Source organism: Metopolophium dirhodum, chromosome 1 (assembly GCF_019925205.1).
Source record: "Metopolophium dirhodum isolate CAU chromosome 1, ASM1992520v1, whole genome shotgun sequence".
NCBI lineage: Eukaryota > Metazoa > Arthropoda > Insecta > Hemiptera > Aphididae > Metopolophium > Metopolophium dirhodum.
The window spans coordinates 13,146,580-13,218,668 of NC_083560.1; the positions used below are offsets into that span (position 1 = coordinate 13,146,580).

Genomic DNA, 72,089 nt, shown 5'->3' on the forward strand with positions numbered 1-72,089 from the left:
AAGTATTCCCCCGGATTTGCATTTACATTTATTTGTTAAGCATTTAGTTTTACATAAACACTTCTTAAAACCTTGACCACCGGAAAAAGATTGTTTATTAGCTATTTCACGCAAAGATTTTTTTGTGGCTAAAACTTCTAAAATATCTATTAATGGTTCAGAGCATACAGTGAATTGATTTCTGGAATAAAGTTGATGAAGAGTGCCATTTTTATTAACGAGTTCGTAATATTGATTATCACTTATAGACACAACCGCAAAGAGTATATTCTGTGGATCACCCTTACTTCTGTCTACTTCTGGTAGTTTGACTCTAACTGTGTCGCCAACATTGCACGGTGGGAATTTGTTGATGGATCTGAACTTCATTTTTTTTGCTTGTTGCTCAAGCGATAATTTTGAATTGCTTCTTTCATTTTCTATGGTGTTCTGAAACATTTTTAATAAAAATAAATAACATTTTTTTCTAAATAAAACTTGTTTTGTAATAATTACTTTTTTATCACATAAACCACAAATAGATGTTTGTTCATTACCAAGAATACAGCCACACGATTCACAGCAATTAGATACAGTACTGTCCTGTTAAGAAAAAAATTAGAAGTGATTAAATCTGGTATAACGACTATATATTGCCAACAATTTACCTCTTTATCGGAAACACTATGATTTTCTCTTTGTTCATAGTTTGACACAACACTTTGCAATATTTCTTCCAATTCTTGTTCAGTGGTTAATTTTTCCACTGTTTCAGCTGGTAGAAAAGATGATTACAAACCAATTTTCACATCAGTACCAAACATGGCCATGTATGGAGATCTTTTAATGCCATCGTGGTAGATCCTATTTTTCATTAGCTGTACAAATCGAAGTCCCTCTGACCATGATTTACAGTTATTTGTTTTCATCCATGTTATCAACATGTTTTGTATGTCTTGGTTTGCTCTCTCGACACTTCCTTGTTTCTGACTGTGGAGTGGCTTTCCATGAACGATTTTCAGTGTGTCCCACATTTCTTTTAAGTCTTCTATTATTTTATTTACAAACTCACGGCCATTGTCAGATTGTAATATCATCGGAGCTCCGAAAATACAAAATATGTCGATAAGGTGTTTTGCAACTTCTTCTGCTCTCTTTGTTTTTAAGGGTCTTAGTTGAACGAATTTAGTAAGAAGATCCTGATATACCATAATAAACCGGAACTCTCCATCCCCCTGCGACTGCATATCAATCAGGTCCACTTGGCACCTACTATTCATTTCCGAAAACACCATTGGTTTAATCACTAGACCCTTGTTTTTAGATTTTTGTTTAGATTGACACGATTCGCAAAACTTTAAGTAAATAGACACTGCTTCTTGTGTTATATTTTTATACTTTTTTTTAACTTCAGCATTCATGCGGTGTTTTCCACCACGCCCAATACTCAAATGTACATCGTGTAGCACATCATAGATATTTTCATTAGTAATATAGTACAAAATGTTTGTATTACCTTCCAACAACGGCAATATTAATTTATCTTCTTCTCCAATAGTAATGAGGTCGTATCTTTTCAAAATTCGATATGCCTTGTTACTTTTTATTCCACTTGATCTCACATTTTTAATTTCCGAAACTATTTCGTTATACTTAACTGCCGATAAATAAACTGAATTATTATTTTTTTCATTAACTATTTTATAAAAACATTCATAAAATTTTTCGCGTGAAGTCATTTTAAAAACCTATTATATGTACGACGCGTGTATTAAGACGAACTAGCACTGTACTAAATATTATTGCGTGTGTTTCTTCATAAACATTTATCTACAATCGTTATTTTCTCATATACATTTTATCAAAGTACCTTACCCACTCAGTCGTAGATAATGTGTAAAATACCCGAGTAAAGTACGAAATAAACGTTTTATAAATAGTATTTTTACTTTATCCAATAGGTACAGGTAGTGTACACATTACCCGGATAATGTGAACACTAACCATATTTTGTACTTTACCCGTAACATATACATTAAAAATTTAACTTAATTTAAGCTGGTAGTATTTTTCTTAAAACAAATCAGCGTTTATTGTTTAATATAAAACATGTTATACTAATGGTTACAATTTAAAAATATAAGATTCATGTAACCGTCATCAATGTTATTATTTTTTTTTCACAAAAAGTTACATATTGATGTAATTAATTAAAAATATTACACAAAGTGTGAAATAAGATATTCCATTTCATGAAAAATATGATTCTCTAAGTGTATACGACATATACAATTAATAGTTATTTATTAATACATACTTATGATTCATACATTTGCATCACCTGCTCGGAATCGTTTTTTATATAATGCAACAATTGCATTCAAGTCGAATACTGTGCGAGGATCGAAAGGATCAAAATGATCTTAATCATTTTTTTTATAAAGAAAATTAGGTACCCAACATAAAAATAATAATAATTCAAGAAAGTACCTATAGTAATAACAACAATTTATTTACAAAATTCACACATTATATAATTATATTATGTAGCAAATAAAATTAATTTTTTTTCCCTACCATATTACATTCAAATGAATGTGTCGACCACCAGTGACGTTTCTAAAACAGAAAAGTGACATTGATAATATTATAAAACAACAGTATTGTTAGTAAACAATAAATTTAAATATTCTTACTTGGCAATCATCCGAGCAGTATCTTGCCGTTTTACATTTATTACAAATAACAGAATGTCTGATACAAAATTCCGACACTTTTCCAAGTTACACTAAAAAAAAATAACAACAAAAACATTTTTAGAAACTTTAAAGTGATCATAAAGTAATACTAATTACTATAATTTTCATATCATTATAGCCCCGAATCTTCAGAATCAATATTTTGGAAAGACCAACAAAAAATTTCAGGAAAAACAGGAAAAAAACAAGTTTTTAACTAAATGGATTTCGTAATTTTGTAATTATCTCCTAATGTTTATATTAGTAATGCCTTAGCATACAAATGTTATTAATATTTTAGAGCTATTTATAATAGGCATATCACTTGTTTTTATTATTTTTATATTTTTTTGTCAATAAAAAATAATTTGCTTTGTTTTAATAAAAACTTGATAATTTATTATAAAGCTCTATAAACAATATTAAGTATATTATTAAGATATTTAGAATGACTAATAAGTAACAATATAATATTAACTAAATGTAATAAAATTTAAGTAATGATAGTAAATACAATAGTTAAAAATAAATACAAATAAAATTCATTAAGGAAATTTGGCTAAAATATTAAAAGGAAAATGAAGGGTCGTTATTGGCGATGCGCATAAGGTGAATAATTGGAGACAGTGGCGCCGAGGTTTGTTCCAAATCATGTTGCGAAATTATACATCTTTATTGAGACACCCACCACCTAAATTTATTTTATAGACCCACAAAAATACATTATGTATAATATCTTGAATCTTCACCACATACTAATGTATTTACTTATTGTAGCTAGATTATAGACAAGCTAAGACTGTTGACCTTGGGACTTGGTATTGCTTTCTTTATAACATGTTTTGTTTTAGATTTGGGAGATTTAAATCATTTATATAAGTATAAAACTATATAAGTGTAATGATTCATATATTTATCAAGTATATTTATCATTTATATAAATGTAATGTATGTATTTATCAATATTTATTCTTGAATCCAACAAATACCTTATTGGGAGTTTGGACCATGAACATTAAACATAATACATACTTTAGATGTAACAATAAAATAACATAAATAAAAAATATTAAGTTCATATTAAAAATTAAATTAATATTGTATAACTCTTTCAGTGTTTGGTTCACAATCTTGCTCACATGTAATAATCATTACATTTTCCAACCTGTCTTCTGTCATAGTACTCCTTAATTTGGTTTTAACCAGTTTCAACATTGAAAACGATCGCTCGACACTGCTTCTTGTGTTATATTTTTATACTTTTTTTTAACTTCAGCATTCATGCGGTGTTTTCCACCACGCCCAATACTCAAATGTACATCGTGTAGCACATCATAGATATTTTCATTAGTAATATAGTACAAAATGTTTGTATTACCTTCCAACAACGGCAATATTAATTTATCTTCTTCTCCAATAGTAATGAGGTCGTATCTTTTCAAAATTCGATATGCCTTGTTACTTTTTATTCCACTTGATCTCACATTTTTAATTTCCGAAACTATTTCGTTATACTTAACTGCCGATAAATAAACTGAATTATTATTTTTTTCATTAACTATTTTATAAAAACATTCATAAAATTTTTCGCGTGAAGTCATTTTAAAAACCTATTATATGTACGACGCGTGTATTAAGACGAACTAGCACTGTACTAAATATTATTGCGTGTGTTTCTTCATAAACATTTATCTACAATCGTTATTTTCTCATATACATTTTATCAAAGTACCTTACCCACTCAGTCGTAGATAATGTGTAAAATACCCGAGTAAAGTACGAAATAAACGTTTTATAAATAGTATTTTTACTTTATCCAATAGGTACAGGTAGTGTACACATTACCCGGATAATGTGAACACTAACCATATTTTGTACTTTACCCGTAACATATACATTAAAAATTTAACTTAATTTAAGCTGGTAGTATTTTTCTTAAAACAAATCAGCGTTTATTGTTTAATATAAAACATGTTATACTAATGGTTACAATTTAAAAATATAAGATTCATGTAACCGTCATCAATGTTATTATTTTTTTTTCACAAAAAGTTACATATTGATGTAATTAATTAAAAATATTACACAAAGTGTGAAATAAGATATTCCATTTCATGAAAAATATGATTCTCTAAGTGTATACGACATATACAATTAATAGTTATTTATTAATACATACTTATGATTCATACATTTGCATCACCTGCTCGGAATCGTTTTTTATATAATGCAACAATTGCATTCAAGTCGAATACTGTGCGAGGATCGAAAGGATCAAAATGATCTTAATCATTTTTTTTATAAAGAAAATTAGGTACCCAACATAAAAATAATAATAATTCAAGAAAGTACCTATAGTAATAACAACAATTTATTTACAAAATTCACACATTATATAATTATATTATGTAGCAAATAAAATTAATTTTTTTTCCCTACCATATTACATTCAAATGAATGTGTCGACCACCAGTGACGTTTCTAAAACAGAAAAGTGACATTGATAATATTATAAAACAACAGTATTGTTAGTAAACAATAAATTTAAATATTCTTACTTGGCAATCATCCGAGCAGTATCTTGCCGTTTTACATTTATTACAAATAACAGAATGTCTGATACAAAATTCCGACACTTTTCCAAGTTACACTAAAAAAAAATAACAACAAAAACATTTTTAGAAACTTTAAAGTGATCATAAAGTAATACTAATTACTATAATTTTCATATCATTATAGCCCCGAATCTTCAGAATCAATATTTTGGAAAGACCAACAAAAAATTTCAGGAAAAACAGGAAAAAAACAAGTTTTTAACTAAATGGATTTCGTAATTTTGTAATTATCTCCTAATGTTTATATTAGTAATGCCTTAGCATACAAATGTTATTAATATTTTAGAGCTATTTATAATAGGCATATCACTTGTTTTTATTATTTTTATATTTTTTTGTCAATAAAAAATAATTTGCTTTGTTTTAATAAAAACTTGATAATTTATTATAAAGCTCTATAAACAATATTAAGTATATTATTAAGATATTTAGAATGACTAATAAGTAACAATATAATATTAACTAAATGTAATAAAATTTAAGTAATGATAGTAAATACAATAGTTAAAAATAAATACAAATAAAATTCATTAAGGAAATTTGGCTAAAATATTAAAAGGAAAATGAAGGGTCGTTATTGGCGATGCGCATAAGGTGAATAATTGGAGACAGTGGCGCCGAGGTTTGTTCCAAATCATGTTGCGAAATTATACATCTTTATTGAGACACCCACCACCTAAATTTATTTTATAGACCCACAAAAATACATTATGTATAATATCTTGAATCTTCACCACATACTAATGTATTTACTTATTGTAGCTAGATTATAGACAAGCTAAGACTGTTGACCTTGGGACTTGGTATTGCTTTCTTTATAACATGTTTTGTTTTAGATTTGGGAGATTTAAATCATTTATATAAGTATAAAACTATATAAGTGTAATGATTCATATATTTATCAAGTATATTTATCATTTATATAAATGTAATGTATGTATTTATCAATATTTATTCTTGAATCCAACAAATACCTTATTGGGAGTTTGGACCATGAACATTAAACATAATACATACTTTAGATGTAACAATAAAATAACATAAATAAAAAATATTAAGTTCATATTAAAAATTAAATTAATATTGTATAACTCTTTCAGTGTTTGGTTCACAATCTTGCTCACATGTAATAATCATTACATTTTCCAACCTGTCTTCTGTCATAGTACTCCTTAATTTGGTTTTAACCAGTTTCAACTTTGAAAACGATCGCTCGACACTGCTTCTTGTGTTATATTTTTATACTTTTTTTTAACTTCAGCATTCATGCGGTGTTTTCCACCACGCCCAATACTCAAATGTACATCGTGTAGCACATCATAGATATTTTCATTAGTAATATAGTACAAAATGTTTGTATTACCTTCCAACAACGGCAATATTAATTTATCTTCTTCTCCAATAGTAATGAGGTCGTATCTTTTCAAAATTCGATATGCCTTGTTACTTTTTATTCCACTTGATCTCACATTTTTAATTTCCGAAACTATTTCGTTATACTTAACTGCCGATAAATAAACTGAATTATTATTTTTTTCATTAACTATTTTATAAAAACATTCATAAAATTTTTCGCGTGAAGTCATTTTAAAAACCTATTATATGTACGACGCGTGTATTAAGACGAACTAGCACTGTACTAAATATTATTGCGTGTGTTTCTTCATAAACATTTATCTACAATCGTTATTTTCTCATATACATTTTATCAAAGTACCTTACCCACTCAGTCGTAGATAATGTGTAAAATACCCGAGTAAAGTACGAAATAAACGTTTTATAAATAGTATTTTTACTTTATCCAATAGGTACAGGTAGTGTACACATTACCCGGATAATGTGAACACTAACCATATTTTGTACTTTACCCGTAACATATACATTAAAAATTTAACTTAATTTAAGCTGGTAGTATTTTTCTTAAAACAAATCAGCGTTTATTGTTTAATATAAAACATGTTATACTAATGGTTACAATTTAAAAATATAAGATTCATGTAACCGTCATCAATGTTATTATTTTTTTTTCACAAAAAGTTACATATTGATGTAATTAATTAAAAATATTACACAAAGTGTGAAATAAGATATTCCATTTCATGAAAAATATGATTCTCTAAGTGTATACGACATATACAATTAATAGTTATTTATTAATACATACTTATGATTCATACATTTGCATCACCTGCTCGGAATCGTTTTTTATATAATGCAACAATTGCATTCAAGTCGAATACTGTGCGAGGATCGAAAGGATCAAAATGATCTTAATCATTTTTTTTATAAAGAAAATTAGGTACCCAACATAAAAATAATAATAATTCAAGAAAGTACCTATAGTAATAACAACAATTTATTTACAAAATTCACACATTATATAATTATATTATGTAGCAAATAAAATTAATTTTTTTTCCCTACCATATTACATTCAAATGAATGTGTCGACCACCAGTGACGTTTCTAAAACAGAAAAGTGACATTGATAATATTATAAAACAACAGTATTGTTAGTAAACAATAAATTTAAATATTCTTACTTGGCAATCATCCGAGCAGTATCTTGCCGTTTTACATTTATTACAAATAACAGAATGTCTGATACAAAATTCCGACACTTTTCCAAGTTACACTAAAAAAAAATAACAACAAAAACATTTTTAGAAACTTTAAAGTGATCATAAAGTAATACTAATTACTATAATTTTCATATCATTATAGCCCCGAATCTTCAGAATCAATATTTTGGAAAGACCAACAAAAAATTTCAGGAAAAACAGGAAAAAAACAAGTTTTTAACTAAATGGATTTCGTAATTTTGTAATTATCTCCTAATGTTTATATTAGTAATGCCTTAGCATACAAATGTTATTAATATTTTAGAGCTATTTATAATAGGCATATCACTTGTTTTTATTATTTTTATATTTTTTTGTCAATAAAAAATAATTTGCTTTGTTTTAATAAAAACTTGATAATTTATTATAAAGCTCTATAAACAATATTAAGTATATTATTAAGATATTTAGAATGACTAATAAGTAACAATATAATATTAACTAAATGTAATAAAATTTAAGTAATGATAGTAAATACAATAGTTAAAAATAAATACAAATAAAATTCATTAAGGAAATTTGGCTAAAATATTAAAAGGAAAATGAAGGGTCGTTATTGGCGATGCGCATAAGGTGAATAATTGGAGACAGTGGCGCCGAGGTTTGTTCCAAATCATGTTGCGAAATTATACATCTTTATTGAGACACCCACCACCTAAATTTATTTTATAGACCCACAAAAATACATTATGTATAATATCTTGAATCTTCACCACATACTAATGTATTTACTTATTGTAGCTAGATTATAGACAAGCTAAGACTGTTGACCTTGGGACTTGGTATTGCTTTCTTTATAACATGTTTTGTTTTAGATTTGGGAGATTTAAATCATTTATATAAGTATAAAACTATATAAGTGTAATGATTCATATATTTATCAAGTATATTTATCATTTATATAAATGTAATGTATGTATTTATCAATATTTATTCTTGAATCCAACAAATACCTTATTGGGAGTTTGGACCATGAACATTAAACATAATACATACTTTAGATGTAACAATAAAATAACATAAATAAAAAATATTAAGTTCATATTAAAAATTAAATTAATATTGTATAACTCTTTCAGTGTTTGGTTCACAATCTTGCTCACATGTAATAATCATTACATTTTCCAACCTGTCTTCTGTCATAGTACTCCTTAATTTGGTTTTAACCAGTTTCAACTTTGAAAACGATCGCTCGACACTGCTTCTTGTGTTATATTTTTATACTTTTTTTTAACTTCAGCATTCATGCGGTGTTTTCCACCACGCCCAATACTCAAATGTACATCGTGTAGCACATCATAGATATTTTCATTAGTAATATAGTACAAAATGTTTGTATTACCTTCCAACAACGGCAATATTAATTTATCTTCTTCTCCAATAGTAATGAGGTCGTATCTTTTCAAAATTCGATATGCCTTGTTACTTTTTATTCCACTTGATCTCACATTTTTAATTTCCGAAACTATTTCGTTATACTTAACTGCCGATAAATAAACTGAATTATTATTTTTTTCATTAACTATTTTATAAAAACATTCATAAAATTTTTCGCGTGAAGTCATTTTAAAAACCTATTATATGTACGACGCGTGTATTAAGACGAACTAGCACTGTACTAAATATTATTGCGTGTGTTTCTTCATAAACATTTATCTACAATCGTTATTTTCTCATATACATTTTATCAAAGTACCTTACCCACTCAGTCGTAGATAATGTGTAAAATACCCGAGTAAAGTACGAAATAAACGTTTTATAAATAGTATTTTTACTTTATCCAATAGGTACAGGTAGTGTACACATTACCCGGATAATGTGAACACTAACCATATTTTGTACTTTACCCGTAACATATACATTAAAAATTTAACTTAATTTAAGCTGGTAGTATTTTTCTTAAAACAAATCAGCGTTTATTGTTTAATATAAAACATGTTATACTAATGGTTACAATTTAAAAATATAAGATTCATGTAACCGTCATCAATGTTATTATTTTTTTTTCACAAAAAGTTACATATTGATGTAATTAATTAAAAATATTACACAAAGTGTGAAATAAGATATTCCATTTCATGAAAAATATGATTCTCTAAGTGTATACGACATATACAATTAATAGTTATTTATTAATACATACTTATGATTCATACATTTGCATCACCTGCTCGGAATCGTTTTTTATATAATGCAACAATTGCATTCAAGTCGAATACTGTGCGAGGATCGAAAGGATCAAAATGATCTTAATCATTTTTTTTATAAAGAAAATTAGGTACCCAACATAAAAATAATAATAATTCAAGAAAGTACCTATAGTAATAACAACAATTTATTTACAAAATTCACACATTATATAATTATATTATGTAGCAAATAAAATTAATTTTTTTTCCCTACCATATTACATTCAAATGAATGTGTCGACCACCAGTGACGTTTCTAAAACAGAAAAGTGACATTGATAATATTATAAAACAACAGTATTGTTAGTAAACAATAAATTTAAATATTCTTACTTGGCAATCATCCGAGCAGTATCTTGCCGTTTTACATTTATTACAAATAACAGAATGTCTGATACAAAATTCCGACACTTTTCCAAGTTACACTAAAAAAAAATAACAACAAAAACATTTTTAGAAACTTTAAAGTGATCATAAAGTAATACTAATTACTATAATTTTCATATCATTATAGCCCCGAATCTTCAGAATCAATATTTTGGAAAGACCAACAAAAAATTTCAGGAAAAACAGGAAAAAAACAAGTTTTTAACTAAATGGATTTCGTAATTTTGTAATTATCTCCTAATGTTTATATTAGTAATGCCTTAGCATACAAATGTTATTAATATTTTAGAGCTATTTATAATAGGCATATCACTTGTTTTTATTATTTTTATATTTTTTTGTCAATAAAAAATAATTTGCTTTGTTTTAATAAAAACTTGATAATTTATTATAAAGCTCTATAAACAATATTAAGTATATTATTAAGATATTTAGAATGACTAATAAGTAACAATATAATATTAACTAAATGTAATAAAATTTAAGTAATGATAGTAAATACAATAGTTAAAAATAAATACAAATAAAATTCATTAAGGAAATTTGGCTAAAATATTAAAAGGAAAATGAAGGGTCGTTATTGGCGATGCGCATAAGGTGAATAATTGGAGACAGTGGCGCCGAGGTTTGTTCCAAATCATGTTGCGAAATTATACATCTTTATTGAGACACCCACCACCTAAATTTATTTTATAGACCCACAAAAATACATTATGTATAATATCTTGAATCTTCACCACATACTAATGTATTTACTTATTGTAGCTAGATTATAGACAAGCTAAGACTGTTGACCTTGGGACTTGGTATTGCTTTCTTTATAACATGTTTTGTTTTAGATTTGGGAGATTTAAATCATTTATATAAGTATAAAACTATATAAGTGTAATGATTCATATATTTATCAAGTATATTTATCATTTATATAAATGTAATGTATGTATTTATCAATATTTATTCTTGAATCCAACAAATACCTTATTGGGAGTTTGGACCATAAACATTAAACATAATACATACTTTAGATGTAACAATAAAATAACATAAATGAAAAATATTAAGTTCATATTAAAAATTAAATTAATATTGTATAACTCTTTCAGTGTTTGGTTCACAATCTTGCTCACATGTAATAATCATTACATTTTCCAACCTGTCTTCTGTCATAGTACTCCTTAATTTGGTTTTAACCAGTTTCAACATTGAAAACGATCGCTCGACACTGCTTCTTGTGTTATATTTTTATACTTTTTTTTAACTTCAGCATTCATGCGGTGTTTTCCACCACGCCCAATACTCAAATGTACATCGTGTAGCACATCATAGATATTTTCATTAGTAATATAGTACAAAATGTTTGTATTACCTTCCAACAACGGCAATATTAATTTATCTTCTTCTCCAATAGTAATGAGGTCGTATCTTTTCAAAATTCGATATGCCTTGTTACTTTTTATTCCACTTGATCTCACATTTTTAATTTCCGAAACTATTTCGTTATACTTAACTGCCGATAAATAAACTGAATTATTATTTTTTTCATTAACTATTTTATAAAAACATTCATAAAATTTTTCGCGTGAAGTCATTTTAAAAACCTATTATATGTACGACGCGTGTATTAAGACGAACTAGCACTGTACTAAATATTATTGCGTGTGTTTCTTCATAAACATTTATCTACAATCGTTATTTTCTCATATACATTTTATCAAAGTACCTTACCCACTCAGTCGTAGATAATGTGTAAAATACCCGAGTAAAGTACGAAATAAACGTTTTATAAATAGTATTTTTACTTTATCCAATAGGTACAGGTAGTGTACACATTACCCGGATAATGTGAACACTAACCATATTTTGTACTTTACCCGTAACATATACATTAAAAATTTAACTTAATTTAAGCTGGTAGTATTTTTCTTAAAACAAATCAGCGTTTATTGTTTAATATAAAACATGTTATACTAATGGTTACAATTTAAAAATATAAGATTCATGTAACCGTCATCAATGTTATTATTTTTTTTTCACAAAAAGTTACATATTGATGTAATTAATTAAAAATATTACACAAAGTGTGAAATAAGATATTCCATTTCATGAAAAATATGATTCTCTAAGTGTATACGACATATACAATTAATAGTTATTTATTAATACATACTTATGATTCATACATTTGCATCACCTGCTCGGAATCGTTTTTTATATAATGCAACAATTGCATTCAAGTCGAATACTGTGCGAGGATCGAAAGGATCAAAATGATCTTAATCATTTTTTTTATAAAGAAAATTAGGTACCCAACATAAAAATAATAATAATTCAAGAAAGTACCTATAGTAATAACAACAATTTATTTACAAAATTCACACATTATATAATTATATTATGTAGCAAATAAAATTAATTTTTTTTCCCTACCATATTACATTCAAATGAATGTGTCGACCACCAGTGACGTTTCTAAAACAGAAAAGTGACATTGATAATATTATAAAACAACAGTATTGTTAGTAAACAATAAATTTAAATATTCTTACTTGGCAATCATCCGAGCAGTATCTTGCCGTTTTACATTTATTACAAATAACAGAATGTCTGATACAAAATTCCGACACTTTTCCAAGTTACACTAAAAAAAAATAACAACAAAAACATTTTTAGAAACTTTAAAGTGATCATAAAGTAATACTAATTACTATAATTTTCATATCATTATAGCCCCGAATCTTCAGAATCAATATTTTGGAAAGACCAACAAAAAATTTCAGGAAAAACAGGAAAAAAACAAGTTTTTAACTAAATGGATTTCGTAATTTTGTAATTATCTCCTAATGTTTATATTAGTAATGCCTTAGCATACAAATGTTATTAATATTTTAGAGCTATTTATAATAGGCATATCACTTGTTTTTATTATTTTTATATTTTTTTGTCAATAAAAAATAATTTGCTTTGTTTTAATAAAAACTTGATAATTTATTATAAAGCTCTATAAACAATATTAAGTATATTATTAAGATATTTAGAATGACTAATAAGTAACAATATAATATTAACTAAATGTAATAAAATTTAAGTAATGATAGTAAATACAATAGTTAAAAATAAATACAAATAAAATTCATTAAGGAAATTTGGCTAAAATATTAAAAGGAAAATGAAGGGTCGTTATTGGCGATGCGCATAAGGTGAATAATTGGAGACAGTGGCGCCGAGGTTTGTTCCAAATCATGTTGCGAAATTATACATCTTTATTGAGACACCCACCACCTAAATTTATTTTATAGACCCACAAAAATACATTATGTATAATATCTTGAATCTTCACCACATACTAATGTATTTACTTATTGTAGCTAGATTATAGACAAGCTAAGACTGTTGACCTTGGGACTTGGTATTGCTTTCTTTATAACATGTTTTGTTTTAGATTTGGGAGATTTAAATCATTTATATAAGTATAAAACTATATAAGTGTAATGATTCATATATTTATCAAGTATATTTATCATTTATATAAATGTAATGTATGTATTTATCAATATTTATTCTTGAATCCAACAAATACCTTATTGGGAGTTTGGACCATGAACATTAAACATAATACATACTTTAGATGTAACAATAAAATAACATAAATGAAAAATATTAAGTTCATATTAAAAATTAAATTAATATTGTATAACTCTTTCAGTGTTTGGTTCACAATCTTGCTCACATGTAATAATCATTACATTTTCCAACCTGTCTTCTGTCATAGTACTCCTTAATTTGGTTTTAACCAGTTTCAACATTGAAAACGATCGCTCGACACTGCTTCTTGTGTTATATTTTTATACTTTTTTTTAACTTCAGCATTCATGCGGTGTTTTCCACCACGCCCAATACTCAAATGTACATCGTGTAGCACATCATAGATATTTTCATTAGTAATATAGTACAAAATGTTTGTATTACCTTCCAACAACGGCAATATTAATTTATCTTCTTCTCCAATAGTAATGAGGTCGTATCTTTTCAAAATTCGATATGCCTTGTTACTTTTTATTCCACTTGATCTCACATTTTTAATTTCCGAAACTATTTCGTTATACTTAACTGCCGATAAATAAACTGAATTATTATTTTTTTCATTAACTATTTTATAAAAACATTCATAAAATTTTTCGCGTGAAGTCATTTTAAAAACCTATTATATGTACGACGCGTGTATTAAGACGAACTAGCACTGTACTAAATATTATTGCGTGTGTTTCTTCATAAACATTTATCTACAATCGTTATTTTCTCATATACATTTTATCAAAGTACCTTACCCACTCAGTCGTAGATAATGTGTAAAATACCCGAGTAAAGTACGAAATAAACGTTTTATAAATAGTATTTTTACTTTATCCAATAGGTACAGGTAGTGTACACATTACCCGGATAATGTGAACACTAACCATATTTTGTACTTTACCCGTAACATATACATTAAAAATTTAACTTAATTTAAGCTGGTAGTATTTTTCTTAAAACAAATCAGCGTTTATTGTTTAATATAAAACATGTTATACTAATGGTTACAATTTAAAAATATAAGATTCATGTAACCGTCATCAATGTTATTATTTTTTTTTCACAAAAAGTTACATATTGATGTAATTAATTAAAAATATTACACAAAGTGTGAAATAAGATATTCCATTTCATGAAAAATATGATTCTCTAAGTGTATACGACATATACAATTAATAGTTATTTATTAATACATACTTATGATTCATACATTTGCATCACCTGCTCGGAATCGTTTTTTATATAATGCAACAATTGCATTCAAGTCGAATACTGTGCGAGGATCGAAAGGATCAAAATGATCTTAATCATTTTTTTTATAAAGAAAATTAGGTACCCAACATAAAAATAATAATAATTCAAGAAAGTACCTATAGTAATAACAACAATTTATTTACAAAATTCACACATTATATAATTATATTATGTAGCAAATAAAATTAATTTTTTTTCCCTACCATATTACATTCAAATGAATGTGTCGACCACCAGTGACGTTTCTAAAACAGAAAAGTGACATTGATAATATTATAAAACAACAGTATTGTTAGTAAACAATAAATTTAAATATTCTTACTTGGCAATCATCCGAGCAGTATCTTGCCGTTTTACATTTATTACAAATAACAGAATGTCTGATACAAAATTCCGACACTTTTCCAAGTTACACTAAAAAAAAATAACAACAAAAACATTTTTAGAAACTTTAAAGTGATCATAAAGTAATACTAATTACTATAATTTTCATATCATTATAGCCCCGAATCTTCAGAATCAATATTTTGGAAAGACCAACAAAAAATTTCAGGAAAAACAGGAAAAAAACAAGTTTTTAACTAAATGGATTTCGTAATTTTGTAATTATCTCCTAATGTTTATATTAGTAATGCCTTAGCATACAAATGTTATTAATATTTTAGAGCTATTTATAATAGGCATATCACTTGTTTTTATTATTTTTATATTTTTTTGTCAATAAAAAATAATTTGCTTTGTTTTAATAAAAACTTGATAATTTATTATAAAGCTCTATAAACAATATTAAGTATATTATTAAGATATTTAGAATGACTAATAAGTAACAATATAATATTAACTAAATGTAATAAAATTTAAGTAATGATAGTAAATACAATAGTTAAAAATAAATACAAATAAAATTCATTAAGGAAATTTGGCTAAAATATTAAAAGGAAAATGAAGGGTCGTTATTGGCGATGCGCATAAGGTGAATAATTGGAGACAGTGGCGCCGAGGTTTGTTCCAAATCATGTTGCGAAATTATACATCTTTATTGAGACACCCACCACCTAAATTTATTTTATAGACCCACAAAAATACATTATGTATAATATCTTGAATCTTCACCACATACTAATGTATTTACTTATTGTAGCTAGATTATAGACAAGCTAAGACTGTTGACCTTGGGACTTGGTATTGCTTTCTTTATAACATGTTTTGTTTTAGATTTGGGAGATTTAAATCATTTATATAAGTATAAAACTATATAAGTGTAATGATTCATATATTTATCAAGTATATTTATCATTTATATAAATGTAATGTATGTATTTATCAATATTTATTCTTGAATCCAACAAATACCTTATTGGGAGTTTGGACCATAAACATTAAACATAATACATACTTTAGATGTAACAATAAAATAACATAAATGAAAAATATTAAGTTCATATTAAAAATTAAATTAATATTGTATAACTCTTTCAGTGTTTGGTTCACAATCTTGCTCACATGTAATAATCATTACATTTTCCAACCTGTCTTCTGTCATAGTACTCCTTAATTTGGTTTTAACCAGTTTCAACATTGAAAACGATCGCTCGACACTGCTTCTTGTGTTATATTTTTATACTTTTTTTTAACTTCAGCATTCATGCGGTGTTTTCCACCACGCCCAATACTCAAATGTACATCGTGTAGCACATCATAGATATTTTCATTAGTAATATAGTACAAAATGTTTGTATTACCTTCCAACAACGGCAATATTAATTTATCTTCTTCTCCAATAGTAATGAGGTCGTATCTTTTCAAAATTCGATATGCCTTGTTACTTTTTATTCCACTTGATCTCACATTTTTAATTTCCGAAACTATTTCGTTATACTTAACTGCCGATAAATAAACTGAATTATTATTTTTTTCATTAACTATTTTATAAAAACATTCATAAAATTTTTCGCGTGAAGTCATTTTAAAAACCTATTATATGTACGACGCGTGTATTAAGACGAACTAGCACTGTACTAAATATTATTGCGTGTGTTTCTTCATAAACATTTATCTACAATCGTTATTTTCTCATATACATTTTATCAAAGTACCTTACCCACTCAGTCGTAGATAATGTGTAAAATACCCGAGTAAAGTACGAAATAAACGTTTTATAAATAGTATTTTTACTTTATCCAATAGGTACAGGTAGTGTACACATTACCCGGATAATGTGAACACTAACCATATTTTGTACTTTACCCGTAACATATACATTAAAAATTTAACTTAATTTAAGCTGGTAGTATTTTTCTTAAAACAAATCAGCGTTTATTGTTTAATATAAAACATGTTATACTAATGGTTACAATTTAAAAATATAAGATTCATGTAACCGTCATCAATGTTATTATTTTTTTTTCACAAAAAGTTACATATTGATGTAATTAATTAAAAATATTACACAAAGTGTGAAATAAGATATTCCATTTCATGAAAAATATGATTCTCTAAGTGTATACGACATATACAATTAATAGTTATTTATTAATACATACTTATGATTCATACATTTGCATCACCTGCTCGGAATCGTTTTTTATATAATGCAACAATTGCATTCAAGTCGAATACTGTGCGAGGATCGAAAGGATCAAAATGATCTTAATCATTTTTTTTATAAAGAAAATTAGGTACCCAACATAAAAATAATAATAATTCAAGAAAGTACCTATAGTAATAACAACAATTTATTTACAAAATTCACACATTATATAATTATATTATGTAGCAAATAAAATTAATTTTTTTTCCCTACCATATTACATTCAAATGAATGTGTCGACCACCAGTGACGTTTCTAAAACAGAAAAGTGACATTGATAATATTATAAAACAACAGTATTGTTAGTAAACAATAAATTTAAATATTCTTACTTGGCAATCATCCGAGCAGTATCTTGCCGTTTTACATTTATTACAAATAACAGAATGTCTGATACAAAATTCCGACACTTTTCCAAGTTACACTAAAAAAAAATAACAACAAAAACATTTTTAGAAACTTTAAAGTGATCATAAAGTAATACTAATTACTATAATTTTCATATCATTATAGCCCCGAATCTTCAGAATCAATATTTTGGAAAGACCAACAAAAAATTTCAGGAAAAACAGGAAAAAAACAAGTTTTTAACTAAATGGATTTCGTAATTTTGTAATTATCTCCTAATGTTTATATTAGTAATGCCTTAGCATACAAATGTTATTAATATTTTAGAGCTATTTATAATAGGCATATCACTTGTTTTTATTATTTTTATATTTTTTTGTCAATAAAAAATAATTTGCTTTGTTTTAATAAAAACTTGATAATTTATTATAAAGCTCTATAAACAATATTAAGTATATTATTAAGATATTTAGAATGACTAATAAGTAACAATATAATATTAACTAAATGTAATAAAATTTAAGTAATGATAGTAAATACAATAGTTAAAAATAAATACAAATAAAATTCATTAAGGAAATTTGGCTAAAATATTAAAAGGAAAATGAAGGGTCGTTATTGGCGATGCGCATAAGGTGAATAATTGGAGACAGTGGCGCCGAGGTTTGTTCCAAATCATGTTGCGAAATTATACATCTTTATTGAGACACCCACCACCTAAATTTATTTTATAGACCCACAAAAATACATTATGTATAATATCTTGAATCTTCACCACATACTAATGTATTTACTTATTGTAGCTAGATTATAGACAAGCTAAGACTGTTGACCTTGGGACTTGGTATTGCTTTCTTTATAACATGTTTTGTTTTAGATTTGGGAGATTTAAATCATTTATATAAGTATAAAACTATATAAGTGTAATGATTCATATATTTATCAAGTATATTTATCATTTATATAAATGTAATGTATGTATTTATCAATATTTATTCTTGAATCCAACAAATACCTTATTGGGAGTTTGGACCATAAACATTAAACATAATACATACTTTAGATGTAACAATAAAATAACATAAATGAAAAATATTAAGTTCATATTAAAAATTAAATTAATATTGTATAACTCTTTCAGTGTTTGGTTCACAATCTTGCTCACATGTAATAATCATTACATTTTCCAACCTGTCTTCTGTCATAGTACTCCTTAATTTGGTTTTAACCAGTTTCAACATTGAAAACGATCGCTCGACACTGCTTCTTGTGTTATATTTTTATACTTTTTTTTAACTTCAGCATTCATGCGGTGTTTTCCACCACGCCCAATACTCAAATGTACATCGTGTAGCACATCATAGATATTTTCATTAGTAATATAGTACAAAATGTTTGTATTACCTTCCAACAACGGCAATATTAATTTATCTTCTTCTCCAATAGTAATGAGGTCGTATCTTTTCAAAATTCGATATGCCTTGTTACTTTTTATTCCACTTGATCTCACATTTTTAATTTCCGAAACTATTTCGTTATACTTAACTGCCGATAAATAAACTGAATTATTATTTTTTTCATTAACTATTTTATAAAAACATTCATAAAATTTTTCGCGTGAAGTCATTTTAAAAACCTATTATATGTACGACGCGTGTATTAAGACGAACTAGCACTGTACTAAATATTATTGCGTGTGTTTCTTCATAAACATTTATCTACAATCGTTATTTTCTCATATACATTTTATCAAAGTACCTTACCCACTCAGTCGTAGATAATGTGTAAAATACCCGAGTAAAGTACGAAATAAACGTTTTATAAATAGTATTTTTACTTTATCCAATAGGTACAGGTAGTGTACACATTACCCGGATAATGTGAACACTAACCATATTTTGTACTTTACCCGTAACATATACATTAAAAATTTAACTTAATTTAAGCTGGTAGTATTTTTCTTAAAACAAATCAGCGTTTATTGTTTAATATAAAACATGTTATACTAATGGTTACAATTTAAAAATATAAGATTCATGTAACCGTCATCAATGTTATTATTTTTTTTTCACAAAAAGTTACATATTGATGTAATTAATTAAAAATATTACACAAAGTGTGAAATAAGATATTCCATTTCATGAAAAATATGATTCTCTAAGTGTATACGACATATACAATTAATAGTTATTTATTAATACATACTTATGATTCATACATTTGCATCACCTGCTCGGAATCGTTTTTTATATAATGCAACAATTGCATTCAAGTCGAATACTGTGCGAGGATCGAAAGGATCAAAATGATCTTAATCATTTTTTTTATAAAGAAAATTAGGTACCCAACATAAAAATAATAATAATTCAAGAAAGTACCTATAGTAATAACAACAATTTATTTACAAAATTCACACATTATATAATTATATTATGTAGCAAATAAAATTAATTTTTTTTCCCTACCATATTACATTCAAATGAATGTGTCGACCACCAGTGACGTTTCTAAAACAGAAAAGTGACATTGATAATATTATAAAACAACAGTATTGTTAGTAAACAATAAATTTAAATATTCTTACTTGGCAATCATCCGAGCAGTATCTTGCCGTTTTACATTTATTACAAATAACAGAATGTCTGATACAAAATTCCGACACTTTTCCAAGTTACACTAAAAAAAAATAACAACAAAAACATTTTTAGAAACTTTAAAGTGATCATAAAGTAATACTAATTACTATAATTTTCATATCATTATAGCCCCGAATCTTCAGAATCAATATTTTGGAAAGACCAACAAAAAATTTCAGGAAAAACAGGAAAAAAACAAGTTTTTAACTAAATGGATTTCGTAATTTTGTAATTATCTCCTAATGTTTATATTAGTAATGCCTTAGCATACAAATGTTATTAATATTTTAGAGCTATTTATAATAGGCATATCACTTGTTTTTATTATTTTTATATTTTTTTGTCAATAAAAAATAATTTGCTTTGTTTTAATAAAAACTTGATAATTTATTATAAAGCTCTATAAACAATATTAAGTATATTATTAAGATATTTAGAATGACTAATAAGTAACAATATAATATTAACTAAATGTAATAAAATTTAAGTAATGATAGTAAATACAATAGTTAAAAATAAATACAAATAAAATTCATTAAGGAAATTTGGCTAAAATATTAAAAGGAAAATGAAGGGTCGTTATTGGCGATGCGCATAAGGTGAATAATTGGAGACAGTGGCGCCGAGGTTTGTTCCAAATCATGTTGCGAAATTATACATCTTTATTGAGACACCCACCACCTAAATTTATTTTATAGACCCACAAAAATACATTATGTATAATATCTTGAATCTTCACCACATACTAATGTATTTACTTATTGTAGCTAGATTATAGACAAGCTAAGACTGTTGACCTTGGGACTTGGTATTGCTTTCTTTATAACATGTTTTGTTTTAGATTTGGGAGATTTAAATCATTTATATAAGTATAAAACTATATAAGTGTAATGATTCATATATTTATCAAGTATATTTATCATTTATATAAATGTAATGTATGTATTTATCAATATTTATTCTTGAATCCAACAAATACCTTATTGGGAGTTTGGACCATGAACATTAAACATAATACATACTTTAGATGTAACAATAAAATAACATAAATAAAAAATATTAAGTTCATATTAAAAATTAAATTAATATTGTATAACTCTTTCAGTGTTTGGTTCACAATCTTGCTCACATGTAATAATCATTACATTTTCCAACCTGTCTTCTGTCATAGTACTCCTTAATTTGGTTTTAACCAGTTTCAACATTGAAAACGATCGCTCGACACTGCTTCTTGTGTTATATTTTTATACTTTTTTTTAACTTCAGCATTCATGCGGTGTTTTCCACCACGCCCAATACTCAAATGTACATCGTGTAGCACATCATAGATATTTTCATTAGTAATATAGTACAAAATGTTTGTATTACCTTCCAACAACGGCAATATTAATTTATCTTCTTCTCCAATAGTAATGAGGTCGTATCTTTTCAAAATTCGATATGCCTTGTTACTTTTTATTCCACTTGATCTCACATTTTTAATTTCCGAAACTATTTCGTTATACTTAACTGCCGATAAATAAACTGAATTATTATTTTTTTCATTAACTATTTTATAAAAACATTCATAAAATTTTTCGCGTGAAGTCATTTTAAAAACCTATTATATGTACGACGCGTGTATTAAGACGAACTAGCACTGTACTAAATATTATTGCGTGTGTTTCTTCATAAACATTTATCTACAATCGTTATTTTCTCATATACATTTTATCAAAGTACCTTACCCACTCAGTCGTAGATAATGTGTAAAATACCCGAGTAAAGTACGAAATAAACGTTTTATAAATAGTATTTTTACTTTATCCAATAGGTACAGGTAGTGTACACATTACCCGGATAATGTGAACACTAACCATATTTTGTACTTTACCCGTAACATATACATTAAAAATTTAACTTAATTTAAGCTGGTAGTATTTTTCTTAAAACAAATCAGCGTTTATTGTTTAATATAAAACATGTTATACTAATGGTTACAATTTAAAAATATAAGATTCATGTAACCGTCATCAATGTTATTATTTTTTTTTCACAAAAAGTTACATATTGATGTAATTAATTAAAAATATTACACAAAGTGTGAAATAAGATATTCCATTTCATGAAAAATATGATTCTCTAAGTGTATACGACATATACAATTAATAGTTATTTATTAATACATACTTATGATTCATACATTTGCATCACCTGCTCGGAATCGTTTTTTATATAATGCAACAATTGCATTCAAGTCGAATACTGTGCGAGGATCGAAAGGATCAAAATGATCTTAATCATTTTTTTTATAAAGAAAATTAGGTACCCAACATAAAAATAATAATAATTCAAGAAAGTACCTATAGTAATAACAACAATTTATTTACAAAATTCACACATTATATAATTATATTATGTAGCAAATAAAATTAATTTTTTTTCCCTACCATATTACATTCAAATGAATGTGTCGACCACCAGTGACGTTTCTAAAACAGAAAAGTGACATTGATAATATTATAAAACAACAGTATTGTTAGTAAACAATAAATTTAAATATTCTTACTTGGCAATCATCCGAGCAGTATCTTGCCGTTTTACATTTATTACAAATAACAGAATGTCTGATACAAAATTCCGACACTTTTCCAAGTTACACTAAAAAAAAATAACAACAAAAACATTTTTAGAAACTTTAAAGTGATCATAAAGTAATACTAATTACTATAATTTTCATATCATTATAGCCCCGAATCTTCAGAATCAATATTTTGGAAAGACCAACAAAAAATTTCAGGAAAAACAGGAAAAAAACAAGTTTTTAACTAAATGGATTTCGTAATTTTGTAATTATCTCCTAATGTTTATATTAGTAATGCCTTAGCATACAAATGTTATTAATATTTTAGAGCTATTTATAATAGGCATATCACTTGTTTTTATTATTTTTATATTTTTTTGTCAATAAAAAATAATTTGCTTTGTTTTAATAAAAACTTGATAATTTATTATAAAGCTCTATAAACAATATTAAGTATATTATTAAGATATTTAGAATGACTAATAAGTAACAATATAATATTAACTAAATGTAATAAAATTTAAGTAATGATAGTAAATACAATAGTTAAAAATAAATACAAATAAAATTCATTAAGGAAATTTGGCTAAAATATTAAAAGGAAAATGAAGGGTCGTTATTGGCGATGCGCATAAGGTGAATAATTGGAGACAGTGGCGCCGAGGTTTGTTCCAGATCATGTTGCGAAATTATACATCTTTATTGAGACACCCACCACCTAAATTTATTTTATAGACCCACAAAAATACATTATGTATAATATCTTGAATCTTCACCACATACTAATGTATTTACTTATTGTAGCTAGATTATAGACAAGCTAAGACTGTTGACCTTGGGACTTGGTATTGCTTTCTTTATAACATGTTTTGTTTTAGATTTGGGAGATTTAAATCATTTATATAAGTATAAAACTATATAAGTGTAATGATTCATATATTTATCAAGTATATTTATCATTTATATAAATGTAATGTATGTATTTATCAATATTTATTCTTGAATCCAACAAATACCTTATTGGGAGTTTGGACCATGAACATTAAACATAATACATACTTTAGATGTAACAATAAAATAACATAAATAAAAAATATTAAGTTCATATTAAAAATTAAATTAATATTGTATAACTCTTTCAGTGTTTGGTTCACAATCTTGCTCACATGTAATAATCATTACATTTTCCAACCTGTCTTCTGTCATAGTACTCCTTAATTTGGTTTTAACCAGTTTCAACTTTGAAAACGATCGCTCGACACTGCCTCTTGTGTTATATTTTTATACTTTTTTTTAACTTCAGCATTCATGCGGTGTTTTCCACCACGCCCAATACTCAAATGTACATCGTGTAGCACATCATAGATATTTTCATTAGTAATATAGTACAAAATGTTTGTATTACCTTCCAACAACGGCAATATTAATTTATCTTCTTCTCCAATAGTAATGAGGTCGTATCTTTTCAAAATTCGATATGCCTTGTTACTTTTTATTCCACTTGATCTCACATTTTTAATTTCCGAAACTATTTCGTTATACTTAACTGCCGATAAATAAACTGAATTATTATTTTTTTCATTAACTATTTTATAAAAACATTCATAAAATTTTTCGCGTGAAGTCATTTTAAAAACCTATTATATGTACGACGCGTGTATTAAGACGAACTAGCACTGTACTAAATATTATTGCGTGTGTTTCTTCATAAACATTTATCTACAATCGTTATTTTCTCATATACATTTTATCAAAGTACCTTACCCACTCAGTCGTAGATAATGTGTAAAATACCCGAGTAAAGTACGAAATAAACGTTTTATAAATAGTATTTTTACTTTATCCAATAGGTACAGGTAGTGTACACATTACCCGGATAATGTGAACACTAACCATATTTTGTACTTTACCCGTAACATATACATTAAAAATTTAACTTAATTTAAGCTGGTAGTATTTTTCTTAAAACAAATCAGCGTTTATTGTTTAATATAAAACATGTTATACTAATGGTTACAATTTAAAAATATAAGATTCATGTAACCGTCATCAATGTTATTATTTTTTTTTCACAAAAAGTTACATATTGATGTAATTAATTAAAAATATTACACAAAGTGTGAAATAAGATATTCCATTTCATGAAAAATATGATTCTCTAAGTGTATACGACATATACAATTAATAGTTATTTATTAATACATACTTATGATTCATACATTTGCATCACCTGCTCGGAATCGTTTTTTATATAATGCAACAATTGCATTCAAGTCGAATACTGTGCGAGGATCGAAAGGATCAAAATGATCTTAATCATTTTTTTTATAAAGAAAATTAGGTACCCAACATAAAAATAATAATAATTCAAGAAAGTACCTATAGTAATAACAACAATTTATTTACAAAATTCACACATTATATAATTATATTATGTAGCAAATAAAATTAATTTTTTTTCCCTACCATATTACATTCAAATGAATGTGTCGACCACCAGTGACGTTTCTAAAACAGAAAAGTGACATTGATAATATTATAAAACAACAGTATTGTTAGTAAACAATAAATTTAAATATTCTTACTTGGCAATCATCCGAGCAGTATCTTGCCGTTTTACATTTATTACAAATAACAGAATGTCTGATACAAAATTCCGACACTTTTCCAAGTTACACTAAAAAAAAATAACAACAAAAACATTTTTAGAAACTTTAAAGTGATCATAAAGTAATACTTATTACTATAATTTTCATATCTTTATAGCCCCGAATCTTCAGATCTCAGGACTTAGCTGATACACTATGGGTATTTACACCATACAACATACAATGCAAACAAAATATTTTATTTTCGCTGATAGAGTATGAAAGCCAGTCCCGTAATACTTTACTTCCATCTGGTAGAAATCTATTATACCATAAATGGCTAAAATGACGTCCATTGTTATCTATTGGAAAAGATTTACCAGGAACATGTTCTGGCAATGGCTGACATGGGCCTAATTTCAAAATAAAGTTTTTTTATTCAGGAGTAATATGATTCATTCTGGCAAAATGTATTGGATCATTATTTTTAATTGTGTCTAAAAACTGATGTTGGTTGTTAGAAAACAGTACGCCCAACTCAGCTTGTTCATTATGAAAAGACAATCCAACAGTTCCAACTACAAGATCTGCAATAAAAATTATGTTTAGAAATGTCAATAGTATACCTATTCAAGTTTTCAAATGTAAGAAATATTGTTAATAGTCCCTAATAATGATTTTCGTTAAGCCATACATTAAACATGAAGAATAATAAGAAGAAAAACCAATTATCTTACCAGAAGAAGTATTTTTAGCTTCATAAGTATTGCTGTTGTCCAAAACATTCGATGGTTGGTTAGAAGTTATAACATTATCCTCTACAAATAAAAAATATTGAAATAAAAAAGTATTGAACATAATAAAACACTAAATTGTTTTCAATTAAGAAATTAATACCAAGTTAAAATTATGAAGGTCGGTACTTATTTTAAATTCACTGATTTACTATTAATTTATATGGGTACTCTTTATAGTTTGTATCACCTATAGTAACATTAATACAGCCACCAATAAAATATAAATAATTGTAGTAGTAGTACTCACCAATTGCACATACCGTTGCAGGATCAAAATCAGTATTCAAAGTATTATCATTGTTTTGTTCTGTAAAAAATTACTTGTTTTATACTTTTATTTAAATTTAACTCTTATAGGCTAAAGCTATATCAACAAATTTAAAAGTAAATGATCTAATAGAAAAAATTAAGCAGTACTCACCAATTTCACATAGCTTCGCAGGATCAAAATCAGTATTCAAAGTATTATCATTGTTTTGTTCTGAAAAAAATTACTTGTTTTATACTTTTATTTAAATTTAACTCTTATAAGCTCAAGCTATATTAACAAATTTAAAAGTAAATGATCTAATAGAAAAAATTAAGCAGTACTCACCAATTTCACATAGCTTCGCAGGATCAAAATCAGTATTCAAAGTATTATCATTGTTTTGTTCTGAAAAAAATTACTTGTTTTATACTTTTATTTAAATTTAACTCTTATAAGCTCAAGCTATATTAACAAATTTAAAACTAAAAATGTAAAATTGGTAGGTAACTAAATATGTATAACTAGACCTGGTTTTGAGCTGTCGATATAAAGCTTAAGCAGTCCCGGCAGTGTCGTCGATGCCACAACAAAAATGTCCCTTGTATACTTTAATATAGATCTAATATTTTATGACTATAATTGAGTTTCTAATAATGTTATTATGTACTTGTTATGCATGTTGTTTTCAAATTTATTTAAAAAAATAATAATTTGGAAAATATACCTATAAACTTTAATATTATAAGATCTAATGAAATAGGTACTGACTACTGATTGTTTAACTATGAACTGAAGTCTGAATATTGAATAAGTAGGTATTAAAAATAAAGTGACATACCTGTTCTTCTTGTTGGCAAAGGTAATGTTGTTGTTGATGAAGTTTTAACTGGTAGTTTAAAAAATTAAGTTATTGAAGTTGTTATTGAAGTTGAATTTAGTTTTCTTTTTTTACCACATGACTCCAAATGCCGAGTCCAATTTAATTTATTTAATTCACCACGAATTCTTCCACATTTACAAGTTGTAGAAGTAGAATTCATTTTAAAAATGTCAGTGAAATGACGATTAATGACGCCCTGACGCAGTTAAATGTGAGCGATGCGAGAATGCGAGATACGTGCAAAATCTAATATATGTTATATTTAACTTATATAGCTCGTATCAATCGTATCGAGTGAATTGTAATAACATAACATTATCAGTAGTATATATTTGTATGTTCACAGCCAGCTTTTCCACGGTAAAAATGTCCCCCTTTGAGCACTCAGATTTACCGTGTAACACAAAACAGAGATTTTCTGCCAAATTTTGTCTTCGTGTAGCAAATTTTTTAGCATGATCGACGTTTTGAAAGTAAATGATACCTGCCTTGTTTACTGTCAAAATTACAGGTACCAATGGGAAAAAGATACATGCAGCAACGATGCGTTGAAAGCCAACAAGGACTGCCTTTTTACACTAGAGAAAAGAGATAACCATGGGACGAAAACAACTTGCAGGAACGATGCGTTAAAAGCAAACGATAACTGCCTTTTTACACTGGAGAAAAGAGATAACCTTCGGCCGAATAAACGTGCAGCAACGATGCGTTGAAAGCAAATGATAACAGCCTTTATACACTGGAGGAAAAATATAACCGTGGGACGAATAAACGTGCAGCCACCCTGGGTATAAAGTTACAAGAACTGACTTGATTACACAAAAGAATACAGATGCCAGTGGGAAGAAGATATATAAAGCAACGATACGTTGAAAGGAAACAAAAACTGCCTTGTTTACACTCGAGAATACAGATGCCAGTGGGATGAAAATACATGCAGGAACGCCGTGTTGAAAATGTAAAGAACTACCTTGTTTACATTCGAGAATACAGATGCCAGTGGGTTGAAGATACATGCAGCAACGATACGTAGAAATGAAACGAGGACTGCCTTCTTTACACTCGAGAATACAGATGCCAGTGGGATGAAAATACGTGTAGGAACGATGCGTTGAAAGCAAACGAGGACAGTCTTTTTAAACTGGAGAAAAGAGATAACCGAGGGACGAATAAACGTGCAGCAACCCTTGGTATAAAGCATATGGTAACTGCCTTTTTACACTGGAGAAAAAATATAACCATGGGACAAAGTTATGTGCAGGAAAGCCGTGTTGAAAGTATAAAATATTGCCTTGTTTACGCTTGAAAATACCGAATACCAGAGGGAAGAAGATACATGCTGCAACGATGCGTTGAAAGGAAACAAAAACTGCCTTGTTTATACTAGAGAAAAAAGATAACCGTGGGACGAATAAATGTGCAGGAACGATGCGTTGAAAGCAAATGGTAACTGCCTTTTTACACTGGAGAAAAGAGATAACCTTGGGACGAATAAACGTGCAGCAACAATGCGTTGAAAGTAAATGATAGCTGCCTTGATACGCTGGAAGAAAACTATAACTGTAGGACAAATAAACGTGCAGCTACCCTGGGTATAAAGTTACAAGAATTGACTTGATTACACAAAAGAATACAGATGCCAGTGGGAAGAAGATACATGAAGAAACGATACGTAGAAAGGAAACGAGGACTGCCTTCTTTACACTCGAGAATACAGATGCCAGTGGGATGAAAATACGTGTAGGAACGCCGTGTTGAAAATGTAAAGAACTACCTTGTTTACACTTGAAAATACAGTTGCCATTGGGAAGAAGATACATGCAGCAACGATGCGTTGAAAGGAAAAAAGGACTGCCTTGTTTACACTCGAGAATACAGATGCCAGTGGGATGAAAATAGGTGTAGGAACGACGCGTTGAAAGCAAACGAGGACTGTCTTTTTACACTGGAGAAAAAAATAACCATGGGACAAATAAACGTGCAGCAACGATGCGTTGAAAGCAAACGATGACTGCCTTTTTACACTGGAGAAAAGAGATAACCGTGAGACGAAGAAACGTGTAGAAACGCTGGGTTTAAAGTTAAAAGAACTGCCTTGTTTACACTTGAAAATACAGTTGCCATTGGGAAGAAGATACATGCAGCAACGATGCGTTGAAAGGAAAAAAGGACTGCCTTGTTTACACTCGAGAATACAGATGCCACTGGGATGAAAATAGGTGTAGGAACGATGCGTTGAAAGCAAACGAGGACTGTCTTTTGTAATATTAAATGATGAACGCAACGCTAGATTTTTTGTTCACATAAAATATCAACTTTATTGAAAATACCTATTCAATGTAATGTTTATCAAAATGACAGTATTTTCTTTTTAACATACATTATATCACTTATTTTGATTTAACATTTAAAATACGTGTAACAAGGAAAACAATTTATGCAATGGTGGTTGAATCGACTCACGGTTTCCCTTTTTTGATATTGATATTGACTGTCAGGTAATATGATGCTGATTGATAATTTGACGGCTACTTGGACTGGTACTGCTTCGGCTCGTAGACAGCATGCAACAAATAGTCGAGTAGGTACACACTGTCGTGCATGGATAGACGGCAGCTGTGTTTACGATATATTTCCGTGCGCGACGACGATAGTGCGTGTGTATGTGTCCGCGGCGACGACGGCGTATACGTATACGTACGGGTTTTATTTTATCATAAGTTATTTCGATTATCGGGCGACGGCTTTGGCTCGGCGCTCTCGATAATTAAATAACGTAGGTATACGGGCGATCGGTCGTGTAACGTTATGATATGTTCGCGACACGATGCGTTTCAATATTATTAGGGGGAGTGTGTATTTGGTGCACGATAATTATGAATAGGGCTCTTCGCTCACTATTAACATAAATTATATTGGCTATACACTTTTTGGGGACAAGTTATATATATGCCGTCTAGATTGACCTGGATTGAATCATGTCCTAGGCCGACACATATGTTGAAATAATAATGAACTGCAATTCAGGATTTTTATCACGGCGCAGCAAGATGTATTTTGTATTGTCTAGATTGACCTGGATTGAACCATGTCCTAGGCCAATATAAAATTTAACGGCAAACAGAATCGCGGTAGCGGCGTAATAGCGGCGGCGGCGTAACAGCGGCGGCGGCGTAACAGTGGCGGCGGCGATATCTGTACTGTCTAGATTGACCTGGTGTTCCCCATGTCCTAGGCCAGTACATATATTTAACGGGAGAATTAAAGCGCGGAGAGGATTCTACTTCGTCTAGATAGACCTGGTATTCCCATGTCCTAGGCCGAAGTAGAATGTAAAGGGAGCAGCGAGAGAAGGCGAACACCGTTATTCACGGGGCGTATTTACCGACTATCTCGGTGGCCAACGTGAATAATGATGCCGGGTTTTCGTTACGTGTTTTATGTATTTTTGTCGGTTTTTCACGGGTAGCGACGGTTATTACGTGATTGATGTCTTATGTACTAATCCTTTTTATATTATTGACACTTAGTTTCGCTAATTATACCTCGAATTAAGTATAATTAGCGTTTTTATGTGCTTGAAGGAAGGCCATGTGGATCGACGCCATCTGACGCGTCTTTTTAGCGTTGACTCTGGTGCGCGATCAGATGTAGTATCATTATTGGACGACGGCTGCGCTGCGCTTAAAAATACCGAATACCAGAGGGAAGAAGATACAAGCTGCAACGATACGTTGAAAGGAAACAAAAACTGCCTTGTTTATACTAGAGAAAAAAGATAACTGTGGGACGAATAAACGTGCAGGAACGATGCGTTGAAAGCAAATGGTAACTGCCTTTTTACACTGGAGAAAAGAGATAACCGTGGGAAGAAGAAACGTGCAGGAACGCTGTTTTGAAAGTCAACGAGAACTGCCTTGTTTACGCTTGAAAATACCGATACCAGTGGGAAGAAGATACATGCAGCAACGATGCGTTGAAAGCCAACGAGGACTTCCTTTTTACACTGGAGAAAAGAGATAACCTTGGGACGAATAAACGTGCAGCAACAATGCGTTGAAAGTAAATGATAGCTTCCTTGATACGCTGGAAGAAAACTATAACTGTAGGACAAATAAACGTGCAGCAACCCTGGGTATAAAGTTACAAGAACTGACTTGATTACACAAAAGAATACAGATGCCAGTGGGAAGAAGATACATGAAGAAACGATACGTAGAAAGGAAACGAGGACTGCCTTCTTTACACTCGAGAATACAGATGCCAGTGGGATGAAAATACGTGTAGGAACGCCGTGTTGAAAGCAAACGAGGACTGTCTTTTTACACTGGAGAAAAAAATAACCGTGGGACGAATAAACGTGCAGCAACGATGCGTTGAAAGCAAACAGTAGTATACATTTGTATGTTCACAGTTTCCTTTCAACGCATCGTTGCTGCATGTATCTTCTTCCCACTGCCATCTGTATTTTAGTGTGTAAACAAGGCAAATCTTGTTACTTTCAACCCGGGGTTGATGCACGTATCTTCGACCACGGTCATCTCTTTTCTCCAGTGTAAAAAGACAGTCCTCGTTGGCTTTCAACGCATCGTTGCTGCATGTATCTTCTTCCCACTGGCATCTGTATTTTCAAGTGTAAACAAGGCAGTTCTTTTAACTTTAAGCCCAGCGTTCCTGCACGTTTCTTCGTCCCACGGTTATCTATTTTGTCAAATGTTTATTTACATTTGCTACATACAGATAAGAAACGTGAAAAAAATATTCGAAAAGAATTATCTATATTATATGCACAGTACAATTATATGAATAATGGTTTCATAATTTTCTTGTTTTCATTCATTATTTTTTCACCTCAAAACAGCTTTTTTATTTTTATGTCTTGTAAATATATTCTAAATGTATTAATTTATTTGAATGATATTTTAAATAAAATGATCTTTCTACATTATTATATTTTTTTTTTTTTTTTTTATATATTCTATTACAGTTTTATCATGAAAAGACAAACGGTGAGAAAATGCCAGCGGACAATTTCTACTGATAAAGAATTTTTGGAAATTGAACGGTTTAAAAAATGCTCGAAAACTTTTATCATTAAAAATACATTGGATTTTATAGATTACACGCTTTTTTTTAACTATATTTCAGAGAAATTAATTTTTAAGTTAAAAGAATCGTGTAAAAATACATCTATAAAATTCAATTTAGTCGTGGATAGTGTTTACGAAAGAATTATTACACAAGAATTACAGGTATTGCATTCAAAACTTTTAATGTTCTTGCATGTAATTCATCTAATTTTAAAAAAATACTAAACGATATGTTCAATAAATTGTTGCGGGAAGAGACAGATTTTACACAGAAAGGTTCTGGATGGACGCTTAAGGTAATAGAAACATTACAGTTGAGAATCAATATAGTGAATCCTCTTAAAGGAGGAACATATATTGATTTACCTAAGCATATTAAAGATAAAAGAGCGATTATCAATGTGAAAAATAGTGATAATAAATGTCTTAAATATGCATTATTATCCAAGTTTGATAATCGCTCTAATAAAATATATTTTAAGATGTTAGAGTTAAAAAGTAGTTTAAATTTTAAATGTATTGATTTTCCTACACCAATCAGTCAGATACCTAAATTTGAACGTATAAACAATATTTCAATAAACATTTATAGTTTGAATGACAAAAAAACTATTTTTCCCTTGTATGTATGTAATACCGAAAGAAATGATCATTTTGACCTATTTTTGTATAATAATGATGAAACATCACATTATTGTTATATTCATTATTTTTCATGATTAATCAGAAGTCAGAAAACAAAAAATTGTTCGAAGCTAATTATTTGTAAGAGATGTTTCACAACTTTTGGTACTCAACCGTGCAAAAGTAAGCTTTGGGGTGTAGAAGGATTAAATGAACATCGACGCAATTGTGGAAAGAATCCATTGGGGAGGCCTATAATGTTTGAAGAGGGGGATGGTGATTTCATCTATTTCAAAGGTTATAAAAAAACGCAGAGGATTTCATTTGTCATTTATGCAGATTTCGAATGTATTTTAACTCCTAAACAACCTAATAAATTCATTAATAGACGTAAAATACAAAAAAAACAGAAAACTCATGTTACACATTTACATGAAATTATGAGTTATGGGTTTTATGTAAAAGTTGACTATAGTATTATATCGAAAGAGCTGGTAAAACAGTTTGAAATTCCGACGAAAGTAATTATTTATAGAGGTGAGAAGGCTGCAAAAAAATTTATGAAAAATATGATCGATATTGGAAATGAAATTAATAAAATTTATCAAATTAATACACCGATGGACAAATTAACTGATAAAGAGGAACAACGTTTTCAAAGAACCAAGTTTTGTTAAAAATGTTCAAAACATTATAAAAACAATAATTTGGTTAAAGTTTGAGATCACTGTCATTTTACTGGCAAATATAGGCAATGTCTCTGTCTTCAATGTAATTTCGAAATAACTAGTCAATCGTTCGTTCCAATATTCTTTCATAATTTATCTTATGATATTCACTTCATAATTCGGGAACTAGGTTGCGATGATAAAGATATTCATATTATTCCTAATTCATTGGAAAAATATATATCCTTTAGCAAAAAAATCGCACCTAGATTTAGTATTAAATTTGTCGATACATTCCCTGGGCCACCTGTACCTTCCAGGGTGGTAACCCGGTGGCTTAGAACACGCTAAGCCACAAAAGGTTTGAAATGGGTAGGAAGGCGGGGGGGGGCTCACGAAAAGCTCACTCATGATTGTGCAGAATCATGCGGAGCAAAAAGAGCCGCGGGATTGAGGCCGCGGCTGACGATGTTCTGCCCGGGTACAGGACTGGGCGGATGACGAACGGCCGGAAGGCGTCTTCGCACCCACGGGCCACTTGAGGGCCCCGTCCCGATCTCAACGCCAGTGGAGGGCGCATCTCCAAACCGAGCTTCCCGGGGTAATAGGAAGCACCTGGAGGTGGTCTCAGAGACTTACCGGTGGCGACGGGGAAGGGTCATCAATGAAGGAAAAGAGGACTGGCTAGGCAGTTTACAGCAGACCAGCCATTCCAACAGTATACCCCAGAGATGGGCAGCTTGCCAAATGCAGGTCCTTAAGGATCGCAGAGCATCTGCTTACACATACGACTGCCCAACCGTTAGCTACGAAAAAGCTCCGCGCTCAAGGTGCAAGCGATCGGAGCGGACCGAAACGCAGAGCGCGGACTCACGGGAAAACCAATAACCATGTTCCGGGCGTATCAACGCACTGAGGAAGGGAAGACCTGATAGGCACGTCAAAAGACCCCGACGTGGGTCCCAGCATAAGGACGACCGAGGTGATGGAGGGAGTAGTATACATTTGTATGTTCACAGTCTTTTTTTTTTTCACCGCGGTAATTTCGCAACGTTCAAGGGAGGATGTCCCCCTTGAACACAATGATTTTACCGTGATAAAAATCACGGAGAGATTTCACACTCGTTGTCCACCTATTTGCCCCTCACACAAAAATATTTACCGTATAGCATTTTACAGGGAGATTTCATATTTTTTGTCCACGAATTCTCCCCTTACACAAAATATTTACCGTATTTTAAAATTACAGGGAGTTTGCACACTAAAAATCAGTTTTGCCCCTTACTCAAAAATATTTACTGTGCACACACCAAATTTTATTTTTTCCCAACAAACCTTATTATAAAACTGAATTATAATTTTGTACACAGAACAGAACACAAATTATGTAATTATAAATTTTTTTTATTGTTATAAATTAATTCTTAACATATTTACACAAGTTTTCTTACTACTATAGTAAAAGGTACATATTCTACAATACGATCATGAATTAACAAGCAATAAGCAGTTACACCTGCAAGTGAATCTGAAGCTTCAATTTCCAATTGAACATCTACTGCTGAGGCTGTGGCTGAATCGTTCTGTTTTGAAGTGTCGATAACTATAATTGGTGCGTTTGCTAGAAAAGTAAAAGGACTCAATATCGGGTTACGAATACTTTTTTCATAGTACGATTCTTGAAACGATGTATACATATTATATAATATAGTAAAATTATTTTTCGAAAAATCTAAATTCAAATTATCGTATGGGTAAGCTATTGAGTTCAGAAATACTTTGACGTTTATAAGATTACAATGATCAAATATACTACAATCGTTTGATAACATATTTTTACGTCCTTTTTGTAAACCGATTATGATAAATCGTGGTTTTTCTAATTTTGAAGCAGTTTTCAAACAAACTTTTTTCTTTTTCTATAAGTTTCAATAATTTTAACCTTTCTTCGTTATATGTGGGACCTTCCAGACTATTTTGTTTATAACGACTTTACCTTCAGAAGCAATTACTCCAGTTTTTAAACTTAAAGCATTTAAAACGCTATGACTTCGAGTTAATATTAATTCAAATCTAGAATTAACCAATATTCTTTTATAGTCTTCAAACAAACCTAACCAATATTTCAATGGTATGCAAGCACTAAAATCGCCTTTCTCATTTTCCGATTGTGTTGCGTTTTTAAAATTCCAACCAGAATTTTCATAACAATTATAGTTGTCTGGTGTACCAGATAAGTATCCTTTCAACGAGCTAGTAATTCCTAGGACACGTGTGCTATCTACTTCTATCCCATTGATTTCCAATCGTATTTGCTCGAAGAGGTAAGAGTAACCGTTATTAGATAGTTTCACTTTGGTAGCATCAGTAACTATCCCTTCCAAAAAAATAAAGCTTTCATGTAGATATGGATAAACATCCGTTTGCTGGATTGATATACGTATTTCATCATTATTATTAAATGATGTTGTATACGGTGTATATGAATAATATTCAATTTTCGTAATTTTAGAATCCGTTTCGAACTGTGAAGTTATATCTAAAATATCACTTTCAGGCATTCTGCTTTAATTGATAGCCTAGAGATTGCAAATTTTTTTTATTTTTCACCGTCAATTTTTTTTTTTTTATTTGATGTTGCTGCTAGCACATTAGTCTTATGACTAGTTAAACTGATTCGATGTAGCGGGTTTATATTGAATTTTAATCCCATCTCAAGACCCGTAACGTTTAATATGTAACACAATTGTCAATTTCTCACCAAAATTATCAATCCGATTATGATCTTGATCAACTAGCTGAACGGTTATCGTATCAATATTTGTTTTATTCAATTTGTAATATATTAAATTTGGTGGTGACTGTACTACTTTCGATCCTGACCTTTCACTCGGAAAAAACTCATAAATCGAATGACTTTGAAGATGGTTGCTGAATGATCCTTGAGCTATATTGCACATTACTTTTATAGAATTAATTGTGTTTAAATTCACAGCTTTTTCTGATCTATGAAATTCATACTCTGGCTTATATTCTCGTTTTTCAAAACCCAATACAGGTGCTATGCTATGTAAAATTTCAAAGTGAAGTATTCCATTACATTTTATATATGATCTGAAATCGTTTGGATCAACCGAAATATCAAATGTTAACTTGGCTTTGAATTTCTCGTTATAAATATTTATTTGATCCATAACCCGTTGCTTAATATCTTTAATTTCATAACATCCCTCTTCCAGTTTAATATAACACCACGCACGATCATTATTATTATGGTCAACTACTTGTATAGCAAATTTATTATTATCTTTGTTGATATTCGGGAATTAATTAAATGTCTGCAAACATAACAAAGCTATTTCTGAGTCTTCGTAAAGGTTTATAGACGGAAAATAATTCGCAGATAATATGGTTGTGTTCCCGGTTAAACTTAAAGTAACTGACTCGTACATTCCGAAATCTGAGATACAAATTTAATTATGAGACTCGTGACGTTTAATATGCAGAACAACTGTCAATGTCTCATTTAAGTTATCGATCGGATTATTATTTTGATCAACTAACTGTACAGTTATTGAATTAATATCTGTTTTGTTTAATTTGTAATATATAAGGTTTAACGGGGATTGAATAACCTTTGTTCCTGTTCTACCGCTCGGGAAAAACTCATATATCGAATGACTTTGTAGCTGGTTGCTGAATGATCCATGTGCTATATTACACATTACTTTTATAGAGTTAATTGTGTTTAAATTAGCAGCTTTTCCCGACCGATGAGCTTCATACATTGGCTCATAAGTTCTTTTTTTCAAATCCAAAAACAGATGCTATACTGTTTGAAATATTTAACTTTAGTCTTCCATTACATTTAATGTATGTTCTAAAATCGACGGGGTCAATAGATACGTGTAATTTTAGCTGTGTTTTAAATTCATTATTAAAATGAAATAACTCTTTCATAATTTTGTTGTTAATATCTTCAATTTCATAACATCTTTCTTCCAAAATAAATATAAACGTTTTTATGATAAATCTATTACTTGTTGAAGGAATAACCTCTATCTCTAACCGATTATTAGCTGAATTTATATTTGGAAATAAATTGTATGTTTGCAAACATAACAAAGCTATTTCCGAATCCTCGTAAACGTTTAGAGATGGAAAATAATTTGTAGATAATATAGTTGAATTTCCAGTCAAACTTAATGTGATAGATTCATACATTGTAAAAATTCAAGACATAAATGACCACAGTTGAATGTATTGAAGTCTTGATAGTGAGAATAGTTGTATATTATTTTAAACTGTCTGAAATAATGCTGTAATTCAATTGGTGGAGGTAAATCACCAAAGCTATCAAAATATATAACTTTGTTCTTATTTTTATAAAACGCTACCCAATGACTTCCGTCACCTGAAGATATATCTAAGTTTAATATACCGCATTCAACCGTATGTGGTTTTTTAGGTAAAGTATCACGCGAAAAGACTCCACGGAAATGATTGATTTTCAACTTTTCAACATATTTTATAATATCTTGAGACGAAAGCGGTCTGTCAGGTAGCGTGAGCATCAGTTTTTTTTTTCTTAACTTATTATTGTTTGAATTCAAACCACCACCTTTTTTTCTTTTTGAATTTTGAACAGCATTATACACACTAGCACCCCCAGACATCAAACTACCAAGTGCTGACAATCCTGCAAATATAGGTATTAAGGGAATTACACCTCCTGACTGTCTCGGTGGTGAAATCAGCCTTTTACCACCATTCTTTTTCTTCGAAATTTTTTTTTTCTTTGCTGCTAGTATACCATTTCTTTTTGTAGGACGTTTCCGTTTACCTTTACAACCCATACCTATTTTTCTTTTAGCTTTCATTGCATTTGTTACTGCGTACGCAACAAATTTCTCTTTTCTAGGAGTATCTTTTGATAAAAAATCTCTCCCAAGCACGATTTTCTAACACTTTATCAGCTTTATGTCTATCGTCTAAATTTTTACTCGTTGCATACACAATATCGTGATCACGACAAGCAGCATCCAATGGATTTATTCCTTTATCACCACGATCTAGTCTCTTTTTTAATTTTGTACCAGGACCACAATACTGATAGCCTGAAACATGGGCTTCGAGCGGGAGACTTTATATAAGAGAGTTTACAAACCCTTTTCCAGTATTGTCTGACTTACACTTGCGAGTTGAACGCATCATCGATAACTGACTATAAATTAAAAATTTCTTATATTTATAAGAAAATAATATGAATTTGATTGAACAGAAAGATAAATTAGATGTTATAAATGTAGATGTTCAGCTAGTAAAAAAGCCATCAAGACACGGTTCATTATTACCCGATACTATACGTGCTATACTAATTGGTCCCATCGGATCAGGAAAAACAAATATAATGTATAATCTAATCACGCATGCAAACGGGTTAAGATTTGAAAATATTTATTTATACTCGAAAACCTCTAATCAGGAAAAATATGTTTTATTAAAAAAAATAATAGATGATATACAAGATGCTAATTTTTTCATATTTACAAGCGCTGATAAGGTTATAAAACCAAACTTAACCAAGAAAAATTCTATTATAATTTTTGATGATGTGATATGTGGTCCACAATCTGTAATCAGAGAATACTTTAGCATTGGTAGACATTCAGGTGCTAGCTCTGTATTTTATTTAGCACAAACATATTCTAAAATATCAAAACAGCTAGTAAGAGATAACGCAAACTTTTTAATAATACTGAAACAAGATGATACAAATTTACGACATATTTTCAACGATCATTCGTCTACAGATATGGATTTCTCAGAGTTTCGGAAAATGTCTTATTTATGTTGGAATCATAGTGATTATGGATTTATGGTTATCGATAAAACTCGAGAAATGGATGAAGGAAGGTATAGATGTGGTTTTCATACATTCATTAAAATAAAATAATTTAATGTGTCTATACCTATATATTATATATATATATATATAAATATGTTGACACACAGTTATTATCTGCATAGTGTTATCGGTAGTCATACGATACAGGTATATTGCATTTATTATTCACAATGAACAATGAAAAAGAATTGTTGGAAAATTTAATAACATCAAAAAAAAATATTAAACGGAAAATAATGGAAATGAAACGTGGTGTTATAGATTCTGAAAACTATTTCCGTGAAGCATTTAAACCATTAATTGAACCATTGAGTACACATGGAAAACAAAATACAATATATGACACACAGTCAACTGAACTAAAAAATAAATCAAAAACCTCATGCACTAGTGATGAAGACGATGACAACGAATTAAATTCACCATTTGAAAATTTTTTAAATAACCGTCATAAATCAACACGTTATGATAAATCCTATGGTATGCATTATGATAAAGATAGTAATTCATATAAAATAGGAAAACATTCTATAACTTTTAGCCATGGTAAATTACTGTTGCTTAATAAATACTATCAATTTACATCAGGACTATGGTCTTTATTATGTGAGAAGGAACCAAAAATTACAACTATAGCAGATATAGAATCTTATTACAATATTTTGAAAACTTCCGGTGTTCATTTAAAAGCATGATGAAAGCATGAAAGCAAGATGGAAAACCTAAAACCTCGAGGTATCATAAATGGATGACTGTTGTATAACCATTGTATGATCGAATGAAAATGGAGGAAAAACAGTTTAACGAAGAAATAGCTAAAATTAATGAGATTACAACTCCTCGAATAAATCTAAAATCATTTAACAATACTTTACCTTCTACTCCTTCTGGCTTATTTAATGCTAAACGTAGAAAAATAACGCAAGAAAATGAATCATTTGATTTTAATCAATCAGCAAACAGTTTTTCACCTACAGATCGCATGTCTACAAATTTGATTAATTTTACTTCATCGCCTGAACCTAAGATAGGTAGTGGTTTATATAAAGATGTATTACCTCAAACACAATTAGTTTATTATGACGATCCGAATGAGCTGGTAACTAGATTAAATCTTTTGACATCATCACAAAGTGTTGGCAATACTGGTGTTAATAATGAAATTATATCTATTTTAGAAGAACTTCGGGAGATAAATATTATAGTATAATGACAACCTTAGAGAGTATAGCTAATGAGCTACATCGACCAGCTAGAAAAATATTTCCTAGACGCAGTGTGGTAACACGGTTTATTGACGACCTCTGGCAAGCTGATTTAATGGATATGCAATCTCATTCTAAAAAAAATTATGGTTTTAAATTTATATTAGTTGTTATAGATACATATAGCAAATATGTATTTGTGGAACCGCTGAAAAATAAATCAGCAAAAGAATGTACAAAAGGAATGGTTAATATATTGAAAAAAGCTAATCCAAAATTTTTACAGACAGATAATGGTACAGAATTTTATAATACTCAATTTCAAGATTTAATGAAAAAATATAAAATTAAACATTACAGTTCATACAGTGTTATTAAATGTTCAATCGCAGAACGTGTGATACAAACACTTAAAAATAATATATATAAACATTTCACTGCAACAGGTACATGGAATTGGTATAATACAATATCAAAAATTATACATAACTATAATAATACAAAACATAGAACAATCAAATGCACACCAAGTGAACCTCGAATAGATACAAACAAAAATAAATTAAATATATATAAAAATTCTGAAAAATTGTATAAACCAAAATTTAAAGTTAGCGATAAAGTACGAATATCTAAGTATAAACATATATTTAGTAAAGGATATACCCCGAATTGGACAACGGAAATATTTACAGTTTCAAAAGTTTTACAGACAAATCCAGTAACTTATCAACTAAAGGATGAATCAAACAATATAATCTTAGGTGGTTTTTATGAACAGGAAATTAAATTAACTGATTTTCCAAACACCTTTCTCATTGAACGTATTGTGAAAAAAGTTGGGAATAAAATGTTTGTTAAATGGTTGGGTTTTGATTCAAGTCAAAATTCATGGATAACATCATCAGATATTTTTAAATAATAATTTTTTATGTATAACATGTAATACTTTTATAATAAATGTCAGAAAAATGTTGAAATAATTATTTGTTTTCAGTTTGTATTTTTTTTTTAAAAACAAAAAAAAAAAATTTTACTTCACTACCGTTTGATAGCGCTTTCTTTTTATACCGATTGGAGATTTATCAAGTCTTTTTTTCTTTAATTATATAATTTATCTAGTTTGTAGTGACCATAAGCCAAAGTATTTATCCCGTCGTCATTTATATAACGTTTATCGTCATTAGCGCTTAGAACAAGTTTGTTCATTGTTTTCGATTGAACAACATGTTTGTTTGATTGGATAAAATTCATGACCCTGTGAGTTAATTTATCCTTAACAGATAAATGGTTTATAAAAGTGTGTAGTATATCCTTATAATTTTCGAATTGCATATGTTTTTTAATAATATATTTCTTTACACCTTTTGCTTTTTTTCCTCATTAACATCTACAGTTTTGTACGCATATAATTTCGGTCTTAATGAAACGAATTCTTTAAGTATAATTCCTTTCAATTCATCCTTGAAAAAGCCTGGCTGACTTTTAAGTAATTCGCTAAAACAATAATGGTCTTTGGGATAGTTAGATGTATCAAAATATGGTAATAAATCATTTTTTAAATCATTGAAAAAAATTGTAGTTTGAATAGCGTATATCAAGGAATCAGTATCCGAATATAAAGAACTAATTTTAGTACCATACCTTTTCTTCATGACATTATAGTGGAAATCGTACATAAATGTTTTTGAAACGTCTAAAATTGCAAATCCTACATAAATTGCCTTATCAAATTTAATAGTTTCCTTATGTTGGTGAATAGCCATGAGGTTCTTAGAGTATATAGTTCTGTCTTTAAAACTAGTTTTTGTCATTAGTTTATTCGCTTTTTTTTCTGATGAAACCAGTTTTATAGAAGTTCTTGCTCGGACATTCTCCATACATTTACCAAAAACGCTATTAATTAACAACTTCCAGAAATTTTTTTCAAACTCATTTTTTGCTTCTGCTCTCATTTTTGTGCAGAACTCAATGTATGATGCCATCCATTTTTTTTGTGAAAAGCGGATAGCTCGATGAATTTTTACTAATTTAAGACCGTGAGAAATCGCTTGTAATTAATCGCTGATACCGCGTATGTACAGCGGCCGCCCCTATGGGGGCCATCAGGCCGATGCTTAGTACGTTAATGCGGCAAAAGTAATGGCACAGAGAGGAGGGGACCCGCGTATGTCGTCGTCGTTGTCGTCGTGGTCGAAATTATAGAATAATTTGAGCAAGCACCCAGTTCTTTTTCTCGCGGGATGACGTCATAAACGGGCGGCCATGTAAAATTAATTGCTCCACGTGGAGCCGTTATTTTGTGTTTGACTAATCACTAAACATTAAGTATGAGTAAATGTGATAATAATAAAAAATAATAAACATGTGATACAAAGCATCAGTCTGTGGTTCGCAATGGCATCGGCTGGTCTAACTATGTGTACCGGTCTGTTGGGTCAGGCACCCGTGGTTGGAAGCAAAAATGCAGAAACCTATGAAAAAATTCATAATCAAGAGGCAGCGTGTGATAATGGTGGTATCACGTGGTTTGGAAGTTCGTATACAGGACCGGGTAATAAGTTGTACGATGCGAACAATAAGTTTATCGGGTGTTCGTTACCGAAAACTGAAATGGACAAGGTCACGTTCCAACACGATGTCGATTATAACAATATGACCAACCCGACAAAAGATCAAGTATGGGAAGCAGATAAAAAATCAATGTTGGCAGCAATGAATACTACCGATAAATACTATGGTAACATTGCCACAATTGTTGGCCTTGGGCTCAAAAACATAGCAGAACGTACACACGAAGCGATTACCGGCAGTAACAGCGCAATATACCCACAGTGCGGTAGTGAACAACCTGGTGAGTCTGCGTTATATTTCAAATATACATGTTTAATATAATTTAACACTGTGACGTTTATTCGTAGATCAACAGAACAAGGACAAAGACGCAAAAGGAGCAGAGTCCAAGGGTAATGCAGAACCACCTGATACCACAACAACATCAACAAATAACACTGACTCGAGCCGACAAGCCGACAATTGCGTACTGATCACCAGCACGTCGATAACGTCGATAATAATTTTTCAACTAGCGGTAATAATATGGAGACACCTACATCGTCGTCCAAGAGGGCTGCTGATTCCCCAGCGGAATATTCTTTTAACAAGAAATCCAATATGGTTTTACCTGGTACTGCTAACGCCACTGCTTCTGACAGTGATACGGGAAATCCCAGTGCTGAAAATGCTGTATTACCTAGACCCACACACATTACAACAGGTTATACTATGGTATTCAAAAAATGTCATTCATTTATATCATACGGATTGGCTTGGAAAATGTTGGACTTATCTTCTACAGTAAAAGGATTGCACGTGGTAACAACGTCGTTGAATCACATACCGGTTGAATATCCATTTTTGTATTTATCGCCCAGCGAATACAAGCTAGTGAGTACTACACCGGGTTCGTTGTGTAAACACGTAAAAGTGAACGTCGTAATCCGCGAACGGCCTTCGAGACAAATGCAACTACGTCTAGTTTGGCTACACTGAATCAAAATAAATTTGCCGTGGTCGCACATAATTTAACTAACATTACTCGGGGTGTGAACTACAAATACGGTTTTGGAACAACCGATGCGATGAATCCGACTTCGTGTTCCGATGACAATAGTAAATATCAAGAGGAAACCATACAAGCAATGTACGGGTGTAAGTACGACGGAAAACCGATTTTTACCGGTGAATTCGACGGTATACCGAATTCTTTTTTTCACTTACCGTTTCACAACAATCATTATTACACAATGGTCGCGGACAAAGGACACAGCACAAAACTCGGTTGGCCATTGTTAAACGAACTCATCACCAAAATTGATGCTAGTTTCACAACCGGGAAAACTATTGCCGAGTATTCGTATAGCCCTAAATTGGGATTGTTGGGAAAACCTATAGAAGGAGTTTTTAACGGGATTTCCGGAAAATCGGTTACAGGAAATGACACTGTTATTATGGTGAACAAGAAAAACCGAAGAGCTGGATTCACACAAATCAAAATTGGTAAAAATACGGAAAAAGTGAACGATACGGAGACCAAAGAACTGCGAGAAGATGCGTACACGAAATTGTTTGATAGCAAACGTTATTTTAGACCATTGGAATGCGGTCAATACATATGGCGTCACGGTGATGACAGCGCAGTCGAAAAACAACCGTCGTTGCACGTGGGCGTCTATCCGGTACACAGATTGACTACCACCAGTCAAGCAATAAAACCTAGCAGTTTCACTGACATTGAAGTCGTGTTTGAGGTCAACACTGAAATGGTTGTTGAATTCGGAGCACCGTTCCAATTCACGCACTTTGACAAAATTCATATTCCATTCGAAGACGGTGTGATGCATCACAATTTATCTACTACACAGGGCCAGTACTTTTTCCGTGACGATTTGTCGTCGATGTACAATCAATTTGTAACAATAGAATAAGATACGTAATAAATAATAACACACGATTCAATAATATGTAATATTGTATTTATTTAATAAATGATAAAAAAATAATGGTGACAGTTTTTTATTGTACATTTTTAGGAAAGGTGCGCTTATCCACGTGTACACTGATAAACGGTCCTTGAACGACGGGTCATTGATTATTGATAAATAGTGATTGGTTAATAATATTATCGGGGGGCCTTGCAGGGGAACATCGTTTTTGTATTTAACATGCACTCTAGTGGTATCCCCTCCTAGTAGCTCTTTCATTTTTTCCAAATGATACACCTCGTAATTAGGTTCGTTCCATATGACGAGACGTTTGCCGGCGCCATCGGAAAAACTGAAATTATTCGTTTTGTTGGCAGTTCCGAACATACCGTAATTCAAAAAAAAGGCGGCTACGGCATCGAAAAAATAATTTTTGCCCGCGCTGGGAGGAGAATGTACTAGCATGCTATTTCTTTTCGGAATTTTTTTATCTAATATATTGACTAGAGTTTGTAAAAATCGACAAATAAGACCCTCGTTGTTTTCAAATTGATACATCAATAACTCGGAAGCTATTGAAACGGATTTATCGATATCGTAATAAACTGTTCCAGGACCTCTAGCGTACGCGTTAAAATACGGTTTTACGTTAGGTTTATTATAATATTCAACGAATTCATTAATACTCCAGTCCCGTATAATAGCGCACCAATTCCTAAGAGCTACTTTACATTTTTTATCTTCTTCTAGTATACAATTTAATTTATTATTCAAGTAAAATTCCTTAATATTACTGAACGCGTCGGGTGGGCAACATGGATACTGGTACAACAATTTTTTTAGCGACGTTGGATACTCGCATACTGGCTGGACACTGGAACCTCTCTCATGGTATCCGAAGTCTTCATCAACGGGAGAGTGGTTCGCATCGCCGTCTTGATGTTCTGCAAATGCACTGAGCTCTCTGGGAACGTCGTTCGGCATTTCATTGACGCATATTTCCACATTTCCTTCGTGTCCCTGAGTCCTTCGAGATCTGACTTCCTAAATTAATGAAAAGTCAATATTATCCATATAATTAGGATCGTACATGTGGTCGAATATATGGTCATAAGTAGCTTGGTTTAATAACGGATAGCATAATTTCACCAATTTTCTATTATGACGTGTATTTTCCCTATAGTGTTGGTATAAACAAAATTGACATTGTTTAGGCGCGAGTATTTTGCTAGTACCTTTGTATATTTTTAATTTATCCGACATACTATAAACGAGTTCATTTATATGAATATAAAACGGAGTTGCTTCAAACGGTTCGTAATAGTATTTATGATTTTGAAACATTTGAAATTTATTTTCGTAATTTCGTACACTGGGCAAATGTCTGTTATACAAAATGTCAACTTCTGTGGTCCGAAATTTATATTTATTTAAATTAACCAAATCGTATTGATACGATGGACCGTATTTTTTAACCATGGTCGACATGAACACTTCTTTTAAATACGAACGACGAACATATTGCAAATAATTTTTCACCACATACTTGTACAAAATTGCGTCCATCACGTAATCCTCCATAGGAACCGACGCCGTCAATTTGTTGGGGTTCCCGGCCGTCTGTAGAAAAATATCGCACGATGCTTTCCCAGTCCGACGACGTGAGGCGTATCGCCCAAACGCGTCTTCGAAGGCGTCGTCGTCCATGTTGGCGATAGAGGACGGATCGTTGCAACCATATACACCGACAAGCCGAGTTTGACTGTCGGCAGACGTGGACGCAATGGACATGGTCGCCATGGGCTGTGACGATGACTGGGAGTTTTGGGGGATACTGTCGCAACATAGTTTGTAGCTCTTTAGCAACTTCATCAACTCCGTTAGGTCCACGGGGGACAATAACGTCGCTGATGTATCGATCATTGCCTCGAAAATCGATGTCACAAAATCGATCGACAACTCTTCGAAGCAAGTGCTCATAAATGGGCGAGCCACGAGCAACATGGCCTTGATTTTCTCCCTCATAGGAACATCCTCCATATTGCATTCCTCCAGTCTCTCGTCGCGTGCCAGGTTCGTAGTCATCCATTTCTTCGGGTTCATCATTGTTGCAAAATGTTCTGGGTGCCATAAAGATATCAAAACTATCCAAACTGAAATGTGATATTGCGTGCCCACCTTCAGTTTGAAATCCGTCAGTAGTTGAGTGACGTGAACCAAATTGTCCGCACTCAACTTCTCTATCTCCATAGCTGCCCGAATTTGCAACAGTGGAATGTTCGTGAACGCTGTTGACGTCGTCTTTGCCTTCTTCATCGGTGTAACAGGTTTCTCCGCCTTCCTCCTCTTGCATGTAGAATTCATTGATGCTACCGAACATTCCGTCTTGTCTCCGTCCAACATACTTACAGTCTGCCTGAGTAGGTCTGTATATTGTGTTGAAGTTAGACTGACCGTGCATTGTACACAAAGCTCTTTTATATGCGTTTGTACTGTTCATGCCGGATGCGATAAACTATTATCAAGTTCGTTACTTATAAAGAAATAAGTGTGAAATACGCTGTGTAAAATCTGTCTCTTCCCGCAACAATTTATTGAACAAATCGTTTAGTATTTTTTTAAAATTAGATGAATTACATGCAAGAACATTAAAAGTTTTGAATGCAATATCCTGTAATTCTTGTGTAATAATTCTTTCGTAAACACTATCCACGACTAAATTGAATTTTATAGATGTATTTTTACACGATTCTTTTAACTTAAAAATTAATTTCTCTGAAATATAGTTAAAAAAAAGCGTGTAATCTATAAAATCCAATGTATTTTTAATGATAAAAGTTTTCGAGCATTTTTTAAACCGTTCAATTTCGAAAAATTCTTTATCAGTAGAAATTGTCCGCTGGCATTTTCTCACCGTTTGTCTTTTCATGATGAAACTGTAATAGAATATATAAAAAAAAAAAAAAAAAATATAATAATGTAGAAAGATCATTTTGTTTAAAATATCATTCAAATAAATTAATACATTTAGAATATATTTACAAGACATAAAAATAAAAAAGCTGTTTTGAGGTGAAAAAATAATGAATGAAAACAAGAAAATTATGAAACCATTATTCATATAATTGTACTGTGCATATAATATAGATAATTCTTTTCGAATATTTTTTTCACGTTTCTTATCTGTATGTAGCAAATGTAAATAAACATTTGACAAAATAGATAACCGTGGGACGAAGAAACGTGCAGGAACGCTGGGCTTAAAGTTAAAAGAACTGCCTTGTTTACACTTGAAAATACAGATGCCAGTGGGAAGAAGATACATGCAGCAACGATGCGTTGAAAGCCAACGAGGACTGTCTTTTTACACTGGAGAAAAGAGATGACCGTGGTCGAAGATACGTGCATCAACCCCGGGTTGAAAGTAACAAGATTTGCCTTGTTTACACACTAAAATACAGATGGCAGTGGGAAGAAGATACATGCAGCAACGATGCGTTGAAAGGAAACTGTGAACATACAAATGTATACTACTGTTTGCTTTCAACGCATCGTTGCTGCACGTTTATTCGTCCCACGGTTATTTTTTTCTCCAGTGTAAAAAGACAGTCCTCGTTTGCTTTCAACACGGCGTTCCTACACGTATTTTCATCCCACTGGCATCTGTATTCTCGAGTGTAAAGAAGGCAGTCCTCGTTTCCTTTCTACGTATCGTTTCTTCATGTATCTTCTTCCCACTGGCATCTGTATTCTTTTGTGTAATCAAGTCAGTTCTTGTAACTTTATACCCAGGGTTGCTGCACGTTTATTTGTCCTACAGTTATAGTTTTCTTCCAGCGTATCAAGGAAGCTATCATTTACTTTCAACGCATTGTTGCTGCACGTTTATTCGTCCCAAGGTTATCTCTTTTCTCCAGTGTAAAAAGGAAGTCCTCGTTGGCTTTCAACGCATCGTTGCTGCATGTATCTTCTTCCCACTGGTATCGGTATTTTCAAGCGTAAACAAGGCAGTTCTCGTTGACTTTCAAAACAGCGTTCCTGCACGTTTCTTCTTCCCACGGTTATCTCTTTTCTCCAGTGTAAAAAGGCAGTTACCATTTGCTTTCAACGCATCGTTCCTGCACGTTTATTCGTCCCACAGTTATCTTTTTTCTCTAGTATAAACAAGGCAGTTTTTGTTTCCTTTCAACGTATCGTTGCAGCTTGTATCTTCTTCCCTCTGGTATTCGGTATTTTCAAGCGCAGCGCAGCCGTCGTCCAATAATGATACTACATCTGATCGCGCACCAGAGTCAACGCTAAAAAGACGCGTCAGATGGCGTCGATCCACATGGCCTTCCTTCAAGCACATAAAAACGCTAATTATACTTAATTCGAGGTATAATTAGCGAAACTAAGTGTCAATAATATAAAAAGGATTAGTACATAAGACATCAATCACGTAATAACCGTCGCTACCCGTGAAAAACCGACAAAAATACATAAAACACGTAACGAAAACCCGGCATCATTATTCACGTTGGCCACCGAGATAGTCGGTAAATACGCCCCGTGAATAACGGTGTTCGCCTTCTCTCGCTGCTCCCTTTACATTCTACTTCGGCCTAGGACATGGGAATACCAGGTCTATCTAGACGAAGTAGAATCCTCTCCGCGCTTTAATTCTCCCGTTAAATATATGTACTGGCCTAGGACATGGGGAACACCAGGTCAATCTAGACAGTACAGATATCGCCGCCGCCACTGTTACGCCGCTACCGCGATTCTGTTTGCCGTTAAATTTTATATTGGCCTAGGACATGGTTCAATCCAGGTCAATCTAGACAATACAAAATACATCTTGCTGCGCCGTGATAAAAATCCTGAATTGCAGTTCATTATTATTTCAGCATATGTGTCGGCCTAGGACATGATTCAATCCAGGTCAATCTAGACGGCATATATATAACTTGTCCCCAAAAAGTGTATAGCCAATATAATTTATGTTAATAGTGAGCGAAGAGCCCTATTCATAATTATCGTGCACCAAATACACACTCCCCCTAATAATATTGAAACGCATCGTGTCGCGAACATATCATAACGTTACACGACCGATCGCCCGTATACCTACGTTATTTAATTATCGAGAGCGCCGAGCCAAAGCCGTCGCCCGATAATCGAAATAACTTATGTACTTTCGGATAACATCGTTAATTTCATCCATAATAAATGATTTTGATTCCATTATTTTTTTTTTTTTTTTTTTTTTTATTCTGAAAATTTCATAGTTTTTTTTATACACTAACTGATAGTAATAAAAAAATAAAATAGTGTATATTAATTAGTGAATAATACTTATAATAATAGACTAGCTTATGTATTCACACATATGTATAAATACTATCAACAAATTAAAATAAATTATACATCATCTATAAACATTAGTTTGTGATTATTATGTCATGTTTACTTCAATTAATAAATAAAACATTTTTTTGTATGGTTGGTATATTTAGCTTATTTACAATTAAATAATTGAATAAGAAAGTGAACAAAAAACTTTTAGTTTAGAATGTTTATTTATTTACATGTGTCTATCATCAAATTATTTTTTAAACATAAACATAATAAATACAATACTTTATATTAAAAAAAATATAATCTTATTTTGTTTTTAACAGATTGTACCCAATTCCTGTAACTGATAATTAAGATTTTGTATCTGCATTTCAAAATTATTTATACATTGCCAATAGTCGGTACATCTAGAACGATAAAATATAAGGATCTTTTCTTTCTCTTCTTTTAAAAAAAGCAATTTTCTTTTAATACACATGTATGTATATAATATTCGTTAATATAAGTTACATTGAGAGAAGGAGAAGGACTTATTCTAGTTAAAAACAATTGATATTTTATATTTTTAATATTTTTTTTATTCTGTTTAAGTCTCCATCTTCTCATGAAATGGTCTTTTTCATCCGTTTCTGTATAACTTTCAATCATTTGTTTATAATAGTCTATTTCGTTTAAAATATCATTGTAAGAATTCATTATCTAAAATGGTTAAAAAAATGTTAGAACTAATATATATAAAGAAATATGTTAAAAAAAAAAAAAATCTGATAATTAGAAACTGGTTCCTATATCAACTAGCATTGCGTATAATTTAAAGTTAGCTGATAATCAAGTTTTATATCATGTTATTCAATAAATATAATCATTTACATACTGTGTACGGAATACAAACTTGTTTTTAAACGTATCCCTACTTTTTTGCATTTTTTAATCATTAAATATACATTATGGTAGTTAAAATGACTATAATATATCAGTCTGCATAGTGAATAATTTAATGTAAGCTAATATGTCTATATTTTATATATTATAATAATCAAGTTTTTATATTATGTTATTCATATAATTATAATCATATACATACTGTATACACTTGTTTTTTTTTCAACTTATTTCAACTTTCTAACATTTTTTTAACCATTTAATATACAACATGATAAACATAGATATTTTAATTAATCAACCTTTTAAATTTTAAAAAAGACCATTTTTTTTTAAAAAAAAAATTAATTATAAAAACCTTATACATTTAATATTAAAATTACTGATAAAACTATTGAATATCGGTTCATTATAACCACTTCCCTAAACGCTTATGTTATGTTATGTTTTTTGCTATCGTGTATTATTTTTTCGTTTAAAAACTAGTAAAGATGTGGAGTTTTAGATTCGATAAGATGATTTTTTTTTAAAAAAATATATAAATAATGAAATAAATAGGTACTTACATTAAAGTATTTTCTAATGTTTAGAGACGAATGACTGTTGATGATGCCGGTGTTGGACTGGTAAACTGTGTAGGTTTGAAGTATTTTCCAATGTTGAGTGATGAATCCTTATTGATGATGTCGATGCTGGACTGGTAAACTTGGTAGGATTGAAGTATTTTCAATGTTCGATGGTGAATGACTGCCGCTTGTTGTTGCTGGTAGAGAACACAAGCTGGACTGATATCGTTTGACTTTCGAATGCTGCGTTATATAGTCGAGAATCATCTCCTACTTTCCTAGTTATCGTTTAAAACTTACATTCTATTCGAAGAAATCGTATGACCTGTTCATGTAATATTAATTTAAAAAAAAAACTAAGTTATTTTGTAGTAATAGTAATTATAATATATAATGTATGTATTGGTGTTGACCGTAGTCCGGAATATTCATTTAAAAATAGCTAGGTCAAATTTTGGGGCGTTGTCCGAATAAAAACTAGTATCAATAGGAGGTCGTATAAGACCGTTGGCGGAATAAAACTAATATTAATAAGAGGTCAAATTAAGGGCGTTGGCTGGTTTAATGAACATTGCTATGAATATTCCACATTTCAAAGTTGCTATGGTAGTGGAAACATTACAGTATATAAGGCTAGCGTATTAACAGCAATATTACAGTCAACATTCAACAACTAGAACTTCTTCATCATCTATAACAATTCAGCTTCAAGATGTCTTACAGAACTTCGATCATCGATTCCGGATCAGAGGTTAGTAATTGAATCACTTTAATAACTAAAGCAAATTGGAGGTCAGTCGTAAAACTACTCAACGCTATGGTTATAATAAATTCGTGGTTGATTATAACTTTATTTTAAACATAATATTAAAATTAAATAATAATTAGAGTGTGACTGTAACGTTGCTCAATATTGTTTTAGAGATCGGCTGTAAGCCACTCATACATTTATAGTTGTTCACCTTAGTTTATGTTTTATAGAACGAATTTGAGTCCCTGGACACAAAAATGAAGCCTTCTACTTCAAAGCAGGTTAAAACATCGTTAAAAAGAGGGGCTGAAAAAACAGTAGACAAAAAAAACAAAAAAAAACAGATGAAAACAGTAAGATAAATAATAATTTATCATATTAATACTTTATCTAATATTCTAAGGTTATGAATTATGGCATGAATTTATTTATTTGTTTTTTTTTTTGTTAGAGTTCATCATACAGAGAAATTCTCGAAGAGAAATTGCGGGCGGAAGAATTTGATGAAGAGATTTTTAATTCTGTCACTTTTCGTCAGGGAGATGGTTTGGCTACCATCAAAAGCCAATTTAATCCTGACGAAAAGCCAACGGATTATTGGACGATAACACATTACAAGTGTGCGAATATACACAACGTCCCAACAAAGGAAAGGTAAAGACTAGACTTTGGTTTATTTTTTAATTAAAAAACTATTGCTAAATGAAAAAAATCATTAGTTTTTATTCACTGCTTAACTGATTGAATAATTAATTTATGTTGCAGGTGGCGACACTTTGAGGCATCTGTCAAGGTGACGACATCGGACAAGTCGAAAGACCAAACTCTCAATATCAGTTTAAACGAGACCATGCAGGTTATATTTGAATAAAAGTAAATAAATTTAGGAATATAAATTAAAAAAATACAGACATTCATTAATTAGATAAATTACAGTGAAACCAACCTAAATGAAAAAAAAAATGTGAATATATAGTAATATTTAGTAATTATAATTCAGTTTTATAATAAGGTTTGTTGGGAAAAAATAAAATTTGGTGTGTGCACGGTAAATATTTTTGAGTAAGGGGCAAAACCGATTTTTAGTGTGCAAACTCCCTGTAATTTTAAAATACGGTAAATATTTTGTGTAAGGGGAGAATTCATGGACAAAAAATATGAAATCTCCCTGTAAAATGCTATACAGTAAATATTTTTGTGTGAGGGGCAAATAGGTGGACACCGAGTGTGAAATCTCCCCGTGATTTTTATCACGGTAAAATCATTGTGTTCAAGGGGGACATCCTCCCTTGAACGTTGCGAAATTACCGCGGTGAAAAAAAAAAAAGACTGAACATACAAATGTATACTACTGGAGGGCACCTTCCTTTTCCGCACGGGAACCATCTACCCAAGTGGGGAATCATGCCACCTGCGACAAACCAGTGGGCTTGAGCGAAAAGCGCCAGAGCATGACGAGGGAAGCAGACGCGGACCTCCGTCAGCGCGCTGGTGCTTCTAGCACGAACCTGACTGAGAGCACACGGGCCCGGCCAACTCGTGTGCAAACACGTGCAAGGTGGAAGTCCGGCTGGGGGACACACACCGTCAAGCACTCAAACCCGAGCATTCGGTACGGACACGGCACCCGGCAAAAGAAAACCGTACCACTCAAAAAAGGTCGCATCGCGTCAGTGTAAAAACTGCCCCGGTGTCGATGCTAGTGGGAAAAGAGTCGTTGTGAGTACTACTCTGGATAACGGATCCTTCAATCTCATCTCGCGGGCGACGAGGACAGCCCCACTGAAAACCCGACTTAGCTGACGCCCGAACGGTAACAGTGCCCGTCGAGCTGTGTGGCGTGCGTCCGGCCGTCACGCGCGGGTACCTCGTGTGCTCGCGCCGCCGGCCGCGCATTCGCGACATATGTGGATGGCCTCGAGGGGGCTGTCGGGAGTAGCGCATTAGTAGAAGGGGGGAATTTGCCTGGGTCAAATCCAGCGCTCGCCGACGCGGGTCAGCGAGACCCACCGATCTACCCCGTACGGGAGTAGCCGACGGGGGAACGTCAGCATGGCGCCAGGGTGCCCTGAACTTAACCCGTCGGAGGGATGCGACCGCGTCACAAAGGCGTGAAGGAGCAGCCCTCGAGAAATATGGCTAAAGGTGTAAAAACCCCCGTGGGAATGGTCATATACTCCCCGTCACACAGTGGTTTTCAATGTCTTTTTACACTGGTAAATTTAGATAACCATGGGACGAAGAAACGTGCAGGAACGCTGTTTTGAAAGTAAACGAGGACTGCCTTGTTTACACTCGAGAATGAAGATGCCAGTAGGATGAAAATACGTGCAGGAACGCAATGTTGAATGTGAAGAAGGACTGCCTTGTTTACAATCGAGAATACAGATGCAAGTGGGAAGAAGATACATGCAGCAACAATGCGTTGAAAGCAACCGAGGTATTCCTTATTTACTCTTGAAAATACAGATGACCGTGGATGAAGATACTTGCATCAACCCCGGGTTGAAAAATACAAGAACTGCCTTGTTTACTCCCAAAATTACAGGTACCAATGGGAAGAAGATACATGTAGCAACGATGCGTTGAACGCCAACGAGGACTGTCTTTTTACACAGGAGAAAAGACATGACCGTGGTCGAAGATACGTGCATCAACCCCGGGTTGAAAGTAACAAGATTTGCCTTGTTTACACACTAATATACAGATAGCAGTGGGAAGAAGATACATGCAGCAACGATGCGTTGAAAGGAAACGAGGACTGTCTTGTTTACGCTTGGAAATACCGAATACCAGAGGGAAGAAGATACATGCCACAACGATGCGTTGAAAGCAAACGAGGACTGTCTTTTTACAAAGGAGAAAAGAGATGACCGTGGTCGAAGATACGAGCATCAACCCCGGGTTGAAAGTAACAAGATTTGCATTGTTTACACACTAATATACAGATGGCAGTGGGAAGAAGATATATGCAGCAACAATGCGTTGAAAGCAACCGAGGAATTCCTTATTTACTCTTGAAAATACAGATGACCGTGAATGAAGATACATGCATCAACCCCGGGTTGAAAGTTACAAGAACTGCCTTGTTTACTCTCAAAATTACAGGTACCAAAGGGAAGAAGATACATGCAGTAACGATGCGTTGAATGCCAACGAGGACTGCCTTTTTACACTAAAGAAAAGAGATAACCTTGGGACGAATAAACGTGCAGCAACAATGCGTTGAAAGTAAATAATAAATGCCTTTATTTACTGGAGAAAAACTATAACCGTAGGACAAATAAACATGCAACAACCTTGGGTATAAAGTTACAAGAACTGACTTGATTACACAAAAGTATACAGATGCCATTGGGAAGAAGATACATGCAGCAAAGTTGCGTTGAAAGGAAAAAAGGACTGCCTTGCTTACATTCGTGAAAACAGATGCTAGTGGGGAGAAAATACACGCAGGAACGATGCGTTGAAAGCAAACGAGGACTGCCTTTTTACACTAGACAAAAGAGATAACCGTGGGACGAATAAATGTGCAGCAACCCTGGGTATAAAGTTACAAGAACTGACTTGATTACACAAAAGTATACAGATGCCAAAAAGCAGAATATACATGAAGCAACGATACGTAGAAAGGAAACGAGAACTGTCTTTTTACACTGGAGAAAAGAGATGACCGTGGGACGAATAAACGTGCAACAACCCTGGGTATAAAGCAAACGGTGACTGCCTTTTTACACGGGAAAAAAAATATAACCATGGGACCAAGTTTTGTGCAGGAACACCGTGTTGAAAGTATAAGATAGCTGGCTTTATACACTGGAGGAAAACTATAACCGTAGGACGAATAAATGTGCAGCAACCCTGGGTATAAAGTTACAAGAACTGACTTGATTACATAAAAGAATACAGATGCCAGTGGGAAGAAGATACATGCAGCATCGATACGTAGAAAGAAACGAGGACTGCCTTCTTTACACTCGAGAATACAGATGCCAATGGGATGAAAATACGTGTAGGAACGCCGTGTTTAAAGTATAAAGGACTGCCTTGTTTACATTCGAAAATACAGTTGCCATCAACGATGCGTTGAAAGCCAACGAGGACTGCCTTTTTACACTAGAGAAAAGAGATAACCGTGGGACGAATAAACGTGCAGAAACCCTGGGTATAAAGTTACAAGAACTGACTTGATTACACTCGAGAATACAGATTTCAGTGGGTTAAAGATACATGCATTAACCCTGGGTTGAAAGTTACAAGAACTGCCTGGTATACACACAAAAATACAGATGCCAGTGGGAAGAAAATTCCCTGCAGCAACAATGCGTTGAAAGCAACCGAGGAATTCCTTATTTACTCTTGAAAATACAGATGACCGTGGATGAAGATACATGCATCAACCCCGGGTTGAAAGTTACAAGAACTGCCTTACGAGGCTGCCGTATTACACTGGGGAAAAGAGAACCGTTAGATGAATAAAAGTGCATGAAAGTTAACGACAACTGCCTTGTTTACTGTCAAAATTACTGGTACCAATGGGAAGAAGATACATGCAGCTACGATGCTGTGTACGCCAAGACAGCTGACGCAGCACATTCCCGAAGGACCACTCGACGAACAGTCGAGGCCAAAAAAAAATTGCTTTGGATTGCTTATGTCGCCTTTTATAAATTGGGTAGGCAACTTAATATGCACGACGACAACGATGACCTCAGATTAGGAAAGGGACGTGAGGCGTTGAGGAGAACAAGATTCTAGAGTTTAGTTATTGGGGGGGGAGGGTCTCCGTAGTCGGTTAGGACAGGTGCAATGACCACGGAGCTCACATGAGTTGGCTAAACCTTAATGACTAAGCTTAAACTATTGAAGTCTTGACGTGGACCCGGACAGCCTGCCCACATTGGAGACACCCGTTGAATGCGGATTCCGAAGACCTGGGCGGCCTCTCACACACTACGGCGAGTGCTGGCGGACTTACGCGGGAGGAGCTGGCACTTGGTGACGGTGAGGCGCACAGTGGGCGTACAAACCGTCGGATCAGGTGACCCACGGATGGCAATAATATAGTTAAAATATATAAATTTATAGCTCACGGTTTGAATGGTAATAATTTGGCCGTTTATTTTAAACAATAATAATGAGCAGGTGCAGTGATGGATTTCAGTAGCGTCACAAGTAACACCACAGTAATAATAACAATTTGGTTGGTCACAATGATCAGACAGTCCGATTGTACAGATCGAAATTAACAATATATATATAAATTATGCTTGGTGTGTACCAATAAATACATACACCCGACAAGATTGTAAAGAACACGACGATCACATTAACAAAAAGAACGCGGGACAATAAAAATTTGACGTGAGAACAAAAAAAAAAACAATACAAAAGTTTATGACAACAAGGGCATAGGCCGCAATAAAAGATAATAAGAAAAACACGATAACGATTAAGATAATACAACTAAAACAAAGACAATAAATATGGTGATTCTAATAATCAATAATAATAATAATACACAAGGAATATATAATAGGGTGAAGAGATGAGTTGAAGGTGGGACTGACCGGTAAGACACTCGTGCCGTCGTGCTCATTAGCATATCGCTGATGGTCATTGTCAGCGCCAACAGATGCGTTGAAAGCCAACGAGGCCTGCCTTTTTACCCTAGAGAAAAGAGATAAACGTGGGACGAAGAAACTTGCAGCAACGATGCGTTGAAATCAAACGATAACTGCCTTTTTACACTGGAGGAAAAATATAACCGTGGGACGAATAAACGTGCAGCCACCCTGGGTATAAAGTTACAAGAACTGACTTGATTACACTCGAGAATACAGATGCCAGTGGGATGAAAATACGTGTAGGAACGATGCGTTGAAAGCAAACGATAACTGCTTTTTTACACTGGAGAAAAGAGATAACCGTTGGACGAAGAAACGTGCAGGAACGCTGTTTTGAAAGTCAACGAGAACTGCCTTGTTTACTCTTAAAAATACAGATACCAGTGGGCAGAAGATACATGCAGCAACAATGCGTTGAAAGCAAACGAAGTCTGTCTAATTTACTCTCAAAAATACAGATACAATTGGGAAGATGATACATGCAGAAACGATGCGTTGAAAGGGAACGAGATTTACCTTGTTTACACTCGAGAATACAGATTTCAGTGGGTTTAAGATACGTGCATTAACCCCGGGTTGAAAGTTACAAGAACTGACTTGATTACACTCAAAAATACAGATGCCAGTGGGAAGAAAATTCCCTGCAGCAACGATGCGTTGAAAGCAACCGAGGAATTCCTTATTTACTCTTAAAAATACAGATGACCGTGGATGAAGATACATGCATCAACCCCGGGTTGAATGTTACAAGAACTGCCTTACGAGGACTGCCGTATTACACTGGGGAAAAGAGAACCGTTAGAAGAATAAAAGTGCATGATCGCCGTTTTGAAAGTAAACGATAACTGCCTTGTTTACTGTCAAAATTACAGATACCAATGGGAAGAAGATACATGCAGCAACGATGCGTTGAAAGCCAACAAGGACTTTCTTTTTACACTAGAGAAAAGAGATAACCGTGGGACGAAGAAAATTGCAGGAACGATGCGTTTAAAGCAAACGAAAACTGCCTTTTTACACTGGAGGAAAGAGATAACCTTGGGACGAATAAACGTGCAGCCACCCTGGGTATAAAGTTACAAGAACTGACTTGATTACACTCGAGAATACAGATGCCAGTGGGATGAAAATACGTGTAGGAACGATGCGTTGAAAGCAAACGAGAACTGTCTTTTTACACTGGAGAAAAAAATAACCGTGGGATGAATAAACGTGCAGCAACGATGCGTATAAAGCAAACGAGGACTGTCTTTTGACACTGGAGAATAGAGTTAACCGTGGGACAAAGTTATGTGCAGGAACGCCATGTTGAAAGTATAAAAAAATGCCTTATTTATGCTTGAAAATACCGATACCAGTGAGAAGAAGATACATGCCGCAACGATGCGCTGAAAGCAAACGAGGACTGCCTTCTTTACACTCGAGAATACAGATGCCAGTGGGAAGAAAATACATGCAGCAACGATGCGTTCAAAGGAAACTAAAACTGCCTTGTTTACATTTAAAAATACAGTTGCCATTGGGAAGAAGATACATGCAGCAAAGATGCGTTGAAAGGAAAAAAGGACTGCCTTTTTTACACTCGAGAATACAGATTCCAGTGGAATGAAAATACGTGTAGGAACGATGCGTTTAAAGCAAACGATAACTGTCTTTTGACACTGGAGAATAGAGTTAACCGTGGGACAAAGTTATGTGCAGGAACGCCATGTTGAAAGTAAATGATAGCTGCCTTTATACACTGGAGGAAAACTATAACCGTAGGACGAATAAACGTGCAGCAACCCTGGGTATAAAGTTACAAGAACTGCCTGGTATACACACAAAAATACAGATGCCAGTGGGAAGAAAATTCCCTGCAGCAACGATGCGTTGAAAGCAACTGAGGAATTCCTTATTTACTCTTGAAAATACAGATGACCGTGGATGAAGATACATGCATCAACCCCGGGTTGAAAGTTACAAGAACTGCCTTACGAGGACTGCCGTATTACACTGGGGAAAATTAGAACCGTTAGAAGAATAAAAGTGCATGATCGCCGTTTTGAAAGTAAACGATAACTGCCTTGTTTACTGTCAAAATTACAGGTACCAATGGGAAGAAGATACATGCAGCAACGATGCGTTGAAAGCCAACGAGGAGTGCCTTGTTTACTCTTAAAAATACAGATACCAGTGGGCAGAAGATACATGCAGCAACAATGCGTTGAAAGGAAACGAGGATTACCTTGTTTACACTCGAGAATACAGATTTCAGTGGGTTAAAGATACGTGCATTACGCCGGGTTGAAAGTTACAAGAACTGCCCGGTATACACACAAATATACAGATGCCAGTGAAAAGAAAATTCCCTGCAGCAACGATGCGTTGAAAGCATCCGAGGAATTCCTTATTTACTCTTGAAAATACAGATGACCGTGGATGAAGATACATGCATCAACCCCGGGTTGAAAGTTACAAGAACTGCCTTACGAAGATGCAGTATTACACTGGGGAAAAGAGAACCGTTAGACGAATAAAAGTGCATGAATGTAAACGATAACTGCCTTGGTTACTGTCAAAATTACAGGTACCAATGGGAAAAAGATACATGCAGCAACGATGCGTTGAAAGCCAACGAGGACTGCCTTTTTACACTAGAGAAAAGAGATAACTGTGGGACGAAGAAACTTGCAGCAACGATGCGTTGAAAGCAAACGATAACTGCCTTTTTACACTGGAGGAAAAATATAACCGTGGGACGAATAAACGTGCAGCCACCCTGGGTATAAAGTTACAAGAACTGTTTTGATTACACTCGAGAATACAGATGCCAGTGGGAAGGAAATTCCCTGCAGCAACGATGCGTTGAAAGCAACCGATAACTGCCTTTTTACACTGGAGAAAAGAGATAATTGTGGGACGAAGAAACGTGCAGGAACGCTGGGTTTAAATTAAAAGAACTGCCTTGTTTACACTTGAAAATACAGTTGCCATTGGGAAGAAGATACAAGCAGCAACGATGCGTTGAAAGCAAACGAGGACTGTCTTTTGACACTGGAGAATAGAGTTAACCGTGGAACAAAGTTATGTGCAGGAACGCCGTGTTGAAAGTAAATGATAGCTGCCTTGTTTACTGTCAAAATACAATAACCAATGGGAAGAAGATACATGCAGCAACGATGCGTTGAAAGCCAACGAGGACTGCTTTTTTTACTCTTAAAAATACAGATACCAGTGGGCAGAATATACATGCAGCAACAATGCGTTGAAAGCAAACGAAGACTGCCTTTTTACACTGGAGAAAAGAGATAACCTTGGGACGAATAAACGTGCAGCCACCCTGGGAATTAAGTTACAAGAACTGACTTGATTACACTCGAGAATACTGATGCCAGTGGGATGAAAATACGTGTAGGAACGATGCGTTGAAAGCAACCGAGGAATTCCTTATTTACTCTTAAAAATACAGATGACCGTGGATGAAGATACATGCATCAACCCCGGGTTGAAAGTTACAAGAACTGCCTTACGAGGACTGCCGTATTACACTGGGGAAAAGAGAACCGTTAGAAGAATAAAAGTGCATGATCGCCGTTTTGAAAGTAAACGATAACTGCCTTGTTTACTGTCAAAATTACAGGTACCAATGGGAAGAAGATACATGCAGCAACGATGCGTTGAAAGCAAACGAGGACTGCCTTCTTTACACTCGAGAATACAGATGCCAGTGGGAAGAAAATACATGCAGCAACGATGCGTTCAAAGGAAACTAAAACTGCCTTGTTTACACTTAAAAATACAGTTGCCATTGGGAAGAAGATACATGCAGCAAAAATGCGTTGAAAGGAAAAAAGAACTGCCTTTTTTACACTCGAGAATACAGATGCCAGTGGGAAGAAAATACATGCCGCAACGATGCGTTGAAAGCAAACGAGGACTGTCTTTTTACACTGGAGAAAAGAGATAACCGTGGGACGAAGAATCTTGCAGTTACCCTTGGTATACAGCAAATGGTAACTGCCTTTTTCCACTGGAGAAAAAATATAACCAGGGGACAAAGTATTGTGCAGGAAAGCCGTGTTGAAAGTATAAAAAACTGCCTTGTTTACGCTTGAAAATACCGAATACCAGAGGGAAGAAGATACATGCAGCAACGATGCGTTGAAAGCCAACGAGGACTGCCTTTTTACACTAGAGAAAAGAGATAACCGTGGGACGAAGAAATTTGCAGCCACCCTGGGTATAAAGTTACAAGAACTGCCTCGTTTACACTCGAGAATACAGATGCCAGTAGGATGAAAATACATACAGGAACGCCGTGTTTAAAGTGAACAAGGACTGCCTTTTTTACACACGGAAATACCGATGCTAGTGGGAATAAGATACTTGCAGCAACGATGCATAAAAGCAAACGAGGACTGCCGTATTACACTGGGGAAAAGAGAACCGTTAGACGAATAAAAGTGCATGATCGCCGTTTTGAAAGTAAACGATAACTGCCTTGTTTACTCTTATAAATACAGATACCAGTGGGCAGAAGATACGTGCATTAACTCCGGGTTGAAAATTACAAGAACTGCCTTATGAGGCTGCCGTATTACACTGGGGAAAAGAGAACCGTTAGACGAATAAAAGTATATGAAAGTAAACGATAACTGCCTAAATTACTATCTAGCGAAACCACAGCCAAGGGTTGTACGTTTCGCTGGGCATCGCGGAGATGACAGACCGCGGCGCTCGCCGAAGGCCGGGGCGTCCACGTCGCCGGTAGATGGATACTGGCTTATTTATAAGCTTGCTAACACCGCGCCAAGTCACATTCCCGGCTGGTCAAGTGGACCAGCCGGTGACACGTGACCCGAGACCGAGTGTCCCGCGGGAACGGTCCGCACGACGGACCGGCCCCGCGGGCCGAGGGACCGGGTTCAGTCAAAAAAGATCGCTCGCGGAGATCCTCGCCAGCGGCCGGGCCGGTTGCCGGGCGGGTCTCGGGGTTCGAGCAGCCTGTCTCGTTGCCCTCTGGGGTGACGAGACGGGCTCTTATTCTTGAAAAATCAACCACCTCACTGCTACGCACGGACTTAGTGCGTAGCGGGGAAGGTGCGTTAGCCAAGTCCTGCGGAGTGGTGCCCGCGAAGGACATCTCCGACCGTACACGGCGGCGGAGCGAACCTCCGGTCTCGACCGACGAGCCGGCCTGCGGGTGACGGGTTGATGTGAGCGGGCTGACGGGGCCGGACGGCTGGTCCCCGGCGGCGCCCTCTCGGTGAGGCGTGCCGCCGGGGGGGACGTCGGATGGTACCGTTGACCCAGACTCGCCTGGGTCTGACCTAGTCGGACCCAGACGAGTATAGGCCAAGTCCCCGGGGCCCCCTCGCGGGACCCAAGGGATAAACGGCCGCCGTAGCAAATACTCTTACGCCCCAGACCTACCGCGGTAGGACTCGCTCCGATCGCGGTAGCCTGGGGAGTCCCGGTGAAAATCCGGCGGGTGGGAAGCGCGCTGAGGGCGACGCGTCCCACACTGAGCGGACGACACCGCGCCTAGCCTCGACAGCCGACCTCTATGGTATTCAAAGACCTAGGCGGCGAGTCAGCGGGATCCGGCGCGGCTGAGTCGCTCATGGACGACCGGCCCGGGCAAACGAGCGGGGTAAGCCCAAGACGTGTACCCCGGGCACGGCGTCCGACGAACGCACTAACGGGGCCGGCACCGGCGGGCGCGGAGTGGTGAACCTCGCCCGACGAAAACGGCCCCACGCTGGCTCAGCGTATAACAGGTAGCAAACAAGGCGGCTGATGCGGGCTAAGCCAGAGATGCGGCCGAGAAACTGGCCGTACTCCGACCACAATATCACCGGCAACCGGCTGGCCGATAAGCGAACTCGGAGGCGGTCCGCTACATCCATCCGATAGAATCCGCAAGCTCGCCGAACGACTTTAGGCCGAGTACGGGAAGACTGTTACCCCGAGGAGAAAATATCGCGTGGTTGGCGTTGATTGCCCGAGCTAGCGTTGAACGCAACTGGTCCCCCGTGGACCCGCGAACTCGGTTCGTCGTCAAACCACTATCGCCAGGCCCCGGGGTCCCTATGCGGGGCCCAGGAGGTGCACGGCCACTGTAGCAAATACTTGACCACCCCGGGGCTCTCGCGGTAGGACTTGCTCCGATCGCGGTAGCCTGGGGCGACCCGGTGAGAATCCGGCGCGTGAGTGACTCGCAGCGATCTGGGCTGCTCGAAACTCTAGCTCACATAGTCCTTTAAGACCGGGTACATTCGTAAAGATCTTAGGAACATGTCGCGCCGATACGAGCGGACAAGGGTACGATAATGTCAGCGCGCTGATGGCATAGTTCCAGAGACCTCCGGGCCCCCCGTTACGATCGCCCTCGGGCGTCGTCTCGGGAGCCGTGATTAAACATTAACAACATCTTTGTCCGCTCTCTATCCGATTATTCGGTGGCGGCGAACGTGGAAATCGTACGAGGCCTTCGGACAACGAGCTAGCTGAGCATACACCAGCCCGCAGGGTCACCCACGCGGAGCGGACACCACTGCGCCTCGCCCCGACAGCGGATCGACAAGGTATTCAAACACCGGAACCGCGGGTCGACACTTCGCGGCGCGATCGGACCACTCACGGATGACCAGCCCGAGCAACACGAGCAGGGTAAGCCTGCGACGAATGTCTTGGGAAGGGCGTCCGACGAACGCATGAACGGAGCTGTCGAAGGCGGGCGTGGAATGGTGGACCCGCCCGACGAAGACGGCCCCACGCTGTCTCAGCGCGCAACTGGTAGCAAATAAGGCGGCTGATGCGGGCTAAGTCGGAGATGCGGCCGAGGAACCGGCCGCACTCTGATTACAATAGCACCGGCAACCGGCCGGCCGATAAGCGAACTCGGAGGCGGTCCGCTACATCCATCCGATAGAATCCGCAAGCTCACCGAACGACTGTAGGTCGAGCATGGGAAGACTGTTACCCCGAGGTGAAAATATCGCGTGGTTGGCGTCGATTGCCCGAGCTAGCGTTGAACGCAACTGGTCCCCCGAGGACCCGCGAACCTAGTTCGTTGTCAAACCACTATTTTCCGTCGTAAGACTGAGACCGTAAGGAAGCCCGCCGTAATCCACATTTGCGGCGGGCGGGCAGAAGGCATCTTAGCATCGCGCAGAGGATGCGGTGCGGCGCCGGCGGGACTGGCCGTCAGCAAAACCTTACCGGCTAAAGAAACTGCTGGGACGGTAGAGCGGGCGGCCGGGATTGACGGCGCACCCGCGGAACCCTGAAGGATGTACATATCGTACGCTACCCGAAACTCCGTGGGCGGCGGAGTGCGGGCTGGGTCTCGGGGCGCGGACTGGGGCCCTGCTCGGAGCACCGGGGACTCCCATTGCGGTAACACCCACGGCGCGAGCCGCTGCGAAAAACCGATACAGTTACCGCGGTGGTACGGTCCCCGGGGTCGGCCGGGTCTGGGTCCCGGGCCGCGTGTCGGGGGCGGCCGGCTCGGCCGCGCACGGACGACGGGAACGCACGAGGAGATCCATCAGAGGACCTACCCGACCGTAAGCACGGGGAGCGCCGTCACGGGCTCACCTCGGTGACCTTCCGGGGCAGGCCACACAGGGGCATGTGCCCGACAAACGAGTCGGGGTTGCCCATGACCTCCGGAAGATTCCACACCGCTCTCACCTTCTAAAAGCGGCGTTACCCAGCTAGGCTTAGAAGCGAATACTAGGCTAGCGAAAGGTCTCGGAGTAAGAACGGAAGGCGGGTCGGCGTCCGCAAAAGGCCGTACCCTTGGGCGCCCACGTGATCAGCTCGTCCTCGGTGGTACGGAACCGTGGACGGGCGAAAGAGGGACGCGGCATCGAGACCGCGTCCGACGAGCTCCGCGTGGTAGCGGAGCTGGGTGGAGACGCGGGACTGAACGGTCCCCCGTCTTCCCTCGGGAGATCCCCCGTTCCAATATCTCGACGCCGGCGGAGGGCGCATCTCCGAACCGACTCGCCCGGTGATATGGCGAGGACTCGGCGACCTGGTCGCGCGCCATTTTATGCAGACTACTAATCTTATGAAACACGATGGTACAGAATAAAGACACCCCTTCGGGTTGCGACCCGGTAGGTGGGAATTCGGATTGCGGGGTCCCACCACCAACGTGTATAAGACTTAGTTCTTTAGAGGCGGAGCCGAGCAGCCCGTCGACAGATAACCCCCTCTCGGGCCGGGACGCTGGCGTCACCCCGGTCGACGCCACCGTGCCGACCCCACCATCACGTAAAAAGAGAGGCTGGTGGAAGAGAGGGCGGAAAAGACCAGGACGAGTTAGACCTCAAAAAGAAAGGGTCGACCCTGGCACAGGTCACTTGGTCTTCGAACACGATAACATGACAGACGGTCCCGAGGATCGGCCAGCTCGAACTGAGAACGGTATAACGCAAGGAACGGCTATGTCAGTTGACTGCATAATCAACGTGGACAGTGGCAGGCTTGCGGCCCTAAGGGAAGACGAGACGCTAATTAAAGTAGTTCAGATAAACGCAGCTAGATCGAAGATCGTAATGCATGAAATCGAACAATTATTGGTAAGCAAGACCATAGATATCTGTTTGATACAAGAGCCCGCGACCGATGGTAAAGGGGTCTACCTGCTAGACAGGCGCCCCTTCAAGGTGATAGCTAGCGGCTGCGAACCCAAGTCCGCGGTCGTTATAGTGAACCAAGCCATAAGTGTCCTGGGCCAAAGACAGTTAAGTACCTCGCATAATGCCGTGGCCACAATCGCAAGGGACGGTACCCAGCTCACACTGATATCGTCCTACTTCCAGTTCTCGGAACCCACCCAGAGGTGTGTCGACGCCCTGAACTCTGTGATGGACGGACTGGGCGGCGGCATACTTGTGGGGGCCGACGTGAACGCGAGGTCCACGGTTTGGCACGACGACAGGCCTGACAAGCGAGGTGACATAGTGGTAGACTTTATAAGCCAAAGGAACCTAAGAGTTCACAACCGGCCGGGCGTGCCGACGTTCAGGAACCGCGGGTCGGCGTGCCTGGACGTGACCCTGTCGTCAAACAACGTCAGAGTCGCGAACTGGTCCGCCACTCACGACCTAACGTCGAGCGACCACGCCCTAATCCGTTTCGACATCATCACGCGGAAAAACGCGCACGTCTGTCCAGAGGAGAACGCTCGGGGCTATAACTACAGCCAGATGAACTGGCCCAGATTCCGTAAGACCTTAGGAGACCTGAGAGATGCGAGGATAAGGGACCTCGAATGCCCGAACGTCGAAAGTTGTACGATAGCGCTTTCGGACGTACTGAGGGAAGCGTGCGATAAGCACATGAGAAAACCGAAGGAAAGTAGGCACAGACCCCCTCCGTGGTGGAACGATACACTGGGCCGAGAACTGGACACCCTCGGCCGTTGGAAGGCGAGACTCAGGAACGCCACCAACGCACTGGCGCGTCGGGCTACGCGCACCAAGTTTAGAAAGCTGAAGGCGGCCCACAAGAAACATTGTTTCCAAGCCAGGCGAAGGGCCTGGCGCGAGTTCGTAACGGAAACGGGGAACAGAGAACCCTGGGGCCCCGTCTTCAAATGGCTGAAAACTGGTGGCGCTAGACCCTCGGAGAACCTTCCAACAGCCGTTCGTAAAAGCGACGGCACGTTCACCACGTCTCTAAGGGAAACAGGGGAAAGACTTATGGAAACCCTGGTCCCTGAAGACAGCTACGATAACGAAAGTCCTGAGCAAATAGCGGCCAGGACGGAGACGGGAGTGAGGGTCGGCTTCTTCAGTAAATGGTCCGAGGACCCCGGGCATATCGAACCCTGCGAGGTCGAGGAGGTTAAAAGGGCCATATGGCGGATGGCACCAAGAAAGTCCCCAGGCTTGGACGGTATAACGGCAAAAATCTTGCGACAGGCCTGGCCAGTGCTCGCGGGGAACATTACACATGCATTTAACAACTGCCTACGGGCAAAGAGGTTCCCAAGCACATGGAAGGCGGCCAAGCTGGTCGTGATCAGAAAAGCACCGGGCAAAGACCCCTCTGAAGCCAAGTCTTACCGTCCCATAAGCCTCCTCCTAGTACTCTCTAAGGCGCTAGAGCACGTCATAGTGGAGAGAATCCGGCGCGATACAGACTCGCACATGTCGAAAAGACAGTTCGGATTCACTAGGAACCTCTCGACAGTTGACGCTATCCAACACGTACTCGACTGGTCAAAGGCAAGAACGGAAAAGTACGTCCACGCAATCTTCCTGGACATCTCGGGCGCGTTCGACTGCCTTTGGTGGCCGCAACTGGTAATGGACATGAAGGCCGCAGGCTGCAGAGACGGCCTCATAGAGCTCACTAAGAGTTACCTCGACGGTCGCCAAACGGAAATAAAAATTGGCGACCAAGTCATACGGAAAACCCTCACCAAGGGGTGCCCGCAGGGCAGCGAGTACGGCCCTGACTTGTGGAAATACGCTGTGAATCCACTTCTGTCAGAGGTGCTGCCCATAGGTACTGAACTAGTCGCGTACGCAGATGATCTTGCACTGCTAATCTCGGGCAAAAACAGGGCCGAACTAACCGCAAGGGCAAACACCCTTCTCGAGAGAGCATCGCTGTGGGCGAATCAGTGCAAGCTTACCTTCTCGGCAGCCAAATCACAAACACTGTGGATAAAAGGCTCACTCTCCAAGCCACTGGTCATCCGTCTCGGCAACGATAGAATAAAGCCTACCGAGACGGCGAAATACCTCGGCGTAACATTTGATAGTGGCCGTAAGTTCAGCGCTCACCTGACGGAAAAATCGAAAAGCACGAAGGCACTGTTTGGTCGCCTGCACGGAGTCGCTAAGACCACCTGGGGACTGAAATCTGGAGCGCCGCTTCGGATCTACAAATCAGTTTTCATACCGCAAATGAGCTACGCGGCCTCGATCTGGGCCTTGGACTGTATGTCCCAGGCGCATCATCGGGGCAGGGCGAACTCAGCCCAGAGACTACCGCTGCGGGCGATTACAGGTGCTTATAACACGACGTCGACGGTGGCGCTGCAAGCCCTAGCGGGGACACCCCCCTTGGACTTGAAGCTAAAAGAGATGGCCAGGGCTGAAAAGGACAAGATCCTTGTAAGGAAAGGCGCGATGACGGCTGTAGAGGCCAGCCGGAATCTGTCATATTATATAAACGAAACTATTGACCTCTGGCAGCAACGATGGGTCGCTATAGACAAGGGAAGGTGGACTTACGCCTGGTTCCCAAGCATCCGTCATCGGTTGGAACGCACCTGGTGCGTCATGGACTATTACACGTCGCAACTGATGACGGGACACGGGGACTTTAACGCGAAACTCCACATGTTTAACCTGAGAGGCGATGCAGTTTGTGGATGCGGGTCACCGAACCAGACCGCCGAACATCTGCTGTATGAATGCCCACTTGCCGACCAGGAAAGAAACAAACTCGAGCTCGCTGTGCGAGCGGCCGGTGCGGACTGGCCGTGCGAGCCCGAGTTCATTACCAGATCCGAGGTCCTGTTCCAGGCGGTGAAACAGTTTGCACACGCAACACTGAGCCGCTCTGAGGAAGGACGTGCCCGTTAGACGTGATTCGGCGTTAAAGTAAGATTCCGACACGGGGCCTCTGGAGATACAGTACCCGGAGGCCAGAGGGAAGAGGGATACCTCTCTAATCCGCACGGGGCTCACCCGTCCGAGTGACATATCAGCGCTAAAAACGGCGTGGAAAAATGTTGCGACACACCGGCGGAGACTATTAAGCGGGGAGACGTGACGGAAGGGCTGGACCAAAGCAACCGTGGGCAGGCACCTCGAATTTTTCCTGTTCGCGGACCTCCAGCCACACGCCGGCACGTTCCCCGCCCAAACTCCGGCCGAGAGTTCACGGGCCCAGCCAACTCGTGAATGAACACGTGCAAGGTGGAAGTCCGGCCGGGGGACACCCGCCGTCAGGCACCCATGCGCGCGGGTACCTCGCGTGCTCGCGCTCACCGGCCGCGCGTTCGCGACTTATGTGGATGGCCACGCGAAGACTGTGGGAGTAGCGCCTTAGTAGAAGGGGAGGAATTTGCCTGGGTCGAATCCAGCGCTCGCCGACGTGGATCAGCGAGACCCACCGATCTACCCCGTACGGGAGTAGCCGGCGGGGGAACGTCAGCATGGCGCCAGGGCGCCCTGAACTTAACCCGTCGGAGGGATGCGACCGCGTCACAAAGGCGTGAAGGAGCCGCCCTCGAGAATTATGGCTAAAGGTGTAAAAACCCCCGAGGTGCTGGTCTTATACTCCCCGTCACACAGTGGTTTTCAATGCCTAAATTACTGTCAAAATTACAGGTACCAATGGGAAGAAGATACATGCAGCAACGATGCGTTGAAAGCAAACGATAACTGCCTTTTTACACTGGAGGAAAAATATAACCGTGGGACGAATAAACGTGCAGCCACCCTGGGTATAAAGTTACAAGAACTGACTTGATTACACTCGAGAATACAGATGCCAGTGGGAAGAAAATTCCCTGCAGCAACGATGCGTTGAAAGCAACCGAGGAATTCCTTATTTACTCTTGAAAATACAGATGACCGTGGATGAAGATACATGCATCAACCCCGGGTTGAAAGTTACAAGAACTGCCTTACGAGGCTGCCGTATTACACTGGGGAAAAGAGAACCGTTAGACGAATAAAAGTTTATGAAAGTAAACGATAACTGCCTAAATTATTACTGTCAAAATTACAGGTACCAATGGGAAGAAGATACATGCAGCAACGATGTGTTGAAAGCAAACGAGGACTGTCTTTTTACACTGGAGAAAAGAGATAACCGTGGGACGAAGAAATGTGCAGGAAAGCCGTGTTGAAAGTATAAAATACTGCCTTGAAACTCATCCAGAAGATTCCAAAGAGCCTGTTTCCACACAAACAA

General features: G+C 35.0%; 5 protein-coding genes and 1 pseudogene across 5 annotated transcripts in view; 3 read left to right on the plus strand and 3 right to left on the minus strand.

The window, feature by feature from the left end:
• The window catches only part of LOC132933753 (uncharacterized), a 486-nt gene extending 45 nt beyond the window's left edge, over positions 1 to 441 (minus strand). The window contains exon 1 of the mRNA XM_061000032.1: positions 1 to 441. This exon is cut by the window's left edge and continues 45 nt beyond it. Within this exon, the coding sequence (XP_060856015.1) occupies positions 1 to 438 (438 nt within the window). The 5' untranslated portion in view covers positions 439 to 441.
• Positions 442 to 491: 50 nt separating this feature from the next.
• Positions 492 to 1,400, minus strand: LOC132953760 (KRAB-A domain-containing protein 2-like). The gene is made up of 3 exons (XM_061026116.1): positions 797 to 1,400; positions 637 to 754; positions 492 to 582 (listed from the first exon to the last, which is right to left on the minus strand). Exons 1-3 carry the CDS (start codon positions 1,398 to 1,400, stop codon positions 492 to 494), a joined length of 813 nt encoding a protein of 270 aa, XP_060882099.1.
• A 27,060-nt stretch (positions 1,401 to 28,460) lies between these two features.
• LOC132953769 (uncharacterized) lies at positions 28,461 to 30,609 on the plus strand. Its single transcript, XM_061026119.1, has 5 exons — positions 28,461 to 28,698; positions 28,882 to 28,963; positions 29,080 to 29,209; positions 29,682 to 29,767; positions 30,123 to 30,609. Exons 1-5 carry the CDS (start codon positions 28,461 to 28,463, stop codon positions 30,268 to 30,270), a joined length of 684 nt encoding a protein of 227 aa, XP_060882102.1. The 3' UTR covers positions 30,271 to 30,609.
• A 13,504-nt stretch (positions 30,610 to 44,113) lies between these two features.
• LOC132953779 (uncharacterized) lies at positions 44,114 to 45,052 on the plus strand (annotated as a pseudogene).
• A 1,771-nt stretch (positions 45,053 to 46,823) lies between these two features.
• Positions 46,824 to 48,387, minus strand: LOC132933607 (uncharacterized). The gene is made up of 2 exons (XM_060999875.1): positions 47,531 to 48,387; positions 46,824 to 47,028 (listed from the first exon to the last, which is right to left on the minus strand). Exons 1-2 carry the CDS (start codon positions 48,385 to 48,387, stop codon positions 46,824 to 46,826), a joined length of 1,062 nt encoding a protein of 353 aa, XP_060855858.1.
• Positions 48,388 to 53,394: 5,007 nt separating this feature from the next.
• On the plus strand, positions 53,395 to 54,181 carry LOC132933474 (uncharacterized). Its single transcript, XM_060999748.1, has 3 exons — positions 53,395 to 53,523; positions 53,754 to 53,876; positions 53,975 to 54,181. The coding sequence occupies exons 1-3, from the start codon at positions 53,485 to 53,487 to the stop codon at positions 54,179 to 54,181; spliced, it is 369 nt and encodes a 122-aa protein (XP_060855731.1). The 5' UTR covers positions 53,395 to 53,484.
• The last annotated feature ends 17,908 nt before the right edge of the window (positions 54,182 to 72,089 follow it).

Bases quoted from the DNA above. Each gene is read 5' to 3' on its own strand.
- LOC132933474 (XM_060999748.1), top strand. From the start codon at position 53,485: ATGTCTTACAGAACTTCGATCATCGATTCCGGATCAGAG. The intron at 53,524-53,753 runs GTTAGTAATTGA...TATGTTTTATAG, and splicing joins TCATCGATTCCGGATCAGAG to AACGAATTTGAGTCCCTGGA. The intron at 53,877-53,974 runs GTAAGATAAATA...TTTTTTTGTTAG, and splicing joins AAAAAAAACAGATGAAAACA to AGTTCATCATACAGAGAAAT.
- LOC132953769 (XM_061026119.1), top strand. From the start codon at position 28,461: ATGATCGACGTTTTGAAAGTAAATGATACCTGCCTTGTTTACTGTCAA. The intron at 28,964-29,079 runs GTAAAGAACTAC...TCGAGAATACAG, and splicing joins AGGAACGCCGTGTTGAAAAT to ATGCCAGTGGGATGAAAATA. The intron at 29,768-30,122 runs GTAAAGAACTAC...TTGAAAATACAG, and splicing joins AGGAACGCCGTGTTGAAAAT to TTGCCATTGGGAAGAAGATA.
- LOC132933607 (XM_060999875.1), bottom strand. From the start codon at position 48,387: ATGTTGGACGGAGACAAGACGGAATGTTCGGTAGCATCAATGAATTCT. The intron at 47,029-47,530 runs GTATGTGGTGAA...TCATTAATTTAG, and splicing joins ATGGACGCAATTTTGTACAA to GAAGTCAGATCTCGAAGGAC.
- LOC132953760 (XM_061026116.1), bottom strand. From the start codon at position 1,400: ATGAATGCTGAAGTTAAAAAAAAGTATAAAAATATAACACAAGAAGCA. The intron at 755-796 runs GTACTGATGTGA...CTTTTCTACCAG, and splicing joins TCCATACATGGCCATGTTTG to CTGAAACAGTGGAAAAATTA. The intron at 583-636 runs GCAATATATAGT...TTTTCTTAACAG, and splicing joins GATAAAGAGGTAAATTGTTG to GACAGTACTGTATCTAATTG.